General features: G+C 40.1%; 1 protein-coding gene across 1 annotated transcript; it reads left to right on the forward strand.

The window, feature by feature from the left end:
* The first annotated feature begins 19,245 nt into the window (after positions 1-19,245).
* On the forward strand, positions 19,246-58,064 carry PRPL11 (plastid ribosomal protein l11). Its single transcript, XM_087690003.1, has 4 exons — positions 19,246-19,600; positions 56,336-56,508; positions 57,410-57,473; positions 57,586-58,064. Exons 1-4 carry the CDS (start codon positions 19,408-19,410, stop codon positions 57,792-57,794), a joined length of 639 nt encoding a protein of 212 aa, XP_087546129.1. The 5' UTR covers positions 19,246-19,407; the 3' UTR covers positions 57,795-58,064.
* Positions 58,065-72,089: the final 14,025 nt, after the last annotated feature.

Raw genomic sequence — 72,089 nt, forward strand, 5'->3', positions numbered from 1 at the left:
TTTTGTTGTCCTCCATTTTGATGCACAAATTTTTTTGTATTAATTTTTGATTCGGTTTTCGTTGGTATTTTTGTCGTTTGTTCCATGCGAACGCGCTCTATAGTCCCCGGAACTGCGTTCGACCTTACCTATCCTATCTAACATCTTTTCGTGGATATTTTTTGTGTTCATCGCATCGGGTTTCAACAACTTGATCTTTTCATATTAATTTTTCTTTCCAAAATTTTAGGTGTGTTTTTACGATTTTTTCCATGTAAACACATCCTATTCCTATAGGAATTGCATTCTCATTTGCCAAGCCTTGTCCGACACATTATTCTTCACACTTTTCCTTCTTTCCACATTTCATTCTAGGGGCTGAATTTTTGGAAATTAATTTTTTATGAATTTACGTTTCGATATTACGCATGTTTGCACGCATACATTGTCGATTTCGGCTTCTCAGTGCGCCGATGCATCTATCCTGCCATCCTCCACCTGTGCATGTTTCTACACGCCCTCTCAATCCTAGCACCACAATTTTTTTTATCCTCGCATGCGCGGGACGAGGGCACTACGGTTGTTTATTTCTAAATATTAAACATAAATAAATAAAAGACAAAACAAAATAAACCCTTAGTGACCACCCCCCTAGACCCTCCCCCCCTAGACTCTACTCCCTCCTTAGTGCCCCTAAACCCTACCCCCCCTTAGTGACCCTACCCTCCCCCATGTCCCTTCCTATTAAATATACGAGATCTAGAGCATGGCAAATGCGGAAGCTATGGAGGTTGAAATGGAAAGTAGAAACTCATGAAGACATTGACCCTGACAAGACAAATTGTCACACAAGTGAATTAGGTTCCAAGATTGAGACTTGGACTTATAAACACAATCTCGTGTGTGGACACTGACATAGACACTTTATTGGAAAGAAAAGAGTACTATCATTGCATTAGAAAAGAGTGCAAGTACAATGCTTTCCCTCATTGCTCCTTACAAAGGGACTGAAGTAGGTGTGATTGCAAATATCTCAAAACCCCTCCTCAATCACAACCAGAAGTACAAAGTGTGTAGAGTCTTTAGTGACAGCAACTCTTGCAAAGTGTGGGCACATCATAAATATGGCAAAACTCCAGAGGCTGTCCGCAGAAAGGCTAAGTGTGGATACCAAAAACATGATGGACATCCAGAGGTTGTAGCAAGGGTCTCATAAAGTGTACAGAGGTTGTAGTACAAGGCTAACTGAGGAGTTTACAAGTTTATGTCTGAAGCATTAGGTGTAGGCAATACAAGGCTAAAAAATTCTATCAGAATATAAGGACTGATGAGGTTTTTCCTTCTCCTGGTGATCTTCTTTTTCTTCTTTGACTACAACTAGATAGGCCTTTTGGGACCTCTTTTTGGCATGACAGAACTTCTTGGTGTGTCTAGTCCTTTTGCAGAAGTCAAAGCTGATCCTTCTTGCCTTTGTACCAGTTGCCAACATACAATGTATGTTCATCTGTAGAGTTTCTTGGTTCTTCCTTAGTTTTTAGCTTCTTTTCCTCCTCTAATAGTGATGCCTAGATATCAACAAGTTCAGGCTTTGGCATGTTGATTAGAGTTGTTGATACATTATTATATTCAGGAGGCAAACTTTTAAGTAGAACACCAATGCAAACATCTTCTTCCATTTTAATATTGAGTCTTGCAAGTTGGGTTAGAAGTCCTTCCATGTAATTTAGATGTGTGGCAAGTGATGTGTTGGACTTCATTTCAAGCCTAAAAAACTCAATCAAGAGACCATACTTTGATGACTTAGACTATGCACCAAACAAAGTGTCAAGTCTCTTCCATGTATCCTCTGAAGTATCACAATTATCCACATGGTGGATATAACTATCGTCTAGCTCCAATTTGATAATGGCCTGAGCTTTATCATCATTCTTTTGCCAAGTGACTACAAGGTCCGCATCACAAGGCTTCTTTTCTTTTCTAGTGGTAATGGCCCACAGGCCCTTCTTCATTTGGAACCCGACTCCTTTGAAACCCGACCCCTTTGAAGCGAGCATTTGGAGAGTCTTTGCCCATGTTAGATGGCTAGAGTAGCAACAAAAAACTTCAGAATTCTCAGATTTTATCAGTGGAAGAGCAAATTACAGTGTGTCACGAGACACAAGTAATGACAGTGTGAAAACACACTATGTAACAACTATGTCCAAGTTTATGTCGAACTTGAATGTTCTTAGTTTGGGGTCGTTGATCTTCCGTCAATTAATCCAGGTTCTTCCCCTTCTTGATTTGATGCTCGGGGATCGAAGTGGCAGTGGATTGTTACAAGTTGTGGGAAAGAGAAAATGATGAGATTTTTTAGCTTTGGTGAAGTTTGGATATGGCTTCTTAGATTAGGGTTTTGACCCATCCCTGGTTCTTTTGCTCATTGTGGGAGCTACATTGGATCATTTTAGAAAAAAAAATTTGTGGAAATGAAGCTCTCTTCATGCACTATCAAAGCCCCATGATGATGGACATGATTGTTGGCGGATTTAAGCGCGCAAGGCGGACAATGGCATCAAGCACATTTTTTGACAGTTTTCGATGTTTTCTTCAATGCTGGGACATAGAGGACCCAATGTCAAGCTTTGAAGTGCTAGGACAAAGTTCCTGGAGGCCAAGAAAATATGCCAAGAAGGAGACTTCAGCTGAGAAGGCTTGATTGAAGAGATCTAAATGCTCCAATGTGACTGGGTCCTGCTGGCTATGGCAAACACACAGGGCAGCAACTATGAAGAATCACAATGGTGAGCTTGAAATGGTCTAATCTTGAGCTTTGAGGTGAGAGAGAGGAGGTCTAGGAGTAGGGCTATACTTCTCTAGAAGAAATCTTGCCAAGATCTTGTCTGGATGAAGAGATCTAAGAGCTTGACGTAGGATAGGTGGTGCGCAAATCCGATGCTAGATGCGTACGTAGTGAGCGTCGAAAGGTCCCCAAGAACAAAGAACTCTACTTTAAGCTCAAAAATCAAGAGAATAGACTTGCACGACATGATGCAAAAAGACCAATTGGGTACAATCTCCCCCCATGCCTTGTGTGAGCACATCACAAGGCATGTATTTATAAATTTACTCCTCTCCAAGCTCAAAAATAGCCCAAATTTTACAATAAGCATGCTTTGGCTTTTGTGTCGCTTTTGTCCAAATAAAGAATAAAGCAGTTGGGCGGCCCAAGAGTCGGGCTATGCCCAAATACAATGTTCGCCCAAATACAATGTCCAATAATGAAATATTTAAACCGTGCGCCCATGCACATACAAAATAATAAATATTTATCAAGCGCTTCAATAAATAAGCGTGCCTAAATAAATATTAGTGCCATGCCTTTAATGATAAGACGTATGCCCATCAAAAATGATAATTTCTTCTAGGTAATTTAAACACATACTATCACCCAATGCTTCCCAACGCCACCACCACCTACTTTATACATCAACTGAAGCATTCACAATTATTAGAAAATAATAAAATTAAATCGACAAAAGTTAATACCTAGCAATCTTTAGTTACAAAATAAATAAATAGGTTGGAACTCCATCCTAACCTTAATTTAATATGAGTGCACTCTAAACTCATAAACATCCATTAATTTAAATATGTATTTTGCGGAATAACCCACTATGGAGTCACCCACATGCACACTAAATTAACATGATGCCTAAAAAGAACAAGCGTCCCCGTCAACTTCTTGCACAAGGAATCCACCTTGTGTGCGAGCCCTGGTAAATAATTATAGTTTTATATAATCCATTGCAAAACCTCACGAGATCCACCGTGGTCTCATGGAATTCACTGTGGAATATGCCTCCTGGCATCATACCCCCGGGATGGGATAGCAATTGTCCTCAATTGCTACTAGCTCAATGTGGAGCAAGCAGTGAGGGGTAAGCACTTAGGTCACGGGCGTGAATCCATTGGGCCTCTTCAACAGGATGATTTTTAAACTTAACCAAATATCTAGAGTATCTATGGCCAGTTCGAGTGGTCATAAAGTTGGTGTCTAGAATAGTTTCAGGTTCAAGGAGTTCAATTTCTTCTTCTAATAAAGGAGGGTTTTCATAGACAAGGTGGACATGTAATTGACCTTTAAAAGGTCGTAACAAAGTGATACAAAAAGTATTGTGGATTTTCTAGTGTTGGGGCAATTCTAATTTAAATGCATTGTCATTGATTTTGTGAAAGATTTTGAAAGGTCCATAAAATCTAGGGGCTATCTTAACAAGATGATGTTTCTCAACACTTTGTAATCTTCTCTTTTCAATGCGTAACCAAATATAATCATCAATTTTGAAACTCATAGCTTTTCTTTTCTTGTTAGCTTGTTTTGTATATGATTGGTGGGCTTTCACAATCATGTCTTTGACTTCAACAAAAATAGTAGTATGCATATTGGTAATATCATCAGCAGCTTTAATTTTGTTTGACAATGATGTAATAAGTGTAGGCAATCTATTTCCATAAATGATTTCGAAAGGTGCTTTCTATATAGTTGTATGTGGTGTATTATTGTATGCAAACTAAAGTAAATCCAAGTGTGTATCCCATGTTTGTGGTTTTGAAATTGTGTATACACGCAAAATATCTAAAATTGTAATGTTAGTAGCTTCTATTTGCCCATTTGTTTCAGGATGCAATGTAGATGAGAAATCAATCTTTGTACCTAAATTAGTAAACAAAGTAGTCCAAAAATTATTGCAAAATCTAGAATCACGGTTAGAAATAATAACTTTTGACAAACCATGGTTAATGAAAACAGTTTTCAAAAACAATTGAGTTGCTTGAGATGCAGTTAATGTTTTATTGTATGGAATGAAATATGCTTGTTTGCTAAATCGATCTACAATAGTCCAGATTATATTATGATTAGCTTGGGTGTTAGGCAAACTAGTAATAAAATCCATTGAAATATGTTCCCATGGTCGTTCTCGAATTGGTAAAGGCATTAATAAACCATATTGCTTACCATGGTATCGCTTCACTCTTTGACAAATCAAACATTCAAATACAAAGTTAGAAACATCAGATTCCATCTATGGCCAGTAAAAATCTTCAACCAATGTACGTAAAGTAGAAATAATGCCTCTATGGCCTTGGTATGGAGGACAATGAATTTCGTGCAATACAAATGATCGAAATGGAACAATTATATACAACCTTTTCTCATAAAACATAAATCCATCAGCATAAGACAATGATTCAATTGGAATCCAGTTATTTGTAAATAATTTATTCCAATCAACTTGAAAACTAGGGTCTTGATCATATGTATCTTTCATAGGGATAAGGGGATCAAAAGATATCATAGAGATATTATGGATAGTTGGTCTTCTACTCAAAGCATCGGCAACAACATTCTCTTTTCCGGGTTAATATTGGATAAGTGGGTGGAAACTTTGAATAAAATCAGCCCATTTAATATGACGGTCAGAGATTTGTGGTTGACTAAGGAGATGTTTGATACTTTGTTGGTCAGTTTTAATCATGAATTCAGATCCCATTAAATAGTGTTTCCATTGATGTAAAACTTGTACTACTGCTAGCAATTCCTTATCATAAGTAGAATACTTGAGTTCAGATGGTTTAAGTTTGTAGTTAGAATAGGCTATGGGATGTGAATCTTGCATAAGGAAAGCTCCTATTCCAGATCCACTAGCGTCAGTGAGACTACCATGAAGAATGGTCTATTAAAGTCATGTAATTGCAATACAGGGGCATGTGTTAAGGCATGTTTCAGTAAATTAAAAGACTTTTGCTGATTTTCAAACCAATGATATATACAATACCTTTCTTTCATATTTTTGTCAAAGGCAATGCAAGCAATGAAAAATTTCTCACAAATTTTTTGTAAAAGCTAGCAAGACCTAAGAAAGAATGTAATTCATGCACATTTTTAGGTATCGGCCAATTCAAAATTGCTTCTATATTTTTACAATCAACTTTAATACCATCAGATGAAACAATATGTCCTAAGTATTCAATGTGGGTTTGGAAAAATTCACTCTTTTCAAGATCAGCATATAATTGATTCTCTTTCAGTAATTTGAAAACCAAGAATAAATGTTCATAATGCTCGTTCTCATTCTTAATGAAAACCAATATGTCATCAAAGAAAACAATGACACAATGCTGATGCTTCAAAAATATGTGATTCATCATACAACTAAATGTGGCTAGTGCATTAGTTAAACCAAATGGCATAACAAGGAATTCATAATGGCCAAATTGTGTCCTAAATGCATTTTTTAAAATATCAGATATATCCAGTCGTACTTGATGGTATCCCGATTTAAGATCTATCTTGCTAAATATTGTGGCCCCTTGTATTTTATCCATGAGGTCATCTACCCTAGGGATTGGATATCTATTCTTGACAATGATCTTATTTAGGGAACGATAATCAATGCACATCCTATAGATCTTATTTTTCTTATTGACTAATAGGACAGGTACACCAAAAGGAGAACTACTGGGCCTAATGAGTCCTTGGGTTAACAATTCTTCAACTTGGGTTTGAATTTCTTTCTATTCAATTTGATTATGTCAATAAGGTGTTTTATATGGTGGTTGAGAACCTGGAATTGAGTCTATTTTATGATCTTGAGGACATGTAAGTGGTAAGCCAGGTGGTAAGTCAGCAACAAAACAATCTTTAAATTATGAAAGAAATTGTGCATGCCTAGGATGCATCTGAGATGAAGAGACTTTGTATTCTTATGTGGTGAAAAATAAAAGTCTCTTACACCTTTTATGCCAACCAGTGTAGTTAGTGTTTTCCCATGTCATTATTTTGAGTTTCTTACATTCTATCCCCACTCAAATATTTTTGTCCCCAAAAACAAACTTGGCACTTATTGCAGAGTATGGGATAGAGCAAAATAGAGCACTACTCTATTTCAACCATTACAATGGATGAATCAATGAATATTCCAAGAACATGGAAAGAAGAAAGGAGGTACGATCTAGTATATTAAGTGTACATCAGATAAATCGATGGCCAAAGGAAGGCTACAAGCATGGAATAGCATGTTTTCTACTAGTACCCTAATGCAATAAATTTATTATAATTTTCAGTAGAAAGCTTTGATCAGGGCATGCTAGGCATCAATACGAAACACCGATCTAATTATGCTAGAACAAGGCCATAAATGACTAATCTTTAGCCAAGATTGCTTCCTTAAGACAAGGGAACTCCTCCATAATCCATATTGGTCTTCAAGAAGCTTCTTCCAAAGGTAATCCTCTGCATTTGATCAAATATTATTTGATCAATCTTGATCTAAGCTTCTTATCCTGCTAGCTAATATCCTCCTCATGCACATATTGAATGATACCCTCCTCATCCATAGGTGGAAGCTCCTCAACATAATCCACAGTAAATCCAATGAAAGGTTTTAACTTACTCACATGGAAGACATTGTGAATCCTAGTGGATGAGGGAAGTGCCGATTGATATGCCAAGTCACCTACTCTCTTCAAAATCCTATAAAGGACTATAAAATTGATGAGCTAGTTTGGTGCTAGAACCATCTTTGAGAGTAGCATAACGAAACTTGTGCACTTTCAAGAGTACTAAATCCCCTTCTTGGAACTTTAGATTCCGTCTTCTCTCATCAACATAAAGCTTCACTTGATCCTAGGACTTCTTTAAATTTACTTTATATTGATGAAGGAGAGCCAACATGTGATCAAGCTCTTCTTTTCTTTAAGGGTTTATATTATCATTGAAAATGACCATGGGAAGGGGTGCCTTGTAACCATACAAAGCCTCAAAAGGTGAAACTCCTATGCTAGAATGAGTGGAGTTGTTATAGGCAAACTCTACCAAATGCAACCATGAATCCTGTGCATTATGTACATCATGGCAAAAGTGTCTCAAGTTCAACTAGTTGTTAACCCTCTCTGTTTATCTATCTGTTTGAGGATGGTAAGTTATAGAAGGAGCTAAATTGGTGCTCATGGAGTTGAATACCACTTGCCAAAAGTTGCTCATAAACTTAGCATCCTTGTCATGCACTATGACCTATAGTAATCCATGTAACTTGACATGCTCCATGAATTGATTGGCTACTTGAGAAGCTATATATTGGACTTTTGTAAGGATAAAATGGGCTATCTTGGTGAGTTTATCCACCACCACATAAATGCTATTCCATCCTTTCTTAGTGACAGGTAAGCTAGTGATAAAATCCATAGTAATATACATCCATTTACCTTTAGGGATATGGAATGGTTGTAATGAATATCCTTCCAAAGGCCCTTCTAATAGAAACTCTTAGCAATCTTGTCATAGGTCTTAAAGACACCACTATGACTAGCTGGAGGCAAGGAATGTATCTCCTGGATAATTTTTTGTGTGAATGGAGAAGTATGGGAAATGACAATCCTACCATGATACCATATGAGATCATTTCGTAATTGAAATTGGGAGTTCTCATCCATAATGCCTTGTTGTAATTTCTAAAATATAGGGATGAAGTCATGATCTAAAAGGTAAGTCTTTAGATCTCCTCTATCCAATTAGTGTGAAGTTCACAAATGGTTGAAACCTTCCATGCCCACATCTTGGATAAAGAATTAGTAACTATGTTATCTTTGCCCTTGGTACATGCAATATCAAAGTTATAATTCTATAATGTAGCTACCCATCTACATTGCTTGGGAGTGAGATTTGACTGAGATAGGAAATATTTGAGTACCCCATGATCACTTTCACCCTAAATCGGCTACCACACAAATAATGATGCCATTTCTTTATTGCATGAAGAATGGCCTGTATTTATTGGTCATAAACATTCATTGCCATCTCTTTTTCATTCTGTTCATGGCTCTCAAAGGCTATTACCCCATGCTCTTGGTATAAAATTGTGCCAATGCCCCAACCACTAGTATCACACCAGATAGTGAGCTCTTTAAAAAAGTCAAGACAAATAAGGATAGGTGCTAAGGGAAGTAAATCTTTCAGCTAATTTGAAACTCCAATCAACTATAACATCCTATAAGAAAGCTTCTATCTTTAGCATGTCTATGAGAGGAGCTCCAATAGTAGCATAATGGGTGAATAAATCTCTAATAGAACAAACAGAGACTAAGAAATCCACATAGAGAAGTCATAGTAGTGGGTGTAGGTCAATCTCTAAGACATTGTATCTCTTTGGGGTTAGCCCAATGACAATGTGTCCCAAATATTTCACCTTAGTCTCCATGGATGAACACTTAGTCTCCTTACAAACAAACTATGCTATCTCAAAACATCAAATACCTTCCTCATACATGCTAGATGGTCTTATGATATCTTATTGTAGATGAGTATATCATCAAAGAATACTAGCATAAAGTGAAAGAGGAAAGGATGTAAAATCTTGTTCATGAGACTTTGAAAGGTAGGTTGTCAATCCAAAGAGAATGACTAGAAAATGATAGAGGCCACGATCTGTCCCGAAAGAAGTCTTAACTTCATCACCCTACCTCATGTGAATCTGATGATAGCCAGATTGTAAATTGATTTTGGTAAAATACTTTGACCTAAGACAATAAACACCATAGTATACATTTGGTTGGTGATTTCTTCATCTCCATTTGCCACTTGGACTTTGATAGGATGATGTAAATCAATAGGGGAAACACTTCAATCAATCTATGGATGATTTATTAATGAAGCTATGGATACTACCACTGTCAACCAAAATGGACACATTTTTTCCATTAATACTCCCTTGGATATGCAGTGTGTTTGGGCTTCTTGATCCTGTCCATGCATCCATTGAAATGGAGCAAACAATGGTAGCACAAGTCTCATCATCAATCCCTCTTGGATCAAAATGAATACTGCCACCAAGATCAAAAGGAAAAGTGTCAACAAGATCATAGAACTGTTCTTGCCTGTCGATACCCTCCTTGTTATCTTGAACCATTGAAATGTGGATAAGTAGGTACTTAAGGGCTGCTAAATGATACGTTACTTCCACTATAATCTATCCCAAATAAACCCTATCTTAAAGTATTTCTTTGCTACGCAAAAGATGACTGCAATGGAGCCTCTCTATACTTCCTAGAATACCTTTTAGCCAACTCAATTGCTTTAAACAAACTTGTATGGACTTGTGCCATTACATCAACTGAAAGATTGGGATCTAAACATACATATATTTGTGAAGCTTAGAATAATCACATTGAAGGACTCCACATACATAGTAAGGTTCAAAAACTGATTAGTATATTCTCTCATAGTAAGATCTCTTTGCTCTAAACCATACCAACGCCTAGCAAGCTTCTCTTTTTCCACTAGGGAAATAAAGACCTCCACTATGAGAGCTTTAAAATCTTCCCAAGCATCCACTTGATGGTTTTGCCTCTTCATATATTGCCACCAAGTGTGGGCAAAACCCTCTAGGTGTATAGTAGCAAAGTGAATCTTTTGGTCATCAGTACTAGGGAATATGTCAAAATAATCCTCCAATTTAGAAAGCCACTCCTCAAGGTTTAATGGAGAAGAAGACTAACCATTATACTTAGACAGTATAATCCTATTTCTTAACTCTTTGTCACCATGATTTGGCTATCCAACACCATGATGTTAATCATTATTGGTACCACCATAACTACCATCATTAGAGTAGCTCTTAGCAAAGGAGGATTGAGTTCTAACACCTGGCATAGGTAATTTTGTGGCAAAGAAACTACCTCCACCTGTGTAACCACCCCCACTTGCATTGCCCAAATGATCATTGCCTTTATGTTAAACCTCACCAATCTCATAGGTAGATAGGGGAATCTTCCCTAGAATTCCCAAAGGATTAGGATTTGTATTGGTTGATGACCTTGTCACTTTATCAAAAATAATTTGTGGCTCCTTTTCAATAGAGGACCGATGTTGCTCTTTCTCTTGTTTCTCTCTCTCCTTCTCTTTTTTCTCTTTTTCCATTTGGAATTCCATCCATTTTGAGATTTGATCAACAAGCTTATTAATAGATAACAGAGTTTGATTGCCAAACTTGTTCAAAACATCTAGTAACTCATGGTGTCTATTTGAATGTCAAGTTTGATGTTGACATAAAGTACTATTCAACGTACTATAAGTGTCCATGTCAGAAGAATCCTCTTCACGATCATCCTTATGGATGTCTCTAGCTTTAGGATCCATGAAGTTTTTGATTCATTGTTGTAAATCCTCATTACCCTTGTTTTTACCCTTGTTCCCTACCATCTCAGATTGCAATCCTATAGTACCTATAGTCACCAAATTTGCTATAACTTTTGCTAGAAAGCTCCTATTGACAAAAATTTTGATTCAAATCAAAGCTTACTTTGCCCTCTTTCAAATAGCACCTCATAGTATTGTCTAAAATTGTCTAGAATTTATCTTTGTCTCAGTGACCCTATTGGAGATCTATAGGTCCAAATTTAGCCCTATTTGACCCTATAAGTTTACTGTTTGGATTGAGCAGACCATGCAGAACACTAAGGTACCTATGTATGACCTATGGGAAGCAATAAATGCCATGTATTACACCTATAATTGATCATGAAAGTGCCCCAAAAATGCACTATTTGATTGAAGCAACTTGTAATAAATCTATATTAACCCTGAAATAACTTGTAGCACCTGTGAATGATTGAAAATTGAGCCCAATAGATGCTCAAGTGCCATGTTATCCCTATCAATACCTGTATCCTATTTATAAAGGCTGAATAGACCTATAAACTTTGTAAATTAATTAAGAAATGCCCTATTTTAGTGCATTTGGGTTGAGATCTTCAAATCTTCAATATCTCCACTTGTGGTACTTGTGTGAGGAATAAAGCATTGTGATGGGCTCCCTACATGGGCTCCAAATTACCAAGAGGTGGGAAAAGTTCCCCTTGGGTCAGTTGGTTGCACCCCTTCGGGATCTTTAATAGTGGGGGAGGGTCACCTCTTTATTGTCCCACTATCTCCCCTAGTATCCACATTTTTCCTTGGTGGGAATCTCAACACAATAGAGGCATGCTACTCTAATCAATCAGCATGATGTGCATTGCTTTAAGGAATCGTTCATCTCATTCTATGTAATGCATTGGAATGGATTTAAAGTCCAAAAAATGAATAAGGAGAGGGTCTTATTATGTAGTGACTCATTGCTTGACTTACCCTTTACAATGGATTTAATTCATTTTGTCATGAGCAACAACATCAGCAAGGTATATGATTAGAGCAAGGAATCCAATCAATCAATTGATTCTACAAGCAATAAGGATTAAATATAATGCTAAAAGACCAATCAAAAGCTTCTAATTCATTGTTTGAATCAAGAGATCAATGCAATCCCTTAGTGGGTTGATATAACCAATGAAGGGCTAAAATTTGATGGAAATTTTTCAATTCTTTAATCTCTCAATCAAGTGGATGAAGTTTAGCAAATGGATAGGTGAGAGAGATCAATAATTAATTGAAAGTATCTCTTGCATTACTTGGAGAAGACTTGAATGCTCATGCTTGAATATGCTTTTGGTTGCTCAATGTTGGTAAAATAATCTTCAACCCTTGCTCCTTGAACACTTCGAACTGATCTTAAAGCCTCAGTAGCTTGAGATTGAAGCCTTGGACTTGTTTCCCCCAAAACTTAACTCTATGGAAGCTCTTGTGGCTGAATCTTGACCAATCTTGGTCAATACCTTCAATTTCTTTAAGAGATATTCACAATGATAAATCCAAAGGGGCTAAAATGATAAAGAATCTTCAAAAAATTTAAAAGAAACTGAAGCTTGGACTCAAGCTTTCATGGCTATCATGGATTGCACTATGTAACGTGTCCGCTCGTCCTCTTAAGGGACACGTCTTAGCAGCCCATCAAGAAGAGAGTCTAGAAAGCGCTGCCTGGCACTTGCAAGAAATGTCACAGGGTTTGCAATCTAGGTCTTCCCGAGTCTGCCCTGAGGGGAAGTGTCCATCCGTTCCCACTTAGGATCGACCTGAAGTCAGGGTTCCTTTCCTATCAACAAGGTCTCTAGGAAGAAGCTAGCATCGAGCTCCAAATGAACCACTTTGCATAGGAACAATAGAGTCGAAGCGGATTCATGTTGCACTTGGTTCATGGAGAATGGAAAACGAGAGGGATGTGAAGCTCCACCTCTCTGCCATAAGGCGCAGTCCCATTCCTTTCCCCTAAAACAGCATAAATCAGGATTCTAACCCTACTGATGCTAGGTCTTCATAGTCTCGTTTTCTCGTCTTTTGAGAAAAGTTCCCAGCTAACCGGGACCACCCTTCCGTAGGACAGACCTAAGTCACATCCATTGCACTTTCTTCAGTTTGCTTTAGTTATCTAATTACCTACCACATTACGTTTGACATGCAAAAGCAGCTTCCTTAATTAATCAAATTGTTCATGAGTTCCTTCACATAACTTAGGCACTGACACAAAAAAAAACAATGTCAAGCAAGTTTCTTTTTCTCAAATATATAATCTTTATTTATCATAATTTCGGAGTACATCCAATATCATGCCCGAAGGCTATCCCAGCAATCTACAGGATTGCTGCTCCAAGTTCCGCCCGTTGACTAGTACACGGGCCTCGAGATCCCATCTTGAGTCACATCGGCCTCTTGTGTGGGATCCGAAGGCAAGGAATTTACAGCCAGAGCCTCCCTTGGCACCCAAGCGTCCTCCCGCTCCAAGCAGCACCCACGGAGAGACCTCTCATGGTGGGTTAGGTCCATATACTCGGTGCGGCTAACAACCCCCTTGGATAGGGCCAGGCAGACAGTCGGAGGTAACTGTTCCTGCTTCTCCCTCCAAGCTTTTAACCCGAAGCATTAAGTATTTTTCCTTGAATTAGTTCATTGAGCAAAGAGATCAAATAATGTACAATCACAAGCACTTCGGAGGCCGTTTGTACGACCAACTGCTAAGGTGTGACTCCTTTTTCCCGGATGCTTCCAGCATTCGATGCTGGATCTTCTTTCCAGATGCTCCCAGCATCCGATCCTGGATCTTTTTCCCAGATGTTCCTAGCATCCGATCTTGGATCGTTCGCGTCTTGGCGAGATCCCAATCATCTCAACAAGATCATGCAAGCAAATGTTCTTGGTAAGTTAACTTTATTTTGACTTGCTCTTTCCCTTGGGTTTTACCTTATGGTATCTTAACCCTAACTCAAAGCATTAACCAGTCAACCAAGGCAACGAACATGCCTTATTCGCAACCCAACTAAGGGTCTTTTGTTCTTCCAGTTCTAACCAAGTTCAATTAACACACTAGGCAACACAAGATTCTTCATCTAGGCCTTCAGGATACAATCTAGATGCATGTGTCCCTTCCATTTCTCTTGTGTGGTACTATGCAGAGATTTCCAATCATCCTTACCCATCATGCACATGGTGCATTTAGTATCTTTGTACATCCTAAACGACCTTCAACCCTCTTCATACTTGGCGACGAATACTTATTCCTAATGCACTGAATCACATGTGACTTGCATATATGAAAGTCTATATTTCTATCCATCGGTGCAATTGCATCTTACGAACGGAAACTTATCATTTCATGTGTTTCTTTTAATCATGATTGCAAAGCATGAATTCTGAATGACTATTCATGCATTGAACTGGTTTAAAAGCTATTATTTTACGTGAAATAATGTGAAAACATTATCATTCTATGTGTGTAAAGCTATCATTCCATGCATATAAACTTATGCGAACTCCATACTCTACCATTTCACGCATGCAACCCAGCGCTTAGAGTAAACAAAAATCCTAAGACTCGTTCTTGTTCCATACATGTAGCTAACCCCTTCATTTCTTCCACGAGAAATAATTCAAAGTTAGTTATAAAGCTTAGGATATCTAAAGAACCTAGGTTTGATTCGTGATCGTAGGGGCATTTGTTGCATTGGTTGCTCGGCTCGCCTCTCCTGCATTACCGGTACCAATGGTAGCTTTGGCACCTACGCTTCCCGCGACTTTCTTTTTGGGAGCCATTTGCCATGCAGAGTTTGGATAGTCCGGACTTTAACGGCCTTCAAGATGACAGGTTCGGGAAGGAAAGGTCATGAGAAGGGGTCCTTCGCCGATGGGGTGGCTTGAAAAAAGATGGCTTCACGAACACGGCTCCTCGGCACATCCCTCAATACCTTCTCCACTCACCGACCCTCAGTCCCTCTCTCTCTCTCTCTCTCTCTCTCTCTCTCTCTCTTCTTCTTCTTCTTCTCTTCTTCTCTCTCTCTCTCTCCTCTTCCTCTTCTACTTCTTTCTCTCTTCTTTTCTTCTTCTTCTCCTTCTCTCTTCTCTCTCTCTTTCTCTCCTTCTTTTTCTCTTCTTCTCTCTCTCTCTCTCTCCTTCTCTTCTTCTCTCCCTCTCCTCTTCCTCTTCTACTTCTTTTTCTCTCCCTCTCTCTCCTTCTCTTCTTCTCTCCCTCTCTCTCCTTCTCTTCTTCTCTCCCTCTCCTCTTTCTCTTCTACCTCTTCTTCTTCTTCTTCCTTTTCTCTTCTCCTTCTTCCCTCTCTCTCTTCTTCTCCTTCGCTCTCTTCCTCCTTCTCTTCTTCTCCTTCCCTCTCTTCTTCCTCTTCGTCTTCTTTTTCCCTTCTTCTCCTTCCCTCTCTCCCTCTCCTTCTCCTTCTTCGTCTTCTTCTTCTTCTTCTTCCTCTGTGTGTGTGTGTGTGTGTGTGTGTGCGCGCTGATCACGGGGGGGCGGGGAGGGTTTCTTCCGCCTGACAAACGAGGGGGGGGGGGAGATTGCAACCAAAAGCCTCCCAGGGTGGCGCTACTGTCTACCACAGGGCTGGGGGGGGTACTGACGGAAGCCCCGGGGGGGGGGGGGGGAAGACCTGCTTGCGGAATGACCAGGGGGTGCTCTGTGAGTAGCCAAGGGATGGGGAGGAGGGTGGCATGGCCACCACCCCTCCCACCTGGGGGCTCCATGCCCCCCCTAAACTAACACTTCACTCCCTCTCTCTCTCTCTCCCTGATGTGTTGTCGGCGGGGAGAGAGAGGGGGATTAAAAAATTTAAACTAAGGTTAATAATTTTTTAAAAATTAAGGGGGGGGATCACGGGGATATTACACACTATTAGGGCTCAAGAGAGTGGACGAAGAGAAAGAGAGCACCAATCTTGATGATTTCTTAGTGAATCAACTTGCTAATGAGACTGCACCAATCACCTGGAGGAGTCTTGTGGCTTGATTTTGCCAAGAAACATATTGAAACTAGCCCAAAAAATGCATTGCATTTTTTGGGCATGTTCTTGACTCCATAGCTAAGCTTGCTTGTTGCATATTGGTTGTCTACTGGAAGGTAATGAAGTTAAGAAGCTTAATCAAGTGTTATTTTGTTAAGAGGAGCTAAGGTTTGAGAGATAGAAAGAGATATTGGCTAGAAACTCCATGAAACCTACAAGGAAGCTTGAGGAAAGAAGAAAGAGAATTATCTATTTGAAAAGTAACCAAGACTTACTGCTCCTCTAAACTTGGTTAGCCATAGCTCTCCAAAATGCTCTTCAAAATAGATAAAAATTGGTCCACGACTTGTTATTTTGGCCACAACTTGGTTAAATATCCTCCATATCATTGTCAAAGCTCCAAGATTAGCCTTTGCTCCAAGTAGAATGCCTGCAACTACTTGCCATGTGGCTCTTGCACCTGCTATGTGAAATTTAATGATGAAAAATAGAGAAAATATGCCTGAAAATAGGAAAAAACAAATGGATCAAGAGCCTATGCTCTAATACCACTTGTAAAGAAGTGAGCCGGGAGAGAGAAAGAAGAGAGAGATGACTACAAAAGAGATAGAAGAAGAGTGCAAAGGAGAGAGAAAAACTAGTCGAGGAGAGATAAATATTGAAAGTAGAGAGAGAGATATAGGAAAATGAGAGATGGAAACCATGGAAGCAGAGAGAGAGGATATAGATGAAGAGACTTTGTATTATTATGAATGGTAAAAAATAATAGTCTCTTACACATTTTATACCATCTAGTGTAGCTAGTATTTTCCCACATAATTGTTCCTAGCTTCTTACACACATACACACACTCTCTCTTGGCTAACACAAGGATTTGTTGTGTAGGTCTTCTTACAGAGGTTATGATGGTAGGGGTTGCCAAACTAGATCCTCAAGCGATGGTGCTGTGCAGCACAACGAGAGTGGATGATGACCAGGATGATGCTTCAAGGGGTATGGCATTGTCACACATGTCGTACTCATGCTTCTTGGAGTCCCTATAGAAGGGAAGGGTAGAAAAGGTAGACTTGTTCAAGAACACCACCACTACCATAGTGGAGGCAGTGTTGCTAGAGCTGGGCAATTGTGTGCAGCAGGTGGTGTGGGTGCAACTGCTAGGTTTGAGCCAAAAGCTCCCAAAATAACTCAAGGTGAAAGAGGGTGGACTTGGTGGCCCATAGCCTCAAGGAGGACATTGACTTGCAGTTGCTTAACTTGCTAAGCAACCTAGCCCTCCCACTGCTTGCTAGTGTGTAGCCTCTTCTTGTTGTCCTAGTGGTCATCCCAGCAAGGGATGGTGGGCCCGACATCCTAGGCTTCTCGCTTGGCGTGGGTCAGCAAGTTCCAAATGGTGCCCAACATGGGGTGACCTTCGATGATGTGGTGAGGTGGAGGAGGCAAAACATGACTTAAAGGACATGGCTCTCTCTCTCTCTCTACCCCCTTGCTAACATAATAGGGTGCAGACGGTGGGCACTAACCTATGATTCTCTCTCTCTCTCTCTCCACACACACACACACACACACACACACACACCCCCCCCCCCTTGCTAACACAAGAGGGTGCAAATGGTGGATATTGACCTATGATTTTCTCTCTCTCTCTCTCTCTCTCTCTCTCTGTGTACCCCTTTGCTAACACAAGAGGGTGCAGATGGTGAACATTGACCTATGATTCTCTCTCTCTCTCTCTCTCATTGTGTTTTCTATTTGGCCTATGGTCCACCATTTTCTATTGCCATCTCTTGCTCCTCTCTATCCTAAGCTTGTGGCTTTGGGCATTGCAACTAGAACTATCATCCATCATGATTAATATAAGAGACAACCGATTGGCATAGATAGTGAGGAGGCCTTGCAACTCAAAGCTATGCCAATAGCTTGGATTGTAATGTCTTCTTTTTAAAAAAATTGTTGCAAAATATGTATGAAAGTGTTTGCATCATTTTGCCAAGGATTTTTGGCCGTGCACCTATGGTTGCCAATCACTTCAAGTCTTCATGATTTTTCATTGAGGGACACTAGAACAAATGTGGATCAAGTTATAGACCTAGGTGACATCATCCATAACTCCCTTGGAATGTTGCGAACTTTGCTACCTAGGATCTTTTGAGTCTCCCTCCATGATACACTAGACCTAATTGATTTAGTAGTTGCAGCTAGGGGATCATAGAACGCATACTCATTTTATGCCCCTAGTATGGCATATTATAAGCATGGAAACCAACAAATAGTGAGGGAATGACTAAATGCTTTGTAGTAGTAGTAGTAACATCACAATGACATGGTTGCATGGCATATTTAAAAAATGAAGAATTGGACTAATGTAGAGTGAACATATATTCATTAGTAACAAGCAAGCTTTTTAAGTTTTTTGGAGCATAACAATTTACCATATACACTTGTGATCAAACTTATCCATACTTGCTCCATGGAAGAGTGTTCTTGAAGAAGTGCATTCAATGTAAGATTTGCAAATCTCTATATTACAGCTACAACTTGAGAAAAAGGGGAGGACAATAATGACATAGTGTACAGATCTTCGTAGGATACAAATTCAAGTGCTTGCACACACACACACACACACACACACAGAGTGTGTGTGTGTGTTCATACATTTAACATCTCACAAGTGAATGCATTTTTGCATGTAGATAGACAATGTTATTGAGTCTTGACATTTCACACATTAGGCGCGAAACACCTCGTACTTTGCATGCAAAGCATGCGATTTCTTCTTTTGTGAGCAAAGGGGCACGACAATCGACTGCCTCTCTTTGCTTACAAAAGTGCAAAGCGAATGAAGTGAAATCTCACGAGCTTTGCAAGTTCGCAAGCGTTACATGGTTTAGCGGGTTTGGACAGCTAGTATAGATTTATCCATTAAAGTATAAACATGACTGGCAGCTAGTAATTCGCTAACACAAATCTATCCATAATAAATTATAAAAATGACTGGTAACTAGCAATTCCTTAACACAAACCTAACGAGTAAGTTGGAAAAGTGACTAGTAGAAATATAAGTAGATAAGTCTGTCAACATGCAGGAATGTGAAAACCATATCCACAACCAAAACAGCCCACCTCCCCCCTCTCTCTCTCATTACCCCGCTTGTTCGTCTGTGTTAGGGGTGGTTTATGGTGCAAAGGGAGGGGTTTTATTGAAGGGAAGCTTATTCTCGGCCGCTTTGTGAGGCAGCTATGGCGGCCTCTCTTTCTCCAACACTGTTACCGGGCTCCAGAGACCTCTCGGCTTGCTCGGCCTTCAAGAGCTTGTCTTCTCAACCCACGCGGAAATGGATGGGGGTGGCTCCCCAGCCTCCTCGCCTCAGCAGCCTTCCCTTCAAAGTCACAGCCATGGCTCCTCCCAAGCCGGCCGGAAAGGCCAAGAAATGTAAGGCCGTCTGCAATCTGTTCTCCATATCGTTTCTCATTTCAATACCATCAAAGGAATTAAGGTCTGCTTCTCAATGTTCAACATATCAGTATCATTGAAGTAAATCCATGATATTGCGCGTCCTGATATGTTATCAAAGGAATCTCGGTGTTCTGTGTCATGCACTCTCTTTGAGCTTTGCTCAAAATCTTGAACTTTCATGCAAGGAAGAAATTGAATGTTCTAGTTCACATGTGTATGCAATACTTTAATACCTGTTGGTGCGTCTTTTGAAAGGATCATTGGATGGAGTTTGGAGGTGTGGGGTGGGGCAGGGCACAGGACAGGGAGGGGAAGTTGAGTGGGCTGGTGCGAACAGGTGGCGGTGGAGAATCTAGTGAAGAGGGAGCTGCCCGCTTGTGACCTATGAGAGAACATTGCAGGAGTGTCACTTGGGCGGGAAAATGCAGAATCAGAGCTGCAGCTTTGGGAATACTTGTCTTCCATCTTCTTTTGAACTTGCATAAGAGGTCAACTGGGTCGGGGAATGTGCAATCATGCCGTATCTCCAACAGGTACATGCAATTATGTGGCAGAGGCTGTGAACCTATACAAATACTCGATTTCTGGACAAACTCAAACAACGAGCCTAGAGATTCATGTTGAAACGGCCCATGCTCATACTTATTAATTTGGAAGAGCACTAATACATGTGAAATGCAATTGGCTAAAGTATAGAGCTGTATCGTGTGATTACTACACTTTGGATCCAAGCCCTGAGAAAGTCCTACCCATACATATGGGGTAGTGTGCACTAATCATATGAGACATCAGCCTTGCCCTTAAGGTAGGAGCTTTGCTCGACAAGTTGCTGGTCCTAGGCTTGTCGATGAGCTTGTATCAAATCTATAGGTGGAGGTGGGCTTGATATCTGTTTGTTCACATTTCTAGGATGTGCAAACTTGTGTCGTGTCATTTGTGGAGGTTGGATCTGTATGGCCAGTTCACCTCTCTTAGAGACCAACTTCCCTAGATGTTGATCCCTTAGGCCATTTAGGATTCATCCGTACTCTTGCAAGTAATGGTATGGTCTATTCTTATTTTAAGTCTAATAAAATTGATATGGCCTTCCCATGCTAGATATCCCACAAGTGATTTGTGGAAAATGGTTTCTTTACATACCAAGTCGATATTAGTGAACTATCCTTTCGTCTTTATTGGTTGATCATAAAGGTAACAGGTGCTGCCTAATGTTTGAAGATTTGACTCACATTCTTTATTCAATGTTCATTCTAGTGTTAAAGAATATGGTTGTTTTGGTAAGATAAAATGCAACTAGTGTTTGACAAAATTTTGTCACATTGTCTTAACACCTTTAACTTTTCTAGACCCCCATAGGCTAGTTGAACTTTGCCAAACATTTCTTCTCTGTGTGTGTGGGTGTGTGTGTGTGTGTGTGTCTCGCATATTGTTAAAGTGGATAGATTCCCTCTTTCTTGGTTGCACAATTCATTCCCACATCTAGATTCTTTGTGTTGTGCATAACTCATTCCCTCCCTCTTTTTTTCATCTTCCCCAATATTTTTTTTTCTTTGTTTATGGGGGATGGAACTTGTCCTCTTTTTTTTAATTTCCCTAAGAACTTTAGCACATTGTACACCCATGGGAGTGTCTTTACATGTGGATTGTTAACATGCTCCCATGGACAACAACCCTTCTTTCCTCCTATGTCCTATGGGTGCACACCTGCATGCACCCTGCATGATGCCCAATGAGCAACACAACTTTTTTAAGCTCTTGAAGTCATCCTCAAGGTTGAAATTTGGTTGATTGATATTGATGTCTATGGCTCTTGAAATGTCCTTGTAAAACAAGACGTGACACAAGCCACATTGATAGCAAAGAACATAAAGGGTGTGGACATTAGACTCATGTCTAGTCATGGATAGAGCAAAATGGGCTCACCTTCAAGCCTGGGAGCTAGCAGCATATTGAGTTACAACGTCCCTAGAGCTAGCATCCCATACCACCAGCCCACACCATCCTAGTGTGTGGATGTGTCAGCCTACGAGCCAAGAATCCAAGAGTAGTATTCACACAATAATGTAAACATTAAGCCCTTGAGTCCTATAAATAGGACTTAGTTGCCCTACTTTCTTCAAATTTCTCCATACAAAATTTATTCTTTTTCAATTTGAGCTCTTTGTGGCATCTACCATTGGGATGTTGAGATATGGCGTCACAATTAAAAAATTCTGGTGCATTAGCTTCTCCATCTGGAAGACAAAGATTTCATTCATACTTATGTGAGAAGGCGTATGGAGAGTCATCTCCACTAATGAGCTAGAGCATGTTCGGGGCAACGCACAACCTCATCAAGAATGGCTTGAGAAGAATGAAAACACACTTGCTACATTGGGCTCAGCCTAACCACACTTGGGGGAGATATTAATAATAATTCCAAATTATTTGTAAAGATGCAATTGTCTAGTATCTCCTACAACCCTTCGAAGACTCTTAAGGACTATCTTGATCATTTTAGTCTTCTTTACCAACAATTGACCACTCTCAAAAGCCGTGTGATTGATGATGATAAAAAGGCTATACTTCTTAATAGCTTGATGAAAGAAACACAATTCCATGAAACCATGATAGCTCTCAAGGTGGCTTGAGAGATGAAATGTGAAGAAATGGTTGCCATTGTTTTGGATGATGAAAGGCGCAACAAAGATGTTGACATAGCACCGACAGCCTTCTACACCAAGAAACAACTGCCCAAGTGTTGATATTCCAAGCATATTGGCCACATTGTTGATCAATGCTGCAAGAAGAAAGACTACTAGCAAGACTAATAACATGCCCACTATGCCACTACTAATACCTTATCAGATACTGATTGTGATGAGCCACCTACTAGTTTTGACAAGGCTCTTTATATATTTGTTCAATCATGGTCTCTTGGCAATGTTGAACCCTATCAATATGCTTTTTGAATCAAATTCTAAATAAATAAATAATGTATTTTGGAATTAGAGATTGACCATGCCAATGCATAAGTTAAGACCCTTGGATATTTCCAAACATTTTTTGTGCTAGGTATTTACTCAGATTTTATTCAAAAAGACTCGTATTTTTCTTTTATGGTTCTATTAGGAGCTATATTTCAGGGGGGATTGTAACCACTTACTGCATGACCTTTGTGTTAATCTTGAAAGCTATACCCATGTATTTGACCTTCGGTCATGTGCCCAATGCCTTTGAGCCACACTGGCTTTTGATCAGTCTTTGAACCATGCACATGCATCTCTGAACCATGCCTTACTTGGGGTCCCTGAGCTTTTCAATAGACCATGTCATGATTGTCCTCATGGTGCATCTCTCTCCCTTATGGATTTCCTTTCCAGAATCATAGTATAGGATTAGACAATGCCTCTTAGAGGTAAGACCTTCCCTTTTTTTTTTTCCAAATGTTTTTTGTCATGGGTTCAACCACCCATGACACGAAACATATGTTAAGACCTTTGGATCTTTCCAATCATTTATTGTGCGGGGTACTGTACCCCGATTTTTATTAAAAAATACTTGTATTTTCCTTTTATGGTTCTATTAGGAGCTATATTTCAGGGGGGATCATAGCCACTTACCACATGACCTCTGAGTTGATCTCAAAAGCTATACCCATGTATTTGACCTTTGTTCATGTGCTCAGTGCCTTTGAGCTACACTGGCTTTTGATCATGTGCTCAGTGCCTTTGAGCTACACTGGCTTTTGATCAGCCTCTGACCATACACATGCACCTTTGAACCATGCCTTACTTTGGGTCCCTTTTCAGTAGACCATGCCATGATCTTTCTCATGGTGTATCTCTCTTCCTTATGGATTTGCTTTCTAGAATGATAGTACAGGATTAGATAATGCCTCTTAGAGATGAGACCTTCCCTTTTCTTTTTTCCATATGTTTCGTGTCATGGGTTCAACCACCCATGACCCGAAGGGGTGATTTGTTAGACTCATTGATCTTCGTGTGTGAACACACATCATTGTGTGTAAAAGTGCGCATATAGATGTGAACACCTTTTACACCACTTAGCATTTGATAAGGGCCAAAGGTGTAGGTGGATACCTCAACCTATATATTTAGGCCCTATTACTTGTACTTTCATCACAAACTATTATCAATCTATTCAACTTGTTGTGTACTTGTAAGAGTTCTCTCTCTCTCTCTCTCTCTCTCTCTCTCTCTCCACCATGGAGCTTTACTCTCCATAGCCTATTGGTCCATCTTCATGAGCTTAATACCCAACATAACAATAAGAAGGCTTGTTGGTCGTCTATGACAGAAAGAGGCATTGGAAAGCAAAGGAGATTAGAGCAATCTCAGTGTACTTAATCCATTGCAATACAAGTTAAAAAAATACTACAAGGGGCCCCAAGTTTTGGGGCCAACCGGGTGTCTGTTGTCCAAGATTGATTGGTATCATTTGTCTTTCAGTTTATGTGAATTTTATGCTCGTTGTAATTAGTGCTTATTTACCACCCTATCTAAGAAGGAAGATTGGTTTCAGACCTAGTGGTATGTGTAAATTTGTTGGAAATTGTTGAGGAAGGATGAAAATAGATTGGAGGATGAGACAAAATATTGAGGAGAGAGAAAATTAGACTTCCATTGGGAGAAAATGGAAGAAATCAATTGCTAACCTATCTAGATAGCAATGAAAGCTGTCTCCATTGACGAAACACACAGAGTATGATATTGCTTGGTTGAAACCGCCCTCAAACTACAATCACCTATTGCTGTAGTCTCTTTTGGGCATGTCACCCAACTCATGAAGGGTCTCTTGTTGGCTGGAAATGGCTTGTCAATTGTTGCAATAGCAATGGCAGTCTCCTCTCTCTCTCTCTCTCTCTCTCTCTCTCTCTCTCTCATACACACACACACACACACACACAGAGCTTGCACAAGGTCGGAATGACTCGGTTTTCAAAAATGTTTTTTCCACTTGCATAGGCAAGTTTTGCCAAGTGCCAGTATTTCATAACCATTTCCAACATTTTTCAGTTTTATTAAATTAATGTTCAGAATATTAACTTAATAATTATTTATGGCTCTAAAAATAACTGATGAACGAAGTTTCAACAATTAAGGCAAGTTTATCACCCAAGTGATCCTGATCTCATTAGCCTAGAATTGGCATTGATTAATTAATTAATGCCAATTCTCTAGTGTCACCAGTGATAGAGTTAGAGCTAATTAAATGGTCTAGGTCAAATTTTGATACTAGGTACCACCTTATCTCTCCAATATAACTTTTTACAACTTTTGCCTTTGGCGCTCGTTGATATTTTGGGGTTCTAGGTCCCACATTGTGAAATAACTAACTTGCACCTCACGTGCCTGATAAAGTGATATCGCACATCAATATGCTTTGTGCGTGAATGATACATGGCATTTTTAGCCAGATACACAGCACTCTGGCTATCACATCCCAACACTGGAGTACTCATAGACATGCCGAGATCCTCTGCGAGTCTGCTCAACCATATAGCTTCCTTAGAAGCTTCAGTAGCTGATATGTATTCAGCTTCAGTAGTACTCAGTGCGACGATGTTCTGCAACCTGGAGCACCAAGAGATGGCCCCTCCAGCAATTGTAAAGACATACCCGCTAGTGGACTTGCGAGTGTCTAAGTCACCTGCCATGTTTGCATCACAATAACCCTGCAGATTAAGTGCACCCTGCCCATAGCAAATACACTTTCTTTGTGTACCCTTCAGATATCTAAGAATACTCTTGACAGCCTCCCAATGTGGTTTGCCAGGATTTGACATAAACCTGCTGACAACTCCCACTGCATGAGCAATGTCTGGACGAGTAGCCACCATAGCATACATAAGAGAGCCGCAAGCTGATGCATAAGGGACTCCCTTCATAGCATTGGCTTCCATGCCATCTTTTGGGCTGTTGGCTTTACTAAGCTTAAGGTATGGAGTTCAGCCACGTTAAATCTGTCCAGTACCTTTTCAATATACTTTTCTTGAGATAAGAACAGCAATTTCTGCGTTCTATCCCTACGAATCCTCATGCCCAATATATGCTGTGCATTCCCCAAATCTTTCATGGAAAAGGCTGATTTCAGCTGATCTTTGAGAGCATCCAAGCTAGTCTTTCTCTTCCCAGCTAGCAACATATCATCCTCATACGAAACAAGTATGATAGGGCTGCCATCTGTATCCTTTTTCATATACAAACAATGATCTGCATGGCTGCGCGTAAACCCATGAGAGAGCATAAAAGTGTCAAACTTTTTGTACCACTGCCGTGGTACTTGTTTCAGCCCATATAAGCTGCGTTTTAGTTTACACACCAATTGGTTTTTTCCAGGAACTACAAAACCCTCGGGCTGTTTCATGTAGATTTCCTCATCAATGTCACCATGCAGAAAAGCTGTTTTCACATCCATTTGGTACAGCTCTAAATCCAATACAGCAGTGAGAGCAAAAAGCACACGTAGTGTGGTCATCTTCACGACAGGTGAGCAGACTTCCTGGAAGTCAATCCCTTCCTTCTGTGCATACCCTTTGGCAACCAATCTTGCCTTGTACTTGGGTTTCCCATCAACTGTCTTTACTTTGTAAACCCATTTGTTTGGAAGAGGCTTTCTTCCTTTGGGCAACGACACAAGATCCCAAGTATCATTAGCATACAGAGATTTAATCTCTTCTTGCATAGCTAGCTCCCACTTATTGCTGAATTTGCATGACTTAGCCTCTTTATATGTCAGAGGCTCACCCTCATCAGTAAGCATTACATAATGCAAAGAGGGGTCATACCTATGTGGCTGCCTTCTTAGGCGTGTAGACCTGCGTACCCAATGATCCACATTCTCAGAAATCGGATCTACATCTGGAGGCATGTTATTTTCAGCATTTATTGGCTGCTGTAAGCCATTTTCAGCATGCTGTTCATGCTGTACAGCGCCTTCATTTTCATTTCCAGCACCTGCATTTTCATAATCAGCAAGTCTATCTTGCTGTCCATGACCCTGTGCTTCTATTTGCTGTCCATCATCATTTGGCTCAAAGATAACCGGCTGATCATCAGTTTCAGCCTGTGGTACAGCACCATGAGGCTCGTCATTTGAAGTAATAGGTGGCTGCGAATTTTGAAATTTGACATTTTTCATGTCTTCATCAGAGGCTAAAGTACTTTTCAGCAACTTTGCCTCATTAAACACAACATTACGGCTGCGAACAATTTTCTTGGACTGAGGTAGCCACACTCTATAGCCAAATTCACCCTCATCACCATAGCCCATGAAAATGCCTTTGGTGGATTTCGGGTCAAGTTTATTCCTCAGCTCATTTCTAACATGCACAAAAGCATCACAGCCAAATATTCGTAAAAGGTCATATGAGGCCGGTTTGCCAGACCAAACCTCCTCAGGGATGCCATTATTTAGGGACCTGTTTGGAGGCTGTAAGGGGCTGTAAGCTTCCTCTTGATCCCATGCAAGTCACAAAAAGACTTAAATTCATTAGACGTGAACTCACCCCCATTATCAGTTCTCAAGCATTTCAACTTTCTACCTGTCTGAGTGGTCACGAATGCATGAAAAGTTTTAAAAACAGCAAACACTTCACTTTTCTTTTTCAACAAATAAACCCAAATCTTCCTGGAACAATCATCAATAAAAGAGGCAAAGTATGCAGCACCACCCAACGATTTCAAAGGCATGCTTCATACATCAGAATGCACTTAGTCCAATACATTTGACTTACGGGAGACACCAGAGTAAAAGGAAATTTTCATTTGCTTTCCAAACTGACAGTCATTACAAAAATCAAGTTTAGAGTCTTTTCCATCAACCGTCTTCAAAGAGGTAAGGACATCAAGACCTTTCTGGCTCATATGGCCTAATCTCTTATGCCATAACTCCAAATGACAGCCAATTTTAGCAACTGCAAGAAACTTGCCATTCAAAGCTTTACAGTGCAGACAATATAGAGTGCCCTTCTTGGTTCCTTTAGCAATCAGCATGGAACCCCTTTTTAATTTCCACAAACCACCACCAAACAGTGTGGTGTAACCATGCAAGTCAAGCTGTCCAACAGATAGTAAACTCTTCTTGATGCCAGGCACATATTTGACATCTTTCAACACAAGTTCTTGCCCATTATCCAAAGACAAATGGTGCCAATCCCATCAATGCTGCAAGTATGATTATTTCCAAGGTAAACCTTGCCATAACAGCCTGCATCAAAAGTAGCAAAATACTCCAAGCATGGAGTCACATGGAAAGAGGCACCAGAGTCTACAATCCAAGTCTGAGTGACACAATCATCAACTGACAAAAGTGCATCAATCACATCAGCCTTGGTGATCTGCATATCCTGCATGTGACATACAAGGGCATCATAATCCACTGCACATAATACATCAGCCTCTGCATCTGAGAGCTCCTCTATGACAACACTGGAGGCCACATTGGCCTTTTCCTTGCCTTTACCTGCCTCAGATGCATCTGTCTTTTCCTCTTTCTTCTTTTTGTCTCCTGCATTCTTCTTTCTCTCTTGTTCCTTCTTGTAATACTTGCAATCAGGCTTCTTGTGGCTCTTCCGACCACACTGATAGCATGTAACATCACTCTTTTCTTTTCCTTTGCTCTTGCTCCTGCTTCTCTGTCCAGCATTTGCATTTTTCTTTTCAGCCCTGCCTCTAACATTATAAGCTGAGTTGTTGCCTTCTCCACTAGACTTATGTCTAATTTCTTCATTCAAGATCGAACCCCTCCACCATCATATGTGAGATTGGGGTTATTGCTGAGAGAAACAACCAAAGTCTCCCAAGAGTCGGGCAATGCCATGATAAAAAAGATCGCCCTCAACTTATCATCAAAATCCAAACTTGCATCCTTGAGCTGATTTAAAATGCCAGTAAATGCACTCAAGTGCTCAGCTGCAGGCTTGGACTCATCCATATTCACCAACTTGCGCATTAAATGCACCTGATTAACAGGTGTGGTGATCTCATAGGTAGTCTTCAACTTCTCCCATATTGCATGACGAGTGTCTAAACCCTTAATGTCTGTCAAAATGTCATCAGTGACACCCATCTTTATATAAGCCACAGCCCTTTTATTGACTTTGGCCCAATCCGCCTCAGACATTTGTGCGGGTTTATCCATTTGCAAAGCATCCTCACAATCCTTTAGGAACAGTATGCCTTGCATACGATCTTTCCAAAGATCAAAGCCCTGACCATCAAATCGCTTGATTTCCATCAAACTTTTAATGTCAGAACTGGAAGAAGTTGCAGCCATTTTTTCACAAGTACAAGTGTAAAAGCACTGAACTGCAAGAGCACAAGCTAAATTAGCAAATACACTACTGTTCTTGCATAACCAGCAATAATCCTCTGCTGTTTTGACATAAACCAGCCACTGCACAGGCAAATAATGCAGAAATTTATCAAATTCTGCACAAAATCCCAAATTTCCAGGTCCAAATGTGCGCAAATGTCAGCCAAACTGACTCTGCTGAGCAAAATTGCATCAATACATGAAAAGCCCCAATTTTCCTTGGTCCAATGCCAAGAAATTTTACTCGGATGAGCAAAATTCCAACAAATTTTGAAAAATCCCCAAATTAATTGAGGTCAATGCGCACAATGTCTGCAATTTCTGACACAGATGTCACTGTCAAGCATAAACAACATCAAATCTGGGAAAAGCCCCAAATTTCCAGGTTCAAATTTGACCAAATTTGAGAACTGTGCTTGTTGTCGCAAACTCCTGCAGTGGCAAAGAGGTTGCTTGCAGTAAACCTTGGAAAAAATTTTAAAAAATTTTTTGGAAGAAAAAAAACATGTCGAACTGCAGCCGTTGACCTGCGTTGCTTGCGGTATCCTTGCGTGAGCTGTCGCCTGCTCAAAAACGTGACGAAAACAGCATCGCGTGACTTGTCCAACCTGCGCCTGATGCTTGTGACCTGTCCAGCCTGCGCCTGATGCTGGTGACTTGTCCAGCCTGCGCTTGATGCTCGTGACCTATCCAGCCTTGCGCTTGATGCTCGTGACCTGTTCGACTGTCGCTTGATCAAAAAACGACCTGTCCTGGCTGCTCGTGACTTGTTTGACTGTTGCCTGATAAAAAACGACCTGTCCTGCCTGCCAGGTCAAAAATGACCTGTCTTGTCTATCAGGCTGTCGCTTGCACAAAACGTGACCTGCAACACTGTCGCCTGACTGTCCAGCACATACACGTGCCTGGAAACAGTGACGACTTGACCTGTATGAGTGACGACTTACTAATTTCTCGCGAGCGAAGAGCTGGTGTTGTCTCACACGGACTTCGAGGAGCGTGAGCACCTTAACCTCAGCTTTGATACCAATTGTTGGAGCGCACGGGTAGGGGAAGCGTGAAGATTTGCAAAAGAGGAAGTGAACATGTGAGTGAGAGTGAGAGTAAGAGTGACGAACAGATTTGGGTGTACCAACAATGTGTTGGTACACAAAGAATAAAATGTATTTATACTTAGGGCCCATAAGGGTGCATTCACATGTACAACATAACAATACACGTGTAAAATACACGGAGGTGAATAAAGGACCTTTACATCCCAACAGGGTCTGTTCTTCGTGATGCAGACAGACACCCCCAGTTGGCGTTATATCCCCCCCCCCCAAAGGCTTCTTGCCCCCATCCCCCCAAGACCGCCTTGAGAGGCTTATATACATGATGTATTGGTGACTTTGTATTAGCTTCAGCTAGTCTATTGAGCACGAGCACTCTGTTGTAGTCGGTTTTTTTGAGTAATATAATCAGCCACATTTTACTTGCAAAAAAAATGCTAAGCAAAGCATCAAAATTTCACTTTCTCATGATAACTTCCGTTTTCGGAGAAGCCATAGCACTAGTGTTGCAAACATGTAAAGGGATGGTGGGAGGGAGGAGAAGATATTGGTATCTCCCAAATAATGCAGTGGAAATAATTAATAATCTGAGTGTGCCGATCTTGCCAATTGTTCTTTGCCTTCGTTGAGGAAGAGTAGCTTTAACTCTTTGAGCACCTCTGCTTTAATAGCATTTCAAGAAATGGTAGGATTTGCGAGGAGAAACATAGTGTATGGCAAACACTGTGACAATGAAAACTCAAAAAAGCAGAAGAATGAAGAGTGATGGCCAATGAATACCATGGAGCTGAGCTTGGAGATAATTGCACAGTCCCAGTGGTTGATGTAACCGGTCTATGACTCACATAAAGCGGTAGTTCCTTCAATTAACACCTAGTCTTTTCACACACACACACACACACACATACACACACACAAACAGAGACCTCATTCCCTCGCTCAACACCAGATTGGCCCCGAAGACCGGCGCCCCTCTCGGTATTTCTTTATTAATTAAAAGATGGAAAGTTACAAAAATGAAATGTTCCAAAATGCATAACCTATGAACAGTTGGTTTTCATCTTTTCTGAGTAAATCCCAGCTGCATAAGGACAATAGAGCATGACCAGAACAACATCCCTTTTAGGAAAGCATTCTCTATGACCATAACTCAATAATTCATGTGCAGAATTGTAGTCTGCAGAACTCTGTATTTATTGATTTTACTGTCCAGCACATCCAGAACAACATCCCTTTTAGGAAAGCATTTTTTGTGACCATAACTGAATGATTCATGTGCGAAATTGCAGTCTGCAAAACTCTGTATTTACCTTTTAGGAAAGCATTTTTTGTGACCATAACTCAATGATTCATGTGCAGAATTGCAGTTTGCAAAACTCTGTATTTACTGTTTTTACTGTCAAGCATATCCAGAACAACATCTCTTTTAGGAAAGCATTTTATGTGACCATAACTCAATGATTCATGTGCAGAATTGCAGTCTGTAGAACTCTACATTTACTGTTTTTACTGTCCAGCATATCCAGAACAACGTCCCTTTTAGGAAAGCATTTTCTATGACCATAACTCAATGATTCATGTGTAGAATTGCAGTCTGCAGAACTTTGTATTTACTGTTTTTATTGTCCAGCATATCCAGAACAACATCCCTTTTACCCTGGCATCATTCCAACAATAAAATAGTCCCACAAACAACACTAAATCAGAGATGAAAAACCCTGTTTCTGTGTGGCATGGTCATCACTCTCTTTAGTTCCTGCATTGGATAAGCCAACAGTTGCTCGTGAACCTGGACAGTGAGGCTCTTGCCTCAGCAGAAGTGCAAAGAAAACACAAAACTGTATCTTCAATGGAATCAGCCTATCATGCAAAGTATTGTCTTCTGAGGAAAGAGATAGAGTTGACCAGAGGGAGCAAGCTCTACCTCCGTACATAAGTCAGAGACGAAGAAGTACTCTCCATAGCTGATGTACTTGCAGCAATTTGCCCTCAGCTCCTTAAAACTTCACTCTTAGATCTGCCCCTTACGCGTATTATGTTTTTTTTTCGTGCTCTCTCTCTCTGTCTCTCTCTCTTTTGGGAATTTGTGCCACATGACATACATGTAACAATTTTTCCTTTTAAACCTTCCGGTCTAAAATTCTCCATGATTGGTGCAAAATTTGACCACAGCACATACCAGAGTATTAATCTTCATGCAAAAACGAAGATAGTGACGTGAACATATTTTGGGGTCAAAAAATAGTAATTCCCTAAATTTTAGGGATGGTGACCCTTGCATTTCTCAAGTTGTTCTGAGCAATTTTTATCATTGCACGCACATCAAAAAGTGTAATGTGGCTCAGTTATAGTGACTTTTATTCCGTGAGTATTCTCATATGTTCATCTTCTGTCTTGGCTAGACTCATTGTCATGCACCATCTCGAGTGGCTAAGCACACAGTCCCAAACCACTGGCATTCTATTCTTCAGTGCTCATTCAATATGGAACTGGTCCTAAGGCTTAGACAAACCATTAATCCAATTTGTCCCAATGGCTGCCTCTTCTGGCCATGCAAAGATCCCGGCTTAATCTAAGAGAACTCTAGGGGGTAAAAAGCAACAACTAAAAAAAGAAAAATAAAATATTTATATAAGTAAATAAGGAAAGCAACTGCAAAAAGTATCACCACCTAGTGACATACCCCTCTCTTGAAAGAAGCAAGTGACCTCGATCGCATGCCACACATGCTAACAAATGACATAGGACGATAACAAGATTCTCCATGTTATTAGTGCCATCGCATGTATAACTTGCTAAGAGATGACACGGGGCGATGGTAGAAGTTTCCTCGCTACCATTTGTGCCATTGCAAGTTCAAGTCTCACATAGGTGGAGGATCACATACTGTATCCAACTATGATTATTAGGAGTCTTTCTAATATACATATTTTCGGATGCAACACAGGGTGATAGCACGTATCCCCGAACTATTAGTGTTACAATATGTAAATCATTCAATTGAAATGTAACAAATACAACTTCAAAGCACTGAGATTTCATTCAATGATACACATGTTAATGCTAAGTGTAAACCATACATTGTGCATTATTCAATGAGATGTAGTATTCAATTGTACAATAGAGAATGCACATTGCTTCAAAAAGCATTCTAAGTCACTATAGGTTCCAGCAAGAAAGCTTCTCGGTAAAGTTGCAATAACTGATACTAATCTGCCAATTCAGCCTCTTCCGTCCATTTGGCATCCATTGGTGAATAGTTCTTGAACTTCACCAAAAATCTTCTTATAACTCTACCTTTCACTTTCCTATCCTTATGTGCCAGGATCTGCTCAGGAACTAGAATCTCATCTAATTCCTCTACTTCAGGCTGTTCCTCTTGAACCATATCTTCTGGCACTTCACCAAAAAAAGGCCTCAATAGGCTCACATGGAATGCATTATGAATTTTCCAATTCTCTGGTAATTTCAGCCTATATGCCACGTCATTGATTTTCTCAGAGACTTGAAAAGGGCCATAGTAACGCATACTCAGCTTTGGAAACAAACGTTCCTTGCCCTTTTGTTTTCTCAAACGTGCCTTTTCAAAACGCAATAAGACCCAATCATCCTTTTTGAATAAGAGTTCCCTACGATGACTATTAGTAGCTCTTTTCTGTTTAGCTTGTGACTTTTCTAAGGCATACTTCACCTTTTTATATGCTTCTTCCCAATCTTTTACATAACAATCTGCTTCAAAAATGTTATCTTTTGTTTGCAAAATGGGAGGCAGTTTCTTTCCACCTTCCACAATCTCAAAAGGTGCTTTGCCAGTAGATGAGTGCACTGTATTATTGTATGCATACTCAACCGATGGCAAGTAGTGTTCCCAAGAAGTCTTATGATATGAAACATAACACTTAAGTAGATCTAAAACAGTCGAATTTGCTTCTTCAGACTGTCCATCAGTTTGTGGATGGAAAGAAGATGAAAATTTCAACGTAGTGCCCATGTTTTCCAACAATGCTTTCCAAAACAAGCTAGTCATTCTTGGGTCTCTATCACTCACAATTGACCGTGGCATTCCATGGTATTTGAAGATATTATGCATAGATATCTTTACCATGTGTTCAGACTTAACCTTTTTCCTTACAGGAATGAAATGTGTTTGTTTGCTGAATTTGCAAATGATAGTCCAGATTCCATCATTCCCTGAAGAAGTTCTTGGAGGATCAAAAATGAAATCCATGGTAATACTTTTCGATGGTCTTTTCGGAATAGGCAGTGGTTGCAATAACCCTGGTGCCTTTTGTCTATCAAATTTGACCTTTTGGCATACAAGGCAAGATCTGACATATGCATCAACATTAGATCTCAAGGCTGGCCAATAGAAGAAAGTCTCTACCCCTTTGACTGTAGTATCAATACCACGATGTCCTGCATACGGTGGAGCATGACTTTATAATAAAACTTTTGGCCTTAGTTTTGTAACGCATAGTCTTCCATGCATCATGATAAAGCCTTCTTTGAATACATAATGATCATGATGTTGGCCATTGATCAACTGTTCATAGATTTCAGAGAAATTTTTCGTCATTAGCATAGTGCTCTTTCATATCATCCAATTCATGGTGATAAGAAATTGAAACAACTGACACCTGTGGTTTGCGAGATAAAGCATCTGCAACTACATTCTTCTTGCCTTCCACATCCACTATTTGAAAATGAAATATAGATAGGAAATTTGCCCAACGCATGTGTTTCTTTGACAATTCAGCTTGTGTGAGAAAGTATCTAAGTGTTTAATGATCCGTTTGTACTACAAAATCAGCACCAAGCAAATAGTGCTTCCAACTAGAAAGTGCATGGATCACAGCCAATAGCTCTTTCTCTTAAATTTGGTAAGTCCTTTCAACGACAGGAAGTACTCTACTCTCATATGCCACAACTCGGCCATTCTGCATTAATATAGCACTAATGCTATTTCCACATGCATCACACTGCACTATGAATGGCTTAGACAGATGTGGCAAAATAAGTACTGGATCTGTAGTCATTTTCCCTTTCAAACATCTAATGCTGATTTCTCTTTGTTAGTCCATTGCCATTTGACATCCTTCTTTTCAAGCGCATGTAAAGGAGAAGCAATCTCTGCAAAGTGTCTTACAAATCTTCTGTAGTAAGAGCATAGGTCAAGGAAACTGCGGACATTATGAACGGTTTTCAAGTCTGGCCAAGAAACAATTGCTTCTATCTTTGCAGGATCCATCTTAACACCATCTTTAGAAACTATGTGCCCAAGGAAGTGAATCTCTTCCAAAAAGAATTCACTCTTCTTGCCATTAATGAGCAATCTATTATGCTTAAGCTCATTAAAGATTGTAACTAAGTGTTTTCTATGCTCCTCTTTATTCTTTGAAAAGATAATCATATCATCAAAGAATGTGCCAATGAAACTTCGATAAGGGCGGAAAATTCTATCCATCATCTTGTTAAACGTAGCAGGAGCATTGGTAAATCCAAAAGGCATGACTAAAAATTCATAGAGACCAAATGTCGTTCTAAAAGCAGTCTTATGGATATCCTGTGGCCTGATTCTGATCTGATGGTACCCACTTTTCAAATCTATCCTGCTCCTTGTAATCGATCAAGAATGTTATCTATCCTTGGAATCGGAAACCTAGTCTCGATCGTGTTCTTATTCAAGGCTCCGTGGTCAATACACATTCGCCAAGAGCCGTCGTTTTTTTGGATTAGCAACATAGGTGAACAAAACGGAGAACTACTGGGCTGAATTAGTCCCTTCTCTAAAAGCTCATTAACCTGTGTCATAATCTCTTTTTGCTGCGCTGCACTGACCCTGTATGGCGGCCTATTGGGTTGACTAGTCCCTGGAATAAGATCTATGGTATGATCTTCAGGCCTCTCAGCGGGTAACTCTCTTAGTAACGAATCTGAGAAACAGTCACTGAATTTATCGAAGAAATCCCTTCTACTTTCATCTAGTACAGACACATTACTGTCAACTTCATTAACTTGCTTTGCAAAAACCAAGTACGCAGAAATATGATTTTTCATTACAGAAGTAATTGCAGAAGCAGAAACAACGAGGACAAACTCTCCTTTAAGCTTCACATCTAACATATGAGTCTTGCCCCTATGTACAAGAGTGATTGTTCTATTGTAAGTATCCAAGATAGCATGCTTCCTGTGGCACCATGAAATATCCAACATAACATTACAGCCCTCTAAAGGCATAATATGGAACTCCTTTGTGTCCACATAGCTCTGAATGTGCATACGGAGTTTGCCAAGAATGGGGGTGACAGGTTCAGTATGTCTTGGGCATGCCAAATCAGCCTATCCAACTGGTCCCATTTCCTCGAGATGTATACCTAGCTTAGCTGCCAATGCCGGTGATTTATCTCGCACGAGTTCCAGGATCAAAGAAAATAAGCACTGTGGAATCTTTGATCTTTTCCCAAGCTCTGCTCAATTTTGTAACATCATTAGTTGATCGATCTCCCACCATATCAGGCTTTTTACTTGGCGCAACTTTATCCTCTGCATCTTTAGAAGATTGATGTGGGCACTTAGAAGCAATATGGCCTTTTTGTTCACATATAAAGCATTTCCCAGCCATCATTAAAGCCTTTCTTTTTTCAAATGATTTGCCAAAAAGTGGCCTCTTCTGTCCTTTGCCCTGTTTAAAAGAAGTCTGAGGTTGCTGCTGAAATCTTTTCTTCCAAAAAGACTTCTTTGTAAAGCAGGTCCTTTATGGAAATTGTTGCTTCTTCTTGCCAAGATCCTGCTTAAACTAAGAATCCTTCTTTTCAGTGCCTTTAAAGCTATCGGCTTTTCCTTTCAACAATGCATTTGCCACACAAGTTTTTTCAATTAACTGTACCATATTTGTAACCCTGGTCTTGGTACAATAATCCCTGATGGTTTTGGGCAAATTGCAACAGTACTTTTCAATTTGTTCTGACAGGGGCACTATCCTGTAAGAACTCAAGGGCAAAAGTGCTTCCCAAAATTTCTTATTGTACTCTTCTTAATTTGCACAATTTGCCGCGTCCAATTTATGCCATGTAGTCATGACATCTGGTTCAAATGTGTTAGTTAACCATGAGGCTGCAAAGAACTATTTGAAATGGACCCAAGTGGTAGGTGCATATCCTTGCATCAACAATATGTTCCACCATTGCAAAGCATTACCTTTCAAAAAAGTTGTAGCCTTCTGCACCTTAGAAGTCTCAGTAAAATTCCCTCTAGTGTAAGCTGTATTAAAGTGCTGTATAAATGTCAAAGCTTTTAGCTTATCTTGCATACCATTGAAGGTTTCAAACTTTAATGCCTGATCACCCTCTTTATAGTCTTTAGGCTTTGCACTTTTTGGTGTTAGGTTGTCATAGACAGGTGGCTGTAAAAAGGGGAGTCCCTTAGGCGCATTATTAGCATTCATTTCACTTGTCTTAGCTGTCATATGCCCACTAGGCTGAAAAAAACCAGCCGCTGAATTTTGTACTCCAAGCATCAAATAAAGACTCTGCAAAGTCTGATAACTGGGGTGTAGACCAATATTAGCATAAAGTGGGTTCACTGCCTCAATAGGCATCATTCCTGGTGGCCCTCTAGGGAAATATCCCTTATAACCCATGGGTAATCTAGCCATTGCTTGAAAAACTGACCCACCACCAAAGTAACCAGGATAAGTAGCAAACTGAGGAGGAATAGTCTGGTGTGCCACTTGTGCATAACTGCCTTGACCATTCACTCCTTGATCGTATGCTTGTGCTTCTTGTTGCACTGGACGTGTCTCCATGTTTGGTGTCTTTTCCACATGCTCCTGCATATAGAGGTTTGCCTTTTTGAGCGCTCTATGGTATGATGTGATGACTCAGCCTGAGAATCCTCATTATGTGACTTCAAAATTTTTTGCATACGAGGATTCTTTACAAGCTGTTGGAAAGTGCCAACCATATTGAGGAGTTGTGCCATAAACAAGTCCTCCTATTCTTGCTTTTCATCCTGTGGTTCAATGTCAGTTCTAGAAGGTGCTGACACGTATGCACCAATACTCTCTCTTTGGTGTCTATGAGCCGAAGAAGAACTCTCTTCTTCCTAGGGGAGTTTTCATTTGCCTTTGTCCATGTCTGCCATCTCTCTAGTCCTGTAATCTCTGTAAAACCTGGTGTATGGTTTTTTCACCCAAAACTGTCTGAGCTTAAATTCTTACAGAAAAGAATCCAAATCCCGAGGATGGAACCATGTAACCGGTCTATGACTCACATAAAGTGGTAGTTCCTTCAATTAACACCTGGTCTTTTCATACACACACACAAACAAAGACCTCACTCCCTCGCTCAACACCAGATTGGCACCAAAGACTGGCATCCCTCTCGGTATTTCTTTATCAATTAAAAGATGGAAAGTTACAAAAATGAAATGTTTCAAAATATATAACCCGTGAATAGTTGATTTTCATCTTTTTTGAGTAAATCCCAGCTGCATAAGGATAGTACAGCATGACCAGAACAACATCCCTTTTAGGAAAGCATTTTTTGTGACCATAACTCAATAATTCATGTGCAGAATTGCAGTCTGTAGAACTTTGTATTTACTGATTTTACTGTCCAGCATATCCAAAACAACATCCCTTTTAGAAAAGCATTTTTTGTGACCATAACTCAATGATTCATGTGCAGAATTGCAGTCTGCAGAACTTTGTATTTGCCTTTTAGGAAAGCATTTTCTGTGACCATAACCCAATGATTCATGTGCGGAATTGAAGTTTGCAGAACTCTGTATTTACTGTTTTTATTGTCTAGCATATTTTTAGGAAAGCATTTTTTGTGACCATAACTCTATATTTACTGTTTTTACCGTCCAGCATATCCATAACAACATCCTTTTACCTTGGCATCATTCCAGCAGTAAAACAGTTCCACAAACAACACTAAATCAGAGCTGAAAAACCTTGTTCCTGTGTGGCATAGTCATCACTTTCTTTAGTTCCTGCATTGGAGAAGCCAACAACTACTCGTGAACCTGGATAGTGAGGCTCTTGCCTCAGCAGAATTGCAAAGAAAACACAGAACTGTACCTTCAATGGAATCAGCCCATCATGCAGAGCATTTCCTTTGAGAATAGAGAGAGAGTTGACCAGAGGGAGCAAGCTCTACCTCCGTACATGAGTCAGATACTAAGAATTACTCTCCATAGCTGATGTACTTGCAGCAATTTGCCCTCAGCTCCTCAAAACTTCATTCTCAGATTTGCCCCTTATGCCTATTACGTTTTTTTTTTCATGCTCTCTCTCTCTCTCTCTCTATCTCAGGAATTTGTTCCACATGGCATACATGTAACAAGTTTCCTGTTTAAACATTCCGGTCTGAAATTCTCCATGATCGGTGCAAAATTTGACCTCAGCACAGACCAAAGCATTAATCCTCGTGCAAAAACCAAGATAATGATGCGAACAGAATTTGGGGTCAAAAAATAGTAACTTCCTAAATTTTAGGGATGGTGACCCCTGCATTCCTCAAGTTGTTCTGAGCAACTTTTATCATTGCAACCACATCAAAAAGTGTAATGTGGCTCAGTTATAGTGACTTTTATTTCGTGAGCATTCTAAAAAGCAACAACAACTAAAGAAAAGAAAAATGAAATATTTATATAAGTAAACAAAAAAAGCAACCGCAAAAAGTATTACCACTTGGTAGCAGCTGATCAAGTGGCAGCACTTGGAAGAGATTTGCACTCTGAAGGGAGTGAAACGTAATCCTTTGGGTAGAAGTGTTGATGACAAGGAAAAGAGCTGCTCTATGGAGGGAGGTAGAGGTAGTGCTTCGGGCAATGGAATGTTGCAGTATACATTGGAAGATGGAGTACTCCAATAGAGGGAGCAAAACATAGTCCTTGGTGCTGTGGAAAAGAAAGAGATGATAAGCAGCAGTCCAAGTGTGCTCAAGGGGCAGACCAGCAGCCCCTTGAAGACAGAAAGACACTGGCAATAGAGGGTGAATAGGTTTGAAACTGCAAAGGCAGCACAGCTGAGGTTGAAGACTATCGGTAAGCGACATTGAAGCTAGTGCGGCAGCTGGAACATCAAAACATAGGCTTGTCCATCTAGCTTGTAAAATAGGTCACTAGTACCACAAAGTGGTTACCTATTGAAGAGAATGACAATGGATAAGCTGTTTGTACAATATGACAGTAGTTAAAGGTGAAAACATAGGTGGGGTGTAACCAGTCTTTCTTCTGTGGATGGGTGGTAAATCCCTGATTACAACTTAATTACAGTAGAAAACAATTAATGCAAATCTGAAAATACAAATTTACCTACTGATCTTGGACAATGCAGACTTGATTGGCCCCAAAATTGGTACCCCTTTCAGTATTTCTTTAGCTTTATTGAAGAAGAAGTTGATTTACAATGGGATTCTCCCGATCCCCTTCGCAAACCAAACTCCTCTTGCTGTCCAAAGTGACCAGCAAGTTTTCAATTTGATTTGCCTCTTGATTCGGGCACTTAATTGGCCTTCACCCACTTCATGGACGATGGAAATGCCCCAAATTCAATGGTTGGCTAGTCTTCCACCTGAATTTAGCTGAAATTCTCTTTCAGTCTTGTTGAATCCAAGTCTTGGAGCTTCTGATTTTTGGCACACTTTCCAAGGCTACTGTTAAACCCTAATTTCTGCTGTAAATTAGGGTTTACAGCAGAGAAATATGCAAATTCTCAGCCTCCAAGGGTCCAAATGCTGAGATCTTCGGAGCAAGACTGTGAAGTGGTTGGGAGATGAGAGAAAAAGCTGCAGAGAGAGAAAATTCAGAGTTTTGTCGTGAAGAATGACTGAAAATCAGTCAAATGCAGTTGTTGCCTTGCCACAACAACATGTAGATGCAAAGAACTGAAGAAAATTAGTTATTTATTGCTGTTGCCTTGTCTCAATAGCTTGTAGATGCTGTCACTTGTTGTTGATTGGTCTTCTTCTGCCCCTGGTTGCCTCAGAAGGTCCTCTAAATCAGATCAGTAGCCTCTTCTTCCTCTCATGCAAGACGGAAAAACATCTTTAGATCCTGAAGAGGGGCATTTTTTATAAATTCAGTCTGTAAGATGGCAGCCTTCCCAAATAGTTTCTCTAGCATTTTTCATAAATAAATATTAATTTTCAGCCTTCAAATATTGAAAATTAATCTAATAAATATTTTGATGTCCTAAAAATAATTTGATTTGCCAATATTTAAATTGGCTAGGTAACTTCCATTCCCGAGTGTCTTTGCGTAATCTTTGACCATCAGATTGGTGTTAAATACCATTAAACGCCACTTTTCTAGTGTCACCAACTGACACTTATGGCCAAATGAACGACGTAGGCCAACAATTGGCACTGGATACCACTAAGTACCTGTGCGGCATAACTTATAGTAACTTTTGCCTTTGACATCCCATGATTTCTTCGGGTCTCAGACTCATAAATTTACTTTAACCCTAGTTGCACCTCACATGAATCCACATATTAAGTAAGGTTTCAAAAATACATGTCCTCACAACAGTCCTCCCCCTTGAAATCCTTGCAATCGTCCTCGATTGCACTGCCAAATGCATCAAAAGCAAAGTACTACACTGGAATTTTTCATAGGGCATCATAGTCAACACAACATTGCACACTGCTGTTCAATCTTTCCATATGCCCAACATATGTTGAAAATTACGAGCCAACATAATATAGCATAAGACTTGCAAAGAATCTCAAAAACATTGCTAGATTATCATGTGACATGTCCATTTCTCATGAGCTCAACTCATATAGCAAAACCAAATCATAGCATAGCATAACCAAGCATAAACCATGGCTAAAACATCAATGGCATCATAACATATGTTGTTGTCCATGGAACTAGATGTAAACCATTGAAAACTGAGCATAATCTGATCATAAACTCATCACTTGTTGCTGATCTGAGAACTAATCACAAACTGCTGCAAATGTGACCCCAAACTGATCACAAACTCATTGCAAAAATTGACCAACAATCAATGCAAAAACTGATCCAAAAAGTGACAATAACGGTTCTCAAGTTAATAAAAAACTGAGTTGAATACCATTGAATATTAATGATCATACACTGAAAGCCAACATTTGATAATCAGCCCCCTGATGATCATTAACTGATGCTATACCAATCATAACCAATGTCATACCAAGCATAACTGATTACACACTGAGCATAATGGATGCAAATGTACAGTTTCAGAGCTGCAGTGAAAACCATACCGATTTGCATACCAAACATAGTGACTAGTACACTGAGTAGTGATCTCATGGCAAACAAACTGCCAGCGTAGTACCTTGGATTCATATCGAATACATCCGAGATCCAATATATATGAGAGCTGTCCATAATTGGAGGAATGGAAGTGCTACCTCCCCCTTGAGCATCAGACAATACTCTGGACCCTTGCTCTGTTGAACCTAATGGAGTCCGAACTAGAGCTGGCTCTAATTGAAAGGCATCTAGGTAAAGCTGCAACAATTAAGGATGGTTTGCAAGGTCATCCTCTTCCATCCATTTGGCATCCAATGGTGAATAATTCTGGAATTTCACCAAGTATCTCTTGGAAACTTTACCTTCGACCTTTCTTTCCTTATGTGCCAAAATCTGCTCAGGTACCAAAATCTCATCTAGCTTCTCAACCTTAGGCTGAATTTCAGTAGACATATCCTCTGGCACATCATCATGAAAAGGCCTCAACAAACTGACATGAAAGGCATTGTGTATCTGCTGATGTGGAGGTAATTTCAGCCGATATGCCATATCGCTGATCTTCTCCAACACCTGGAAAGGGCCATAGTATCTTATACTCAACTTCGGATACAATCTCTCTTTGCCCTTCATATTTTTCAGCCGTGCCTTTTCAAATCACAGCAATACATAATTGCCCTCTGCAAAGTGCAAAGTGTCACGAGGACGTGAAAATTTGATGCTTTGTTTATGTTTAATTAACATTTGATTAAAGGATTAATCAAATCTGCAATTAAAAGATGCACATGTGTTGCACATGTGAGGTGCAAGCTACTTTCTCACAATTGAAGACCGAAGGACCCTGTGAAAAAGATGGGTGTCAAAGGCAAAAGTTGTAACAAGTTACACTTGTTAGATTCTAGGTGAATTTTGGTGTCAGTTTGCCCCTAGGACCATTAATTGGCCATTAAGTGTCAGTGGTGACACTAGGGACTAGGCATTAATTAATGGATTAATGCTTATCCAAGGGTCAATTAATGCATGGGACCGCTTTGGGTTGCAAATGGCCTAGCCAATTAATTTTTGGATGGGCAAGGTCAATTTTTTGGACATGGATTAAGGGCTGAATTAATTTTCTGAATTAATTAATTCTGAAAATTAATTAAATGGCTGGAAATTGCTGAAAATGGATTAAGAAAGTTGCCACTTGGCAAAACTTTCCCATGCCAGTGGGGAAAAGGCTAAATAGGGCTGAAGGGAGAGGGAAATCTTGTTTTTTCATTTTGGAGCTGTTGGAAATAGGTGTTGGATTGTTGCTGCCAACTTTTGGGGCCAATTCCCAGCCATTGGAGACCATTTTGGTGATGGAGATTGCATATTCTTGACCTTGGGAAGCTGACAATTGCTGCTGATGGACTTTCTCCTGAAGATCACAGTCTTTGATGCTCCTATTGTTGGTGGTGCATCCGTTTGGGGTTGGTACAACAGGGCAGCAACTGATTTTGATCAGTTCTTCGCGACAAATCTCAAAATTTTCTCTCTCTACAGCATTCTCTCATCTCCTTCAACCTATGCTCAGCCATTCTCAGCCATTTTTGGTGGGCTGATTTGTAATTTCTGCAGTAAACCCTAATTCACAGCAGAAATTAGGGTTTAGCAGCCACCTTGGGATCCATGCCAGAGATTGAAGGCTCAAGGGACTGAAATCAGCAGCTGATAATTGAAGATTATCAAGGGATTTTAGGAGCCAGCCCATCCCGAATTGATTTGGGGCAGCATTTGGCCAGCCAAGGGTCAAATTGGAGAAGAAGTCCTGGGTGAAACAAGGGGCAAATGACCCAAAAGGCTTGCTGGGCATTTATGACAGCAAGAGCAATTGGTTAGCAGGAGGAGATTGAAGAATCTTAAGTTGTACTCCTTCCAATTGAATGAAAGCTAAAGAAATACCGCAAGGGACGCCGATTTTGGGGCCAACAGGGTGTCTATTGTCCAAGAATGTTATGGTAAAGTGTGTATTTCATTTTACGTGTATTTATTTATTGCTGTAATTACCTCTTAAATCAGGTTATCACCACCCATTCCAAGAAGGAAGGCTGGTTTCACAAAGCATGCTTATGACGATTAGTTGCTCTCTTTTGCTTATCTTGTGATCTTTGAAGCCCATACTTAACCTTCTGATAAGCTGTATCCATGCTTTCCACATAGTGATCAAACTCAAAGATCTTATCTTTTGTGTGCAAAATAGGGGATACTTTCTTACCACCCTCTACCACCGCAAATGGAGCTTTGCCCGTAGCACTATGCATTGTGTTGTTGTAAGCAAACTCAACCAAGGGCAAATACTACTCCCAGTGAGTCTTGTGATCTAAAACATAGCACCTCAAAAGATCTAACACTGTGAAATTTGCTTCCTCAGACTGACCATTTGTCTGCGGATGGAAGATTGATGAGAATCTCAGTGTGGTACCCATATTCTCAAACAAGCCTTTCCAAAATAAATTGGTCATCTAGGGGTCTTGATCACTAATGATCGAATCTGGCATACCATGATACTTAAAGATGTGTTGCAAAAACAATCGTACCATATGACCGGCCTTTATTTTCTTCCTCACCGGAATGAAATGGGCTTGTTTGCTAAACCTGCAAATGATAGTCCATATCCCATCATTCCCTATAGGTGTCTTAGGAAGCTAAAAAATAAAGTCCATCGCAATGCTCTGCCAAGGCCTATTTGGAATAGGCAAGGGCTGCAACAAACGTGGCATCTTTTGCCTATCATGCTTTACTTTTTGGCATACGATGCATGTCTTAACAAACTGTTCTACATCATGTCTCAAAGCTGGCCAATAAAAGAAATGCTCCACTGCCTTGACTGTGGCATCAATACCTCTGTGTCTTGCATACGGAGGAGCATGACTTTCAGTGATAACTCTAGGCCTTAACTATTTTGTGACACAATCATCCATGCATCATCAGAAATCCATCTCTTAGTACAAAGTGTCCATGCCTTTGGCCATTGCAAAGCTGATCATAAACATTAGCAAAGTTCGAATCAGCAACATATTTCTCTTTCATGGCATCCAACTCAGTGTGATAAACCATATTGACAGCCAACAACTGAGGTTTATGTGGCAATGCATCACTTTCTACTCTTTCTCTACGATCTGTTCCTCTTTCCAGCCCTATTTTCAGATCTGCCCTGATTTTCAGTTTTATTTTCAGATTTACACTTTTTCTCAACCTTTGCCTCTTTGACATGTGACTTGGCATCATCATCGTGGAATCCTGCATCCTTTGCACGCAGCAATGTGTCGGCTGTAGTAGCAGTTTCTATAAGTTGAGACATGTTGAAAACAATGGACTTAATGCAAAAATCCCAAATACCCTTTGGCAAACCACAAATATGCTTCTCCACTTGCTCATGGAGGGATACTATACGATAAGAAGTAATTGGCAACAATGCATTCCAAAACTTCTTATTATACTAATCCAAGTTCTTGTAATCTTTGGAATTCAACTAATTCCAAGCTGTCATAATGTCTACTTCAATGGTACTTTTCAACCAATTTGAAGCAAACATTTACTTGAACTGGATCCAAGTGGTAGGTGCCATGTCAGCCTGCAGTCGGACAGTGCTGTCGGCCAGTTATTTGGGCATTATTTTATTACAGTCGGCTGCATTTATTGCAACCGACTTGGTCATTTTTATGCCTTTTCTTTTTGGGTATTTATAGCCGGGTTGTGGCACACTCCAGCAGTCATTCATTTTAGATTCTGATTTTGAGATCTGTTGACTGAGACAGATTGTGCTCGGGCTGACGGAGATTGAGGTCATCAAGTCGGAGACATACGCAGGTATTTCCTCTGCCCCCTTGTGTATTTCTGCACTCTTATACAACATACTACATAGATTTTTTGCGTTTATAGTCTCCTTTTCTCTCTCTCTCTCTCTCTCTCTCTTTCTGTTCACTCTCTCTCAGTCTTTGTCCTATGCTTCCGCATCGCTGCACTCTGACATGGTATCAGAGCGGTGAAGATGGACTGATTGAGGGCTGAACCTATCTGAAGAGGAGATTTCAACGCGATACAAGGCTGCATTTCAAGGATTCGAGGGCGAGCAGGAGGATTGCACATCGGATCAAGGCTGAAGTTAGCGTGGGCATGCGGGAAAGGAGTCTAATCGGTGAATTTGCTGCAGGTTATTGCTGTTCGAAGGGGAGGAAGGCTGCATTTGAGGCCCTTCATTGCAGATTTTACCTTTTCATCGCCTCCGGCGGGTGAAGAAGGTTTGGCCAGTGGAGGAACCAGCCTTAGAAGGCTGCGTTTACACAGTCAGAGTGGGCTGCTTTTGCGCTTGTGTAGGTATTTCAGGTTAACATGTCTACAGAGAGTGATTTGGAGTTCCAAGCGATCATGGACATGAAGGTGCATATCCTACTGGCTCTTCCATCGAAACAAAAGCTTGATGGTGACAATTACCGCATCTGGCTAGCCATTTTGGAGTCTTATGATTTGGCGGAACTGGTCATGGAGGAGATTAACAGGCCCTCACTGAGGGATGAGTCCAAACTCTCTTCCAATGCTTGTGTGGAGTTGACCAAGGCCCAGTCTCATTGGGACAAATTGAATGCTAGGATTCGATCTTTTCTGTTTGTCTTGCACTACAGCCGTGATAGCTCACATCGAGCACTTGATGGTGGCTCGAGAGATATGGTTGGAGCTCGATCAGATGTTCAACCGGATGACCTTGATGAAGAGGGTTTCTTTGGAGGTGTAGATGCGGATCTTGTCCGTGAATAAGTCTTCTTCGCTTCGGGAACACATCAACAAGCTTCGGCAGCTTCAGATGCAGGTTTAGAATGCGGGGAAGCCTATTTCCTCCGAAGACATGGCGATCACTTTACTGTCCTAGTTGCCGCTACGATTCGGTACCTTTTATTCCGCTCTTATTGTATCAGGGAGGGAGTCGACTCTTTGGTGGGAAGAGTTGGTTCCTATGGTCTTGGACCAGGAGGAACAACTGAAGGGACAGAATGCTTTCAAATCGGAGACTTTGGTTGGTGAAGCCTCTCAAAAGAAGAAGGACAACAAATCCAAGAAGGACAAGGAGAAGGAATTGACTTGCCATTTTGTGGAAAGACCGGTCATTGGAAGAAGGAAGAAGAACACCAAGAAGAAGGGCACGAAGGATTCTCGAGCGGTGGCTGCACCCTCGTCAGCTGCTTTTCTACACTTAGCAGTCATTGAGGACTCTACACCGAAGACTTCTGATGCTGCGATGGCAGCTCCCCAGGCTTGTGAGTGAATCGTGGACAGTGGTGCCTCCCGGCACATGACTCCTCCCGTTGGTGTTGCCCATTTGCGACCTTCGCGTGGGCAGATTCTCATTGGAGATAGCTCTTCTGTGTCTATTGCTGCGCGGGGTGAGATGCAGCTTATTCCAGATGGACGTGGTGATACCCATGTTTCTGTGGTGTTGCATGTGCTAGGTTTGGGCATCATTCTTTCGGTCCATAAGATTTGTGCTCTTGACCTCTTGGTGAAGTTTAACAGTGATACTATTCGAGTCCTTGATCGTGGATTGAGGAAGGTTCTCTCTATAGGGTATGAAGAGAATGGCGTCTACAAATTGAAGTCTTCTTCAGCTCTTACTTCTTAGACACAATTCGAGTTATGGCATGCTTGGTTTGGCCACTTGAACTATGAGTACCTTCGAAAGGCGTTGCCAAGGTCGTTTGTCAGAGGATTGCCAGACATAGTGGTGAGCCATCAGCATTGGTCTCCTATATTCGTGGGAAATTGCATCGGGATGCGATTCCCAACAAAGCTTCTAGGCGATTTACTTCACCCATCTTTGTGGCCCGATGAGGACTGAGTCCGTGAAAGGGAGCTTGTACTTCATGTTGATCATAGATGACTACAACAGGATGACTTGGGCCTATTTCTTGACTTTGAAGTCGGAGGCTTTCTCTCACTTCAAGGATTGGCTTCTCTTTGAAGAGAACTGTTCTGGCCGGCAAGTAAAGACCTTGCGTTCAGATACAAGGGAGGTGAATTTATGTCTAATGAGTTTGCTTGTTTTTGTGCAGATAGGGGCATTCACCAAGAGTTTGCTAACACCAACACTCCCCAAGAGAATGGCATTTTGGAGCGGAAGAACCGAAGTGTGCTCGAGATGGCGCGCACCATGATGGAGCACTGATAGACACCTTAGTTTTTGTGGGCCGAGGCAGTGGCTACCGCAGTTCATATCCTCAATCGATCTCCCACTTCGTCCGTTGACACGATGACACCTTTTGAGGCTTACTTCGGGACTAAGCCTGATGTCTCTTATTTCAAGATCTTTGGGTGTGACGCTTATGTGCACATTTCGAAGACGCAATGTGATAAGTTTGAGGCGGCTTCCGGATGACAGGTTTTTGTTGGCTATAGCTTCTAGTCCCAAGGTTTTCGTTTGTTTGATCTTGTCACGCGGGATATCTAAACGAGCCAAGATGTGCGGTTCGTGGAAGTTCCAGCCACAGAGGGGGGTGAGGAGCACCCCGTCCTTGGAGATCCAGGGGAGAGTTGGGCTCCCGAGATAATTTCTTTGGAGCTAGAGTCTCTTGATGGAGATTCTTCTTCTAATTCAGATTCTTCCCTTCCACCGGCCACCCTCGAGGAGCTTTCGCCGGTGGATGTTCCTGAGTCTTCAGTAGATGGAGAGCGACGGGGAGAGGTTCGTCCTCTTCCTCGTTGGGCTTGTGACACACTTCGAGATTCAGGGATTGAGGAAGTCCCTAAGGAGTGGGAACCGCAGGATGGACTGCGGAGGTCATGGAGGAATCAGACACATTCTTCGGAGCTTGTTTGCTTCAACTATTATTTGCTGACCGGTGTTATGCAAGATCGTGAGTCCACTTCAGTGAAGGAGGCTTTGCAGTTTGATCATTGGCAGAAGGCCATGGAAGCCGACTATTGAGAGGAATATTTTCATCTCTCAGCAGAGGTATATTCAGGAGCTCTTGGTGACTTTTGAGATGGAGACTTGTCCGCCCATTACTACTCCTATGGATCCGAATTGGAAGGCCACTTCACACTCAGATTCCCCCATGATGGATGCTTCACGCTACCTTCAGTTGATTGGATCCTTGATTTGGCTTCTCAACACTCGTGTTGATCTTTGTTTTGTTGTGGGTCTTTTGGCAGGGTTCATGATTGAACCCAAACAGGTGCATTGGCAGGCTACCTTGAGGATTCTTCGGTATTTGAGGGGGACCTCTGACTTAGAGATTTCTTATCCCGTAGGTACAGATGCTTCAGATTTGGTTCTTGCAAGTTGGAGTGACTTGGATTGGGCTGGCGATGTGGATCACCGACGGTCTACTACAAGCTACTATTTTACCTTGGGTATAGGTGTTATCTCTTGGAGTAGCAAGAAGCAGCCCATGGTAGCCCTTTCTTCTACTGAGGCAGAGTATCAGGCTGTGTCTTCCACCACATGTGAGGTTGTGTGGCTTCGGAGATTGTTGGAGGAGCTTGGCTGCCCCTAGACTCGTCCTACTCTTCTGCAGTGCGACAATGAGAGTTGCATTGCCTTGGTCCGGAATCCTATATTCCATACCTAGAAGCACATTGAGATCCATTATCACTTCATTCGGGAGAAGCTTCTGGATGGGACCATTGATGTGGAGTGTTGCAAGACGGAAGATAATCTTGCAGATTTGTTTACGAAGGTGCCTCCCCAGGCTCTTCTTCGGTAGCATTCCAGATCCCTCAGTCTTTTGACCCGTCCAAGACCTGAGAGGGGGTGTTAGACAGTCATTTCCTGGATAGACGGTGGACAGTAGATCACATTTCCTGGACAGATGGTGAACAACAGATCAGCGCAGGGTGCCACGTCAACAGGCACCACGTCAGCTTGCAGTTGGACAATGCAGTCGGCCAGTTATTTGGGCATTATTTTATTGCAATCGGCTGCATTTATTGCAGCCAACCTGGTCATTTTTATGCCTTTTCTTTTTGGCTATTTATAGTTGGGTTGTGGCACACTCCAGTAGTCATTCATTTCAGATTCTGATCTTGAGATCTGTTGGTTGTGACAGATTGTGCTCGGGCTGATGGAGATCGAGGTCATCAGGTCGGAGACATACGCACGTATTTTCTATGTCCCCTTGTGTATTTCTGCACTCTTATACAGCATACTACTCTGCAGATTTTTTGCGTTTACACTATCTCCTCTCTCTCTCTCTCTGTGTTCACTCTCTCTCAGTCTTTATCCTACGCTTCCGCATCACTACACTCTAACACAATTGAGATGACATGACCAAGATATAATAGCTTTGTGCGAAATTGTTTTCACTTGGATAGTATCACAAATAATTACTCTTATCTTAAGAGATGTAAGGCGATGTGTAAATGTTTCGCATGTTCCTTCAATGACTTACTATAAATACACTCTTCAAGATACGGACGGAATAGGTCGTTCATTATTTGTTGGAAAGTTATAGGAGCATTGGTCAATCCAAAAGGTAGGATAAAAATTTGGAAATGTCCATATCGCATTCAAAACACAGTTTTTGGGGCATCTTCCAAAGCTTTCTGTATCCAATGGTAATTGGACCCAAGATCGATTTTGGTGAAATATCGCGTGCCATAAAACGGATTTATAAGGTCATCCATCCTAGGTAATAGATACTTTGGTTACCTTCTTGAGATCTTTGTAGTTGACATAGAAGCGTTTCGTGCCATCGTTTTTTTAGCGAGGACATGCACGCCCTATAGAGACTTGGCTCAATAAAATTCTTAGCTAGGTGGCCATGAAGTTACCTAGCTATCTCATCTTTCTCTTTCGAGCTAAACCCATAAGATTGTTGAGAGACGGGATGGCTACTAGGTAATGTCTCGATCCTATGGTCTAAGATTCCACGAGATGGTGCAAACCTATCAGGTAGTTTGGATAGAAAGATATTAAGATACTCACGTAATATCAAATCCAAATACTCACTTTTAAATTCATACTAATATTATTATTGAAAGAAATTGAATTACATTGTGAATTAAATGATTGAAGTTTTTCATCAAAATAAATATAAGTAGTAACACTTGGATTTAAAAAAACATTAACTGAAATTGTATATACATTATGTTTTGTAATCTCTAAGGGTAAAGAACCTTGATCACATGGAAACAACCATCAAGTTTAAGAGAAAGTATATGATTTTTATAGTCAATATACAAAGAGGAGTATTTATCAAAGAACCATCGCATGCTAAGAATGACATTGATATGGTCAGTTAGAAGTTCATATGTTGATGGTACTCTTGGATTGATAGATCCAAATGTGGTACCAGTTGATTCCAACAATTCACAATAGGGCTTTTCGCATATTAAACTCGATAAATTTGGTCAATGGGTACTATGTGGAGCTGCATTTTTTGCACCAATTGAGAAGAAAGGAAACTATGAATAGAGCCATTATTGAACAAAACCACAACTTCTTGGCCATTTATATGCCCAGTTGGTAGTGACCTCTAAAAGGTTATGAAGGCCAAATATAGTTTTATGAATTGAATTACTATTACAAGTATTAGCGTTAACAAAATAATCTTCTTGGCCATTTATACGTCTCGTAACCTTTAAAAGGTCATGAGGGCCAAATATAGTTTTGTTAATTGAACTATTATTACAAGTACTAGCATCAACAAAACAATCTTTAAATAAAATTTTGGGAAGATATACTTCGAGCTTTAAGAGTATTTATTGAAGCCTTAGAAGTAAACTTCACTTTTTAATTTTGGGGACACTCTTAGTTTCCGTGAGAGTGACCTGTCTGATGGCAAGTTAAGTAACAACCTTTCGAGTGATCCTTGCTACAAGTGACGTTATGCTTACCATTTTTTAAAAAATGCAACTCCAAAGTCGACGGATGAGTTGCTGTTGGGATAGATGACTTCTTTGAGTTAAAGATAGAAGCAACTCAATGGGAACCTCTTGTCGACTAGTTGCCTCTACTCTCATTATATATATACATATATATACATATATATACATATATATACATATATATATACATACATACATACATGTATATATATATATATATATCGAATTGTGGAGCACCTTGTTTTGGTAGTCTGGTAGTAAACCGAAAAGGTATCGTATATAGAGCAACACTTAAGGAACGTCCATGGGCTTTGTTTTGTTAACAGATCTTTAAACCCTCGTGAATATACATTCAAGCTCTTCTTCCCTATATCAAACTCAAATAAATTTCAAAAATTTTCAATCCAATCATCGATCACAAAATGTTTCCAAAAAAGATTGGAAGTCAGTCCATGTCATTGGCTTGGGACGTAACCCTACCCACCAAGCCTATGCATTTTCCTATAACATGATCAATATTTGCCTGATACATTGAATGCCATAGAACTGATATAGATCAAAATATGCCATCCATTTGGTTAACCATGAATCGATGTTTGTCTCATTATATTCTTTCTTCTCCCCTTTAAATGAAATAGGTTGATACTAAAGAGGGAATGCCCTCACGGCTATGGATACAAACGGAAAATGGAGAGTACGCAGCTCGGCTAATTGCCGTTGCATGTCCTTAACTTGAGCTTGGAGAATCACTACAAGTGACGAATATCCGTCAGATTTGAAGGAAGAAGGTGCTTAGGATGTTGTTCGTGCGTATGTTCAAGTCTATTGCATGGGTATCCTCCATGTGTTGAGGTTCAGTGGAAACGGGTGCATCAAAATGAGATATTGCATGAGAAGTCATGATATCGGTAAGAGAAAGAAATGCAGAGAAGGAAATTTTGGAGAGGGGTGAGAATTTAGAAATCAAGGAATGTGAGAGAGGAGAGCAAAACAAAACAAAGAGAGTCTTTGTATTTAATGCATAGCTAAGCCGTTTTTTAAAAAAAATGTGCACATAGGGTGCAGCTTAAGAGGGTTGCTTTAGGCACCTTAGACCAAATAAGTCTAACAACATTGGTGCACAGGTAATAATAGAAAAAGATCGGAGAGGAAATGGAAAAGACAATAAGGATATGCCACATGCCATGCTAGCCTCAAGAAGGACATGTCAGGTCAACATGAAGGTTCGACCAGCTCCTTGAGCGCCAAGACCCCAACAAGCCATGCAGTCCGTCTGTTGACTGACACCAGACAGTCCATATAATCATCACGGACAAAGAGTTTGTTCGTCTCTCTCTCCTTCTTTGTCCACATCAAGCATCTCCCCTCCCCACCCCCCAAAAAAAACCACTGAAAAGGCATTAACTCAATCATCTCTGTCTCTCTCTCTCGACCTTACTCCATATCCACGATTGTTTTACCCAATCAATCTCTACATAACTATAGACTATTTTATTGTGTTTTACTCTCCATGGCTGCTTCCCAGTTTATCTCTATGCACGACCACTTTCCACCCTTTTTCTCTCCATGATTGCCAAAGTTCATATTGACAATAACGCTCATCTTAGCATTGAACAAAATATTAACATTAAAATTGATACTAACATTAGTGTATGCATTAAATCACAATAGCTTTTAATGTTACATTACCATTAAAATTAATGATTAACATTAATGTCTAACATTAAATGGACAAAAATTATTGCCAATCAAAATCCTGATGCTTCTCCAAGCCACAAGGTTTCAGCTTCCAACGATGGTTTGCCATAGCCATGGGATGGTAGCTCATTGTCTCCTACCCCTCCTCCTCCTCCCTCCTTCTCCTTCATTCTTTCCTCCTCCTCCTTCCCTCTCCTTCGAAGTTCTTCTCCTTCCTTCTTTTCTTCTAAGTTCAAGTAGTGGTAGTGGTAGTGGTAGTAGTAGTTGTTGTTGTCGTCATCGTTCTTCTTCTTCTTCTTCTTCTTGTTTCATACAAAACTTTGAGTCTTCATGTCATATGATCAAAATCATGATTCATTACATGTGTCAGGAGTGAAAACTCAATGGTTGAGACAATTAAGACTTGGTTTTCAAAACTTTAAACAACTAAATGAATTATAATTTATGACTCATGAAACATTTGAAGACTTACATCAAAGGCGGAACCAAGATGCATAATAAGTAAAATCAAGATACATGTAACTATATCATGTAAATAATGTGTCCAAACTCCAGTGAGCACTAGTAACTATTGAGTATTAACATCAATTAATAACCGTGATATTATCATCTGCATGTGTAATGCCATTGGTGATTGGTAACTGCAATGTTTTCGATCGTATGACAATGAAGACTCAAAATGTTTTGATATATTTACGTACCTATGTAAAAACCTATTTATTTTAGTGTAAAATCCGAAACATTGTTTTCCCATTTCCAAAATTTGGCTGAAACTCCAAAACTCCAAATTTTTCCTGTTTTTGAAACTCCCCCATAGTATGCATCATACCCACCATCTGCAACACGTGCCCCCCTTGCACGTCCCTCCCGCTAGCAGTATCCCACACCACCCTTACCTAGATAAAGGCATACTTGTCTGACGTGAACTCACTATTTCGTGAGCTAAAGTGGTTTTGTGAACATCATTAGATCGAATTGCGGTTGATGCTTTGATAACAATGAGACGTCTCCTTAGGATCCAACTTGCACGAGACACGACACAAGCCATATCCATAATAAAAGGGATTGGATATTAGACTCACCTCCCAGCCATAGCCAAACGAGCTCACCTCCAAGCCTGGGAGCTAATAGTAGTCTAGGTCATGACCACATCCCATGGGTTGGCATCCCATACCACCAACCCACACCATCATGGTGTACGGATGTGTTGTCCTAGGGCCAAGAGCCCAAGAGTGGTGATCACACAACGAATCTGCACAATAGGATCTTGAGTCCTATAAATAGGACTCCGCTGCTGCAAACCCAAAGTGCCCTTAGTGCATTCGCACTAAGTCACTTCACAACCACTGTGACCAATGCTTTGGCACCCATCCGGATGTCCACGGATGTAACACACAGCCCACTGTTACCATTGCCTGCTCCAAAGGCTTCTCATTCAATGAAGCACTTCATGGGGCAAAAGTTGTGTCACCATACTTAGTTCCTGACAGTTCACCATTTACTTGGATCAGTGCTTTTTCTTTGTTTTTACTGGAAACAGCTAATGATTTCTCTTCACCTAAAATTTCTCTTTCAGCCTTCTTGCTTTTTGCTAAAAGCAGCCAGTGATGTCTTGTTAACTAGAATTTTCCTTTCATCCTTCATACTATATGAACTCAAATAATTCTACAACACTGAAAGTGAGAGGCTGTTGGATATAAAGATAAGACAATCAAGCATTGGTGAAGGACAACTCATATTGTACGAGTGAACAAACATGGTAGGAAACTAAAAGAGGTTGGATCAAGATCTCGGAGGACTACTAATAAGCCATGCAGTGGTGAAAGCAGACTGACAATAAAAGAAGGCAGGCAACTGTTACATTGTCAACCAAGTTGACCACATGTTTGATTTCATCCAGTCCATAAGATTTTCGATTTTTAAGGCTATTCTCTCTCTCTGTCTATCTTTTGTATTGTGCCCATCATGTAGCAGCATTTTCCTTGTAAACACCAAAATGCAGACTCTTTAATGGACCTAATGAGCCAGACTGTCTGAAAGATTCCCAGGCCATGTGGTACGGGCACATTAATTGGCAAACAATATGGACTAAATGGCTCTAGACTGTAATTTTAATGGTTAAGATAGCAGTTTGATAATTCATTTGACTTTGCATTGTACTTTATTTTAAACATTTGGCCTACATGATAACTTACTCAAGAGTTATAGCAAGTTAAAGCAACTCTTAGTCCTCAGATTTAGTCACGTCAAGCAGGCACTCATGCACTTGTGTATCTAAGTGTTTCATATCAATGTACAACTGATTTTGGGCACTTGCCTTTTTCCTCTCAACTTCTCACATGTGTGGTTTGTGGGGGAACTTCACTTCCAAGAACCTGCATGCTGATGTTTCTGTTTTCTTTTCATTTTAAGTATGAAGCCATATGCTAAATGTGTATGTCTCCACTTTGATGAATCTTTTCTGGAATAATTTGCATGTTCCTGTTTGTGTAGATATCGGACAGTTTTTTTTCAACATCTTGATAGGTTCTTGGGTGTCGGGTGACAGTGGTTGCAGTGGTAAAGTTGGCACTGGAAGCTGGGAAAGCGACCCCTGCTCCCCCAGTTGGACCAGCACTTGGTTCAAAGGGTGTTAATATTATGGCATTTTGCAAGGAGTACAATGCAAGGACTGCAGATAAAGCGGGCTATGTCATACCAGTTGAAATTACTGTTTTTGATGTGAGTTGAAATTTCTTCTCAAGTATCACGAGGTTCTTGAAGGTTCTGTAGTTATTTTATGCAGATTTTCAGTTCTCTAAAGGTATGATGCACGCCTGAACATTCCCTGGTGAAATTGTGCACTGCTGTTATTTTCTCATCTTTTAGAGGACATTTAGCTTTCAGAGCATATAAGACACAATAAAAGCTAATTGGTGTAGTATCTCACAAATGATGCTTTTGTTACAGTTGCAACATAACACTGTATACTGTTGCAGTTCTATCTGTTGGTTAGAATTTAGACAAAGTTACCTAGGCATATTTTTTTCCAAGTATATGCAGATTTTATTTTGTTTTCTAGTGAATTTTCAAGCATAAAGAGGTTGAATGTGGGGTTGTAATGATGTCATGTATACATATTGTGTGACATTGTGAACCATTGAGCAAATTCAATTGTTCAGTCATTCCAGCATTTTTTAGCGAGTCACACAGAATCCTAGTAAGAGATTTTCTCCCTCTTTAAGTCATTACTGATATGTATTAAAAGAGTCACTAGAAAAGTAGGGTTTCTGTTGGCTACTAAAGAATCAGAGTTGCTGAGTTGTCTATGCCAAAACCATATAGTTCATTGTACAGATAGGCACCAGTAGCACTTGGGTCCCTGCTGATATGTAATAAAAATGGTATGAAAATATCAGCTTTTCTGTCTGCTACTTAGGAATCAGGGTTGCTGAGTTGTCTATATAGTACCTCTGCTGTATGTGACATCATAGTTGGTAAATGTTGAAGAATTTTACTTGAGTTGTTGGAGAGGGAGTAGAGTGGTTTCAGGAGTGTACCTTATGAATTTGCTGTTATGCAATGCCTAAATTTTGAGCCTTTGTAAGTCTGGCATTTACAAATGGACTCCTTCCAAATGCAGGACAAAAGCTTCACATTTGTTTTGAAGACTCCCCCAGCATCAATTTTGTTGCTCAAAGCGGCTGGTAAGTCATGTTTCTTTTGTATGGTTTAGATACTCTAGGCTGAACTAAAATTCAGATCAAGTGAAATTGAGGTTGGTGATGTTAATGCATCAAGCTGTGATCTTGCCTGTAGGTGCTGAGAAAGGATCCAAGGACCCTAAAACGGAGAAAGTTGGAAAAGTAACAGCTGAACAAGTAAGGGCGATAGCAGTAGAAAAGCTTCAAGACCTGAACTGTACATCTATTGAATCGGCCATGAGGATAATAGCTGGAACTGCTGCAAATATGGGCATTGATATAGAACCTCCTATTCTCCAGCCTAAAGAGCATGTAGTATTTTAGGAAAATGAATTAATGGAGATATATCTGGCTGGATTAAAAGAGCTTTCACTTACGCAAGTCATAATTTCATTATGTCTGAGATGTTGACGTAAGTCACAAATTTCTTTTTCCATGTATGTAACATAAAGGGGAGGAAAGCTTTTGCAGTTTAGTTCCTTGGACCTTATATTCATGAACAGTCATGTAACTGACTTCTGTGTCTTTTGTTACGGCATACAATTTGTACCTTTCCCATCACCAGTGTGTCCAACATGAGGCACTGATGTTTCATGGGAAGCTTCTTGTCCTTTGAATTATATTTGTAAACTGTGTTTAAAAAATGTATTGTATTTATTTGATACAATGCTCGTTGTGAGCCTGTGCATCAATTTGTGTGCAAACTATTGAGGTGAGAATAGGTTTTGATTAAAAGCCATATCGTATAGCCGATATATGAGCTGGTTGTGAAGCCAACTGAGAGATTGAGGTGCAGTGTATGCATCAGAAGGCAAACCCTGTGTTTGTGCTATATGAGACTGAAAGAGTGGGATTTACATCAGGGTGAACCCTGATGTGGTACATCGACTGGGACTGTGTCAATTGGCGCTGATATTCTGGAATATGTGTTGCTTCATATTTGCTGAGGATACTTCAATTGTCAGAAGATTGGCTATGATTGTAATGGATGTAGTTTGACAACGTGACCCCTGCACTCACATCAAATGAAACAATATCTACAGGGACAAAGCTGAAGAGCTTCAAAAATTCAAGATGGGTAGGGAACTTATGGTTGGGCATATTTTTTACATAATGTAATCAGAGAGACTAATGCTTGAACAAAGGCAGGCCAGAAAACAGAAGCACATTTATAGCACAAAGGTAATTGAAATATTCTCATTGGTTATGCTTTGACCACCTGTTCTCATTCCTAGGGCTCAACTGGCAGCTTAGTAAAGCCGAAACTAGCCTTCCTTCTTACCACAAAAATCTTGGACAATTGACATCCAATTGACCCCACAATCGGTACCCCCTTACTATTATGTATTTAACCTGTACAGTACCTTGAGATGCTGAGTGATCTCTTTATACATTCCAATACTTTCGGCTGTCACCGATTACCAGCTGCACCAAAATCCAATTTGCCCCTTGATTCTGACACAATTACAACACAAATTGGATTTGGTACACTTGCATGTGGGTCCACTCTAATGTGGATGTACAATCTCTATCAGTTCTGTTGTAATTGTTTCAATTACAACGACTGCTTTGATCTTTGGGCTTCTGTATAATGGGCACGCATGTTTAACAGCATTGCTGTCCACCTTCAAATAGTTCAGCAACTTAGAATTGTTGGGATTCAATGACACTTTTTAAGACTATTGATAAACCTTAATTGCAATAGTAATTAGGTTTGAATTCAGCAAAACACTGTTGAATACCTTCAAATTTGCTGAGATGGAGGAGGATAGCATAGGGGTGAGAATTCCTTATTGTTTCAGAGAGTGAAACAAGTGAGGTGTTGTTTTTTAGGACTTTGTTGCTCTCTGGAACCCTAAATTTTGCACCAACAATTGTTAAAGCCTTCGTTTGTAGGGTTTCCCATTGTCCATAGCCCCAAAATATGCTCAAAATCAGGTTGGTTTGCTGTCGTGAAGCCGGAACATGTATGTCCCTACTCACAACCAAGCCCCAAACAACCTAGCATGGGAGAAAAATATCCCAATATGAAGGATACACTTGCATGCAGCCCAATACTGATCTAATTGACATTTGGTAAATTTCCATTTTCATCAGGCCTCCACATGCAAAAATGAGTTGCCTAGCTCCTTGGCCTTGCTCTCTTTGAAATAACGTTAAAGGTTGTACACTCTATTTTTAATTTGAACCTCTTTGTACTTGAAAGTTTCTAGGATATTAAATAATTTAAAACTCTAGTCTCTAAATACCAAAAGTTATTTTGAAAGGAAAATTTAATGTCCCTCACTAGCATTTGTCATAGATACCTTCTGGTACTTGTCCACAACAACTTTTACCAATGTCTTCCAATGCAAAGACTAAGATAATCTGTCACCATGACACGCCTATGTTAATCTCACATGTGCACCTAACATGTGCATAACTTAAGTGCCACAACTTAAGTATCCAAAGAGCATTAAGTAAAAAAATTATGTTCTTGTAACATGAGCCTAATGATTATTTTAAAAACGTAATTGTAAGGATATATTGACATAAAATGCAACTAGACCAAGTTTTGTAGGATATATATATGATTCAATATATAATGGTTGCAAAATTGGACAAGTAATTGTTATAGGAATGCAACTTGTGCTTGAATCTAGCTTCATTGATGAAGTCAATTTTGCATGTCCAAGGATAAAACTCAACCTTGTGAACCAATTACGAACATTGGGGGTTAGGAGTTTCACATCCATCTAGGTAAAAGTGAGCCCAAATGCATTACCTAACTGTCACAATAGACTTTGCTTCACGACCTCCCAATGAACGAGCAATAACCCAATTGTGAAAGTATGGGGGTCATGCGAAATCAAAGGTTCTAAACCTATACTTGTGCTTCTTTGTAGTGGTGCATCCTCAGGTGAAAGGTGGGTGTCGCCCATTGATACATTTTGTTGAAAGGTCTCCAAAACACATTATTGATAAACTTAACTTTATGAACTTTAGACTTTAATCCAACCATAGAAGTAGAATGTAATGTTGGGGGCTTAAGTTATTTGACTTCAGTTAAGTAGCCATGAAAAAAATTAGTCTCATAAATATCAAGCCAGTTGTAATATCACTACATAGGCTAAAATTGTAGTGCAACTCTAGTATCTCAACAAAATAAAAGTGAGATGTACTGGTAGGCCCACAAATATAGTAATCAAGCAATCTAATATTGCATCAACAGCCCCACCAACATTACATAGTAGGGTAAAGGGCTAATAGTGTGACACGTGCCAAAAAGAACACCTTTATGGCTATTAATGTGGCAAAAGAAGGAATATGATGGAAATTGGGTGTAAGCCAATGATTTGCTAAGATGTGTCACATGTCTAGGCCACATTGTAAAATCATCTTTGGAAAAGATCCCAAAGTGTGTTTGATTTTTGTAATAAATAGAATATAAGAAATTCAATAGTAGACTCATCCAATTTCTCTTGTTATCATCTACCTACTCATGTCATGTTGCACACAAGTAGATTCTCCATGCATCTTGCATTATTTGTGTTTATGCTTTCATGTTAATATCTTGTCTTTGCTCAATGATCATGTTCTTGATTTCCATGTTGTCATTCTAGATGTACACACTTTCCACCATCTGTAACAAAATTGTTCCCTCTACCCCAAGTGCAATAGACAAATGCATTTTAGTCCCCATAGGTTTGGGTCCATCCACATAATACATCAACCCCTTCAACTCATAAGAAGGGAAAAAAGTATCACATTTCATTCTCTAGGTGTATTTTCAACCTTGCTACAAGAGATTATGAGCCCCATGAATATATGCAACTTTAGCCCTATTGTTAGAAGTAATTGCACTTCGTCCGTGTTGTAGTCCCATTGCCCTCTTGTGAAATGTGACCTAGTGAGACAACCACCCTTCAACATGATACCACTATATTGAGTGTAAGAAAGCAATCAACCATGGAATGAAATCTAACTGGAATTGAAAATTAACTAAGCAACAACAAAGAATTAACAAGTCTATTGCACCAAGACATCCTCATCATGTATTAATGGTTGGGGTTTCAAGAATACATGACGGCCATGGCTGAGTGCTTCATAGGCTAAGAAGAAGCTAACTTCAAGAAGATGGAAAAGCCAAGATTATTGAATGATCAAAAGATGTCTTGCCTTTGGCCTCTAGTCCCTTTTATTCTAACCCTCTTTCCAAACTTAAGGGCTGTTCACACATGTACACATGCTAGGGCTGAATTTACAAAGGCTGGAATTAATCCAAGGTGCAAATATTAATGTTGTATTTTTCCTTCATGACAAACCATCCCGTCCTGAAGATGGTTTTGTCCTCAAAACCAAGAAGTAATGGACTAAATCCAAGTCAAGGATGATAGTAATCATGCCCATTCATCTTCCAAGTGATAAGAAAGCATTGTCCATGAAAAGAATACCTTTTTGCATGCCAAACTGTGAGAAAACTGGTTGCTGTCCAAACAGGGCTGATTCACTAAAACTGCCATAACTTTTGATATATTGGTCCAAATGAGGTGTATGAGGTGTAGAAACGAAGTATACACTCCCAAGCATCACCCCATAACATCAAAATCAAATTCTAATGAAGTCAGGACAGTTTTATTGTCTGCAGAAATTTCATACAGCAAGCTGTCTCTGCACAGTCACTGCATACTGCATCATATATCATCCTGTAATAACCAAGGAAAGTTACTGACATAAGTGGATGGTTGCCAAGAAGACTCTTCAATGGGAAAATTCTTCCACTTAATGAGATACTCAATGAGAGTACGATTTTTGAGAACTTTCTCTCTCTTTCCAATAATGCTTTCAAGTTCATATATGATCAGTCCTGCCTCATCCAATGGTGGTAACTCTTCCAATACTTGTACATCGGACCCAACATACTTCTTCAGCTGTGAAACATGGAATACATCATGTATTCTAGTAGAAGATGGTAGTTGAAGTTTGTAAGCAAGCTCTCCAATTTTGTCCAAGATCAAGTATGGTCTATAAAACCTATGAGCAAGCTTATTGTTCCCACCCTTTAATGAAGCATAATGCGTCTTGGGCACTTTGAGAAATACCCAATCTCCAACCTTGAAATCTAAATGTCTTCTTTTCTCATTTGCATAGACCTTCATTACCTCTTGTGCTTTCCTTATGCCGTCCTTGCATTGCCTCGTGAGCAACTCCATTCTTCCAACTCTTCCTTTGCTTGTGGGTTGATATCTTCATGGAATAAAATTGATGGAAGTTGGACTTTATACCCATAAAGAGCTTCAAACGGAGACATCCCAATGCTCATGTGGTGCGTGTTATTATAGTAAAATTCAGCAAGGTGGATCCAACGATCCCATGAAGCTTGTGTGTCATGACAATAATGCCTAAGGTACACTTCCACCCAATGATTGACTCTCTCCGTTTGCCCATCAGTCTGAGGGTGATAGGCCGTGCTAGGAGTGAGGAAAGTACCCATAGATGAGAATAGACTTTTCCAGAAGTTGCCCATAAACTTCGAATCACGGTCTGATACTATTCTCATAGGCATACCATGTAGTTTGAACACACCTTCCATAAATTGCTTGGCGACTTGCCTTGCTGAAAATTGGACTTTAGTTGGGATAAAGTGGGCTGATTTGGTCAATCTGTCAACTACCACATAGATACTGTTCCATCCATGACTAGTAGTAGGCAATCCCGTTATGAAATCCATGGAAATATCTGTCCATTTGCCCGTAGGTATGGGTAAAGGCTGAAGTAAGCCGACTGGTAATAGAGTGGAATCCTTATTTTGCTGACACTCCAAGCACTGAGATACATACTCTTTAACATCTTTCCATAGACCTTTCCAATAGAAGCTTTGATGAACTCTATCAAATGTCTTGAAAAGGCCCAAGTGACCAGCCATTGGCGATGAATGCATCTCTTGAAGCACCTTCAGCTTGAATTTACTGCTGGAAATCAAGTACACTTTACCCTTAAACCATAAGAGGCCATTATGCACTTTAAAATTAGGAAATTCAGCATCACACCCTTGCTGTAATTTCTATAAAATATGGGCAGCATGCTCATCAAGCACATATTCCTCTTGAATGTCTTCAATCCAATCCTTATAGATGGTAGACACAATAGATAGACTACATGCCCACATTCTTGATAACGCATCAGCCACCACATTATCCTTGCCAGCCATGTATGATATTTCAAAATCATATGATTGCAAAGTGGCCAACCATCTCTTTTGCTTGGGAGAAAGATTGGGCTGCGAGAGAAAATATCTCAAGACCCTATGATCGCTTTTGACTTTGAAGTGTGTCCCATAGAGGTAGTGGTGCCATTTCTTGATTGCATGTAAGATAGCAAGAATCTCCTGCTCATAAACATGCATCTCTCTCTCTTTGTCATCAAATTTTCTGCTCTCAAATGCAATGACACCATGCTCCTGTACTAAAACTGCCCCCAAACCTCTACCACTGGCATCTGCATAAATGGTAAAAGTCTTGGAGAAGTCAGGGCAAACTAGTATGGGTGCTGAAACAAGCAATTGCTTCAGCTCATTAAAGCTCTTGTCAGCGATCTCATCCCAGAAGGCCTCCTTTTTTCAGCCGATCGGTAAGAGGAGATGCAACATGAGCATAGTTCCTCATAAACCTTCGGTAAAAGGATGACAAACCAAGGAAACCACTTAATGAAGTGGCATTGGTTGGCGTAGGCCATTCTTTGACGCACTGAACCTTCTTAGGATCCACTTTGATTCCATCTTCTCCCACTATATGACCCAAGTACTCAACTTCCTTTGTCATAAAAGAGCATTTAGTGGCCTTGGCAAACAGTTTGTGTATCCTCAATATGTCAAAGACTTCTTTTACATGCTGCAAATGGTCTTTATTCTTGCTATAGATCAAAATGTCATCAAAGAATACCAAAATTGTTTTAAAGAGCAATGGCTGAAGTATCTTATTCATGAGAGACTGGAATGTGGCTGGAGCATTTGATAACCCAAAAGGCATAACCATAAACTGGTAAAGACCCCTCTCCGTCCTGAAGGCTGTTTTAAATTCATCCCCTTCCTTCATGCGTATTTGATGATATCCCGATCTCAAGTCAATTTTGGAGAACACCTTGGCATCCTTCAATTCATCTAAGAGATCATCTATTCTAGGTATTGGATACCTATTCTTGATAGTGACCTTGTTGAGATCGCGGTAATCAATACACATTCGAAAGGAGCCATCTTTCTTCTTCACAAGAAGGACTGGAGAAGCAAAAGGTGATTGGCTTGCCTTAATGAGACCCATTTCCAAAAGCTCTTTGACTTGGCGTTCTACCTCTTCTCTTTCCACTTTGGAGAGGCGATATGGTGGTTTGTTGATGGGCTTTGTATTGGGCAGCAAGTCAATGGGATGATCCACTTCTCTTTTGGGAGGAAGAGAGGTAGGTGGCTGAAAAATATCATCATATTCTTTCAGCAATTTACAAAGACATGGGTCCATATTGTTGGTAGGAGAAGAGGGCTGATCCTCTTCAATCTTGGAAAGAAGAATGGTGAACATACATGCCTTTGCATTTATCTCTTTCTTAACCTTCTTGGGGCTGATCATCTCCATTCTTTTCTTTTCAACTCCATGTAGTGTTACTTATTGTCCACACCATTTAAACCCCATTTCCATGTTGTTGAGATCCATGGTAAATCTGCCCAAAGATTTCAGCCAATTGCAGCCAAGTATTATATCAATGGGACCCATTTCTAATGCAATTAGGCTCACCGATGTAGTGCACAATGGGGAAAGGGTGATAGGTACATTTGGATAGTATTGATTGCTCTTCTCAAAATTTCCATTTGCCACTTGGATTTTGAGTGATGTAGGCATTTCATGCATATTCAATTTCAGCCCATTGAGTGACTTAGCATTAATGAAGCTATGTGTACTTCCCGTATCAATGAGTATATGAGCGGTCCTTCCCTTGATTTGACCTTTAAGGCGTAGGGTATTATCCCCTCTTGAACCACTCCATGCATCACTTGATATGGCACATAGCGATGGATGTAAATCAGTCCATGAATCATCCAAATAATGACCGCCCGGGTCAAAAGGAAACCCATCCATCGGATCATAGAACTCATCATGGACATTCTCTTCATTTTCATGCGCCTCTTCTTGAGTTGATGTGACATCAAGCTGAGCCAAGCTTCCTTCAATAGATTCAACATCGGAATCATCCTCGATGATCATGCTAATCTTCATATTTTTGGCCTTGCATTTGGACTTATGATCGGGTGACCATTTCTCTCCACATTTGAAGCATAGTCCTTTAGCATACATATCTTTGAGCTTGTCATTTGATACATGTTTGCCTTGAGTAGGGGCTAAAGTTTTGGCACTTATATCAGTTCTCTTTCCATCAAATCTATTTTCAGCATTAGGTCTGAAATTACTGCTTTGTTTTGACCCAAAAACAGTAGGAAAAGTGGGTATCTTGCTGTAGGTATTGCTGAAAGTATTTGATGGCTTCCCAATATGCTGAAAATCAGTTTTAGCATGCCCATAATGGCATGATGTCCTTGGGAACTGCGTAGGCTGAAAAGAATGCCCTGTTTTTGGCTGAAAACCCTTGTATTTATGCCCATAACGTTCAGCCAATTGAATAGCAGCTTGTAGGGATGTAGGATTCATGGCTCCAACTTCGGAAGAAAGAGTAGGTTCCAAACCAAATATGTATTTATTCAACTTGGCACTATCGGAGACCCCATGAACATACATCGAAAGGTTCAAAAACTGATTTGAGTACTCTCTAACTGAGAGACCACGTTGCTCAAGTGCATACCACTTCTTCTCTAACCGCTCTTTTTCAATAGGGGAAACAAAGACTTCAATCATAGCATTTTTCAATAAATCCCAAGACAAGAAGTCATGTCCCGTCCTCGCCATATATCTCCACCAAGTGTGAGCATAGCCTTCTAGATGAAGGGTTGCAAATTTTACTTTGGCATTCTCGGGCCTTGGGTAAAGGGAAAAATACATCTCTAACTTGTCAAACCACTCCTCCAACTCTGTGGGTGAAGGGTTCTCTCCCTTGAAGTTTGAGATAACTATTTTCTCCTTGTACTCTCTCTCGTATTGAGGAGGTTGTCCATTATGGTGCTGCTGCCCACTATGGTGTTGTGGCCCAAAAGAATTGCCAAAAGATCCTTGCCTAGGATATTCATTATTTCCCTGCCCTTGTGCATAAGGAATTTGCTGTCCATAATGCATACCATGACTTTGTGGCTGGAAATAATGTCCTGGAGGCTGAAAGTATGTGTTGCTCACATTGGGAGGTTGTCCATGGTATCCTTGAGGTTGTCCATGCACAGGTGAGTTGAAAGGTGATTTTTGCCCATTATTTTGCTGATTCCAACCATGATTTGACATGGGACTTGGCTTATTGGGCTGCACTTGAGTAGAGAAATTATGTTGTGGCTGTCCATAAGCATTTAGGGCTGAATTCACATGTCCATGTGGCTGCCCATAAGAGTTTGGGGCTGAATTAACATGCCCTTGCTCATAGCCACCAACATTTGCTTGAGGGTAAAATTGCTTGTAGAAAGAGTTGCACCCATGGATGTCTTCATCATGCTTTGAGTTTGTTTGCACTCTCTCTTGAGGATCTTGCCTATGTGGCTGTAAATGACCCTTTTGTTGATGGAATTGTGGCTGAAGTGAAGTGGGCTGAACAAAATCCTTAGGTTTAGATGACTCTCCAACTTCAAATTGACCTACCACCTTAGGAGTAGGTGGTTTAGGTGGTTCTTCAGCCATATGAGGATGTGGGACATTAAGACCAGCTGTAGGCAACATTTTCTCACCAAGAAGTGCTACAAGCTTGTCAATACCCAACCTCATACCCTTGAAGCCTGATTTCATATCCTTTATGTCATTTGACAATTGTTGAAAACTGTTTGAATTCATTGAGATATGAGACATCTCTATGGGTTGATTGGTAGGGGAGTGGGTGGAACTTGCATCGACCTCTTCGTTCTCATAATGCATTCGGTAAATGGCATCTTGAGAAGTGTCATGTTCACCCCTTTCCTGTTGATATTCCTTCAATTCTTCATTGATAGTATCCAAAACAGGGTCTCTCTTCTTATTCCTAGCCATGGGTTGATTTTTGTCCTGAATTTCATGCAGTAGAAAAACTTGATTATCTTCACTTCTAGAGATCCAAATTACGAGGTCTTTGTCTCTGTTCGAAGCTTGAAGAGTCTTCTATCCAACAAGCTATCAAGTGCAAAAAATGGATGAGTACATAAATTTCTGTAAAGGATTTTCTGTTGTTGTCTGAAAATTCCTGCAAGCAGTGAATACCCTGTTCTAGTCAATTAATGACTTGTACCATCAATACCAAGCATGTACCAACTTCATAACCCTGTAGGAGAGTCTCATACATCTGCCCATACTGAAAATGACCTCTGTAATCAGTAAAATGGTTGTCTAACTCAATGTAGACTGCAATCTTTAATGAGGGTATGCATACATACTCTGTCCCAAACTTTAATGCTGAACCATAGTGTCTTTACCATAGGATGCATACATTTTACTGTAGCCATATGTCTTCATACATTTGCCATATATTCATGAGTACCATACATTTGCCAATATCTCAAGAACTCACTGCCCATAAACTCATGCTGTAGGCTGATTTCAAGTGCCTTTGAGATTTGTACCTACACCTAAACTTGAAAATGAGTGGGATCCGAGACCCGAGGGGTTTGCAAAGTTCCCTCTCGAGCCGGGTTGCGCTCCCATTTAGGGTCCTCGTCGGTAGGGGAGGGTCACCTCTCTTTTGTCCTACCGACTCGCTCGGCATCGACTTTTCCTCGTGGGAATGTACATGGCAAGTGAATTCTAGCTCTAAAAATCAGTATGATATGCATGGAATAGGAAGGAAATACAATTGCCTTTCATTTGCCCTTTCATGGTATGCAAGATTGGAATTGAAAAGGCTGAAATGTAAATGAGAAATGGAGAGGTATTTACCTTAGCAGTGACTCATTGCTTACAAAGCTTTTCTCACTTACCAATTGGGTAATGATTTTCTTATGATCAAGAGGCAAAATAGGCAATCAATTTCATGTCAGGGTTAGGCAATAAAGATTGAGTAATGAAGATCAAGAAATTACTGATTTCAGTAAGTGAAAGTAGATGGGTAATGCTCATTCATTATGGAAGAGTTTGAGACATTTAGAGATGGCCATTTCAGTAAATTGAAGAGGTTTAGTAAAGACAATGACTGACATAACCTATAGGCTTCATGTAATGCATTAGGCTATGAATGAAAGCTTCATTAATCCTCTTATTTCTCTTCAACAATTGAAAATGAGATCAGCAATTGGATGTAAAGAGAAATTAAGAGTGATTAGAGTACCTCATTTGATTTATTGGAGAAGAGTATTGTTGATGGAATGACCTTCAATCCATAATGCTTGACATAGGTGAGTTGAGCTTGATAATCCTTCTAAAATCAGTCCAAGAGATCTTCAATCTTCAAGAATAATCCCTTCCTTGATAAGCTTCAGCTTCATTAATCTCATGAAAGCTCCATGACTCCATGAATGCTCCAAATGAGGGTTGATGAAGACCAATTACCTTCTCTACTTGAAGTAGGTTGCAATAGGTAATAGAGAGGGCTTCAATGTGTCCAAGAGATCCTGAAATTTGAGAGGGAATGCCAAAATTTAATGGCATAAAAGCTTCATGCTGTCCATTGAATACCTAGACCTCCATTGGCTTCAATCTCCTTCAATGTCGGTCCAATGTTGATGGATTCTTGAGGAACAATGGTTGAGGAAGCTTCAGAGATGCTTTGCCCACAAAAGCCCCATGATTTGCTTCAAAAATTTCAGGAATCTTTGATGCTGTCCCAAACTGTTATGCATAGGGTTTGCAATCTCCATATCCATGCTCCATCAAAGCTTCAAGCTTCAAGATCAATCAATGTTGGTACTAGGATGTATGTAGAAGCCTCAGGGAGTATAATAGAGCAAAAACCCTTTGATCTTGACGAAGAAATTTGAGAAATTTTAGTGCTGTCCAAAAGTGTCATAAAGCTCCATACCTAGGGTTTGAGAAAGCTCCCATCTTCAAAAAGAGTGAAAGATCAAGTATAAGATGATGGATACTCCATAGTTGCACTCCATTTGATCATCCTATGAAGAGTATAATCTCCAAATGCATCACGTTTTGTTGATCAAGAGGGGGGGGGCTGTAAAAACAGCGCAAACTGCTGCAATATGTCCTCTTATAGCACGTGATGAAAACGAGATGGATATGAAGCATATAGGTATTCAATAGGTAGCTCAAGACCCATACTAAATTCTTGCATAAGCCATTTGATCAACTAGAGGTCATGGGAAGAAGATCTGAGAAGAAATGTCCATGGCAGTTTGTAGGGAAGCTTGAAGGAAAGAGGAAAGAGAAGAAGAAACCCTTCCTTCTCAAAAGTAACCACAGTTAAAGTGTCCTCTAGCCATGTCTAACCCTCTTTTAGTCCACAAGCCTTCAAAATGGGGTAAAATTTGATGACGACCTGTCAAATTAGCTATGAACCTCCATCTTGCTTCCATATCTCTGTGAAGAAGCACTAAAATAACCACAGTTTGAAGTAGTACAACCAGTCTAGTCATTGTCAAGGAGAAACCAAACCATGTAACTGTGTCTTCAAGTCCAGTTACACAGAAATGGTGCCTGTAACTAGATCTTCCATGAAAATGACCTCCCCATCAAGATCATAATCATGAAAATGATGGAATTAAAGCATGCCTTGGATCAAAGCAAGGCTCTGATACCAATGTAAGAAAGCAATCAACCATGGAATGAAATCTAACTGGAATTGAAAATTAACTAAGCAACAACAAAGAATTAACAAGTCTATTGCACCAAGACATCCTCATCATGTATTAATGGTTGGGGTTTCAAGAATACACGACGGCCATGGCTGAGTGCTTCATAGGCTAAGAAGAAGCTAACTTCAAGAAGATGGAAAAGCCAGGATTATTGAATGATCAAAAGATGTCTTGCCTTTGGCCTCTAGTCCCTTTTATTCTAACCCTCTTTCCAAACTTAAGGGCTGTTCACACATGTACACATAGGCTAGGGCTGAATTTACAAAGGCTGGAATTAATCCAAGGTGCAAATATTAATGTTGTATTTTTCCTTCATGACATTGAGTGTTTAAAGAGAGATGTACAATCTATTGAGAATATGTTGAATAGTTCTTGTTGAGTATGCTACACTCAACATGTATAATCAGTTAAGAATATTGTGAAAAGTGCTTGTTGATTATGCTACACTCAATGTATCTTGAGTCACACACACACACACACACACACACACTCTCTCTCTCTCTCTCTCTCTCTCTTTCTCTCCTTATCCTTAGTCCTCTTCTACACACACACACAAACTATTTGTTCTTGTGCCTTCTATATTCTAACACACATGACCAACATAATCGCATACAAGTGCACGTACACATTCCCACTTAGCCTCCTTTTATAATATACAATCAAAACATGATATGAAGAACCTTAGACGACTAGTTGTAGAGATCTACTCTAAGTTTGCTACTAGCTTTATTATCCATGACCAAATAATTTTCATAAGAGGAGCAATTATGAAAAACTCATATTGCAGGTTTGCAATAGTTTTGAGCTCAACCTCCCTCAAGTGCAAGGTACCACGATCCTCATTAGCTATTGAGAGTATATGAAGAATGAGAAGCCAATTTATGGATATCTCAAAGAAATTGTATAGGTCCTTTGGAAAAGGCAAGGGGTGAGTCCAAAGACTTTGCATCTAGCTTCCTTAATTCCCTCCATATCTCCCCTAATTGAGGCTAAGATTGGTAGGAACCATTAATGGTAAGGTAGCTTGCCTTATCCTCTTAGAGTATCCAACGAAGAGTGTGGATGTAAGTAATACTTATTACCACCTTCTCTATCTAAGAGAGTTCTAACCAATTGTTTGAGTGAGCACATGTTCAAGAGGTCTGAATGCAAGATGACTGAATGTGTGTGTATGTGTTAGAGAAAGGAGAGAAAAAAACGGTGGCCAAATTTGAAATTAGAATGTGTATTTTAGCCTATTTATTGCTTTTTGGGTAGATTGCATGAGGATTCCGAGTACAAGTGTTTTGTATGATAACATAAGTATGTATCATTAGTGTTTCTACATGATTTTCCACAATTGATTAATGTAGTAGTGCATATGGGATAAGCATGTGTGATGAATAGTAGGTCTATCCATTCTAGTCATCACCTTTTGGTGGATTGTACATCTTTAGGTGACTTGATATATTCTATGAGGCATGAACATGGCATTTGAATAGCCTACATAGCTATGATAAGTGGCATCATCTTGCAATTTCATAATCTATGTGCTTCTTTCACTTCCTACCTCTAAATTAATACCTCATATCTACACCTCAAATTAGAATAGGCATTGCTTCATCTTAGGATTCATGCATCATATCTTTCACATGTTTGATACAAGCACGGAGCAGTGAGACAAAAAATTATTTAGTATTTGTCTACAAATAGTAGCATTCAACTTATGCCTAAGCTCATGGGTCTTCTAGATGGAA

Source organism: Lygodium microphyllum, chromosome 12, assembly GCF_053477565.2.
Source record: "Lygodium microphyllum isolate KBCC chromosome 12, Lygodium_microphyllum_v1.1.10, whole genome shotgun sequence".
In the NCBI taxonomy this organism is placed as follows: Eukaryota; Viridiplantae; Streptophyta; class Polypodiopsida; order Schizaeales; family Lygodiaceae; genus Lygodium; species Lygodium microphyllum.

What these genes read in the sequence shown, in the direction of transcription:
- PRPL11 (XM_087690003.1), top strand. Translation starts at nt 19,408, where the DNA reads ATGGCGGCCTCTCTTTCTCCAACACTGTTACCGGGCTCCAGAGACCTC. An exon ending in GGCCGGAAAGGCCAAGAAAT is followed by an intron (nt 19,601 to 56,335) that starts GTAAGGCCGTCT and finishes GTCGGGTGACAG; the next exon opens with TGGTTGCAGTGGTAAAGTTG. An exon ending in TTGAAATTACTGTTTTTGAT is followed by an intron (nt 56,509 to 57,409) that starts GTGAGTTGAAAT and finishes TTCCAAATGCAG; the next exon opens with GACAAAAGCTTCACATTTGT.